The following is a 72089-nucleotide window of genomic DNA, read 5'->3' on the forward strand; positions in this document are numbered from 1 at the left end:
AGTAAAAGTATTTAATCATATTAATTAGCACTATTCAATTTTATTCTCTTTTATATTTTATTGGTTTTTTGTGTGTGCCTAAATATATTTATTTAGATTTGTATCCAAGCAAAAATACCTCTACAAACCGTTATGATACAAGTCATATATACATGGAAAAGTAGAGAGAAAACTTGTAACTGATCTTGTCTATTGATAGTAACGAGTAATATCGGGTTGAGTACAATTTGAGTATTTGACTACCTCAATCATATTTATAAGCACCAACTACTAACTTACCTACTATATATATCTCCAATACAAAGCAAGAAATTTCCCAACACAATCAGCAATGAGTTTACAAGGAAGAGGTTTCGGTCAATAATAGTAATTTTATGAAATAAGAATATCTTTGTCCATGCGGATGATGGATCAAAACTTATACTACTAATAGTCAAATCTTAAATGATAAGAGAGTTGATTTAGTTTTGCATGTCCATCTTACAATAATTATCTGAATCATGTAATGATTATTACGGTCGTCCATTCCTCTGATAACATGATGATTAAGAAAAAATCTTCATATATCATCATTAATACTTATAATCAATTATCATAGACATGGTCCACATCCACAAAAGCTCTATAAGTGGTCAAATAATTCTTGTGATTCAAAGAAGACCTAGTGATGAAGATACATAAGTTGTTTAAAATTACACTTTGGTTTGATAAGAATTTGATGGATAATGAAAGAGAAGGGACACACTTACCTACTTTGGTCACTACGTACATACACATGAGCACAACGTGCTTTTTGTTGCCCTAACTACCTTGAAGCCAAAATCAGTAAACCAGATGGTCCTAACCCTACCCCTTTTCCATTTTCCAACTAGGGTTTAATGCTTGTGCCTTTTCAAGCTCATTCACTTCAAATGATATTTCAACATCAGCATGCAAAGGAAATGACAAATTAATGGAAAAAATTGCTACATATATACTGTGAATATTATGATCACATGTTGTGCTGGTTTCCACTATATGATCATGATTTATGGTTTCAATTGTGAAATAAAGTCTGTAATGATCGCATTGTCTAATAAACAAAATCAATAAATAATAGTGCATGCACATTATAATAACAAATCAAATCGAATAAGTCTTCTTGTGTGGACACAAGATTTAGTCATAACATATGACCAGACCCTCTAAAAAAATAGAGAGACACATACAAAAAAAAAAAAAGTAAAAAGATACATAGAGAAATACTTAAATAATGTGTCTTAAAATTATTAGAACTAATTTAACAAAGTATGAGGCTACTTTGAAATTTTCATAATCTTAGATACAAATTTAACTCATATTTGAGAACATTGTATAAAGTCAGAGATCAATTTGATGATTTACTCATCAATCATTATTTATTTAAATTGCTTAAATTGCTTGTTTTACCTTTTGAAATGAATTGGTCATTTCACTTTATTAGAGAAATTACACTATTTGTCGTGTTATTTTTCCAACATGAAATGGATTGTCTGGGCGGTGTAAATGGCCAAGTTCTCATTAATTCCTCTACAATCCAACTAAATCTCAATAGTTGGATTCAATTTGCAGCTCAATTATCAAAATTTAGCTAAACATGTTATAGAGAATCCAATTTCCACTATCCATAGTTACCTTTTTTGAGGTTTTTCGTATCTTCATTTTTGTTTTAGATGAAACATATATTTTCGCATCGAAAGAGGAAAATCCGGGGTCTGGGTTCAAACTCGGATTCTACATTAAATATCTCAACATCCAAATCATTAACATATAATTAATAATATTTATCAATCTGTCGAAAAAATATATATATTTCTAAAAAAAAACATGTAATTAATAACATATGATTAATATTTTTAATAATAATTAATATTAGTAGTTAATTGTTAGATTAACATGTATTTCAAGTTTGAACTAGGACATTCAACTCCTAAATTGCATTGACTATATTTGTCAACAGTTAATGTTGACTTTGACAATATTTATATGCTTAAATTTTGTAAAGGGGTCTTTGGAATTGTGGTTCAACTAGTATACTAGAGCTCAAAATATTACATAGAAAACTGAGACACTAGAAGTGAAAATGGAGAATCGAGTCCATAGATCCAAGATGAACATTAACCTACCGCATAAACCTGTGCCATGCCTTTTATTTTATTTCATTTCATTTGATATTTGCTTAGTTTGTTAAAGTTTAATTTTCCAAACTAATCAGCGTTTAGAATTATAGAATGTGAAGTGAGTACAATTATACGTAAAGTTCTTAATCATGACTTATTGATTTATTCCTTATGAACACAGTTTCTTATAAGAGTGTTTGATAATAAAAGTATTTATATATAAATCATTTATGTAACAAAAGATAAAATGGTGTCAAAATTGTGTTCATAAGGAATAAGTCAATAAGTCATTATTAAGAACTTTACGTATAATTGTACCCACTTCACATTCTAACATGTTACGTGATGCAATATGGTTGGCAAGTAATATGGGGTAAAGTGATTCTCAAGTTTCAATAGGGTTTAGAAATGTCTTCGGGTTTAGTGTCATTATTTCAAGTATTGGTAGCATTATGTTTTTCCATTCAAACTTTGAAGTCAAGTTTACTAGAAGCCAAATAGTTGCTCACACCCTTTCTAGTATTGCTAGCATTATATTTATACATAAAAACTTTATGGTCAGACATATTATGAGCCAAATAGTTGCTCACACACTTGTGGTATGGTCATTTCTTGAGTTAGTCAGCATTTTATGTTACCATTTAATTGATGTTATGAGTTAAGTTTGCTCTCATAAGAAATTGTGTTCATAAGGAATAAGTCAATAAGTCGTTACTAAATGATTTAGATATAAACACTTTTATTATCGAAATCGAAGTTTAACAGTAGCCTGTAAGAACCATATACCCTAGCTTTCTTCCTTCTTCAATTCTTGCGCGCTCTCCGTCTCATCCTCCTTCGTCGGAAACTTCCGCATTGGAGTTTCACTCTCTCTCTCTCTCTCTCTCTCTCTCTCTCTCTCTCTCTCTCTCTCTCTCTCTCTCTCTCTCTCCTGAAACCATAACGCAACAATTTTCAAAAACCCTAAAATTCATAAGTTTTTTCTAAACCCTAATTGCGTTGTTGAGTTTACAGTGTCGTTGCAACTATGTACGATGGTGGTGAGTGCGGAAACGAGTTATGTTATCTTCTTATTACTCTCTTATTGTTCTGATAGTTCTTAACATTGTTCATTTTGTTGAATTTTCAGATGAAGTTTCAGCTATAGTAATTGATCTGGGTTCACATACTTGTAAAGCTGGTTATGCTGGTGAAGATGCTCCCAAAGCTGTGTTTCCTTCTGTAAGTGCTTTCATTACACTTTTCTGATTTTTTTTTTTTTTTTTTGCTGTGAATTTCATGTTTCATTGGTATTATTATCTGCTTTCAGCTTTATTGTGTTTTTGTTCATTTTAGTTAATTGTTGATGTTAATGAATAATTTTATGTGGTCACAAGTTAGTATTGCTTGATATTGTAGTTAGGTTCATATATGATTTATAGTTTGATAGATTAATGTATTTAAAATGTATGGATGATTTACTTGAAAATTTCATCCCACAATCGTAAGATCCGTGATGTTGTATGAGACAAAGTGTTGGGATGTAAAAAACCAACACGAAAGTGAATTAAGCATATCAGAGATGAGGATGTTGCGTTGGATGTGTGGTAAGACTAGACAAAATAGAATAAAATAAAATTAGAAATGACAACATTAGAGAGAGAGAGAGAGAGAGAGAGAGAGAGAGAGAGAGAGAGTAGCACTTATTGTATAAAAGATGGGGGAAACTAGGCTTAAGTAGTTTGATTATGTAGAGAGAAGACCCGTGGACTTTGTAGGAAGGGGAGCACATCAGATGGAGGGTAGAGGAAGACCTAGAAAAACTATAAGAGAAACTACTAAGAAAGATCTACAGATTAATGAGTTAGATAGGAACATGATATATGATAGAATATTATGACGTCGTTTGATCCATGTAACCGACCCCACTTAGTGGGATATGGTTTGGTTGATGTTGTGTGTGTGTGTATTTATTTAACTTTTATTGTTTTATTTCCTGTTTTACTTGTATTAGTTGTTTTCAGCGTTATTATTATTTTGTTCTTTTTGTCGTTGCTGATGATAGTGATGAAGCGGGCACTGGTAATGTTTGGTTGTCACATGTTTGTATTGCTTGATAGTGTAATTAGGTGTGATCTCAGTCCTTGGGCTACCGTAGAGATTTTATGGAGGTAACCCTTTTGTAACGTTCTTCTTGATTAGTTTTTGATTCTTAGATTTCATATTTTTATAATTCATAGGTGCAATTATCTTTTTATTTTATGATGTCAGGTGGTGTCTCCATTAAAGGATGGAATTGTTGCTGACTGAGATATTGTTGACAGCATTTGGGATCATGCCTTCAGGTTTATACTGATGATCTAATCTCTCTATGATCTGTGTTGTAAGGATGTGTTTTTCCTTTTTATACTGTTCTTATTTTATGACATGTGATTGGCCTTTTTTCAAGTTCTTAGGCAGCTTTGTTTTGGAGGCAAAAATTAGGGATCACTTCATACCACAAGCTGTACATTTTAGATATTTTTTATCAATCTTACAAACTGTGTGGAGATTGAGAGGTGGTGCGGGGACCAACCCACATATAAATTAAGCCGATTAGACGAAATAATTACTTTCAGGTGTAATCTATGATCATTAAGCTGCTATCAGACTCAACAGAAAATATTACTAGATAGTTATAACACTAGTGTAGTGATGCTTTATATGTGTTGTGAATGATACACAACAAAGTGTCAACAATTGTAAAAGATAAATATAACAGTGAATAGTGACGAGCAAGGTAGTCAGTGTTGTCTATGGCATGTAAAACAACATAATTAAATAAAAAAAACAAATCACACCCAAAATAGTTGATAAAACTCAATTTTAGGATCATAAGATTCATAACATCAAGTCTTACAAATTTGATAAAAATGCAACAAACAACTAAAGAACTCTAGTTAAGCAAATCCTAAAGTCATAATTCAACACAGAGATTGAGGCCAATTGCAAGAAACCTTTTTTGTGGATCACTAGGCCTAATCTTGTCATTGGTGGCTCAGTGGTTTTGTCATCTGAGTTTAGGAAAGAAATTTCAGATAGAGGCCTAATATCAAATTGGTGTCCACAAGAGAAAGTTTTGAACCACCCTTCAATCAGCGGGTTCTTGACTCACTGCGGATGGAACTCAACCACCGAAAGCATATGCGCTGGAGTGCCAATGTTGTGTTGGTCATTTTTTGCTGATCAGCCAACAAACTGTAGATTTATTTGTAATGAATGGAAGATTGGTATGGAAATTGATATGAATGTGAAGATAGAGGATTTGGAGAAGCTTATCAATGAATTGATGGTGGGAGAGAATGGAAAAAAGATGAGGCAAAAGGCCATGGAGTTGAAGAAAAAGGCAGAGGAGAACACTAGACCAGGTGGTTGTTCATACATGAACTTGGACAAAGTGATTAAGGAAGTGTTGTTTAAACAAAATTAGATATTATGATATTGTTTTCTGCAATGCATGCAGCATGCAGAAAACTAAACTGATATATTTAAATAATGTCAAATGATACAAGAGCTTTTGAGTTTAAAGAGATAATAATCTAAATCTAACAACTTACTTAATGGGACACACGAAAATAAAAATAACTAAACATATTACTATTTACAATGTTGTTTACAACACAACATTTTACTACTTTATTGATTGGAGGTTGTTTCTAAATTTTTAAGCTATTACTACGCTTTGATGCACCATATATTGTACTGTACTACTTAAAAATTCAATTTGGGATTAACATTACGTGAAGTTTCAAATATTTTTCCAGAGGGTCTGACCAGCAAGAAAATTTATATAATTGAAGTTTGGAATAAGGTTCCTTTCATAGTTACTATAGCTTAACCAACACATTAGCATCATATGTGGTACAAACTAATCAAAAACTAATTAATTTAAATAGTTTGTATTACATTAAAAATATTTTTGCGGTGCATATTACTATTAAACTAAAGACAAAATTACACAATTCATCTCTTAAGTTAATTTTACCAGATTTATAACAGTACAGTCGGGTGAAGTAAGATTGTCCTAAAATGAAAATAAAAATAGAAGTTTATAATCTCTTCAACTTCATATCGCTTTCCTGATTCCATCCTTGAGAAACTGGACAAATGCTGCTATGTAATGATCCTGATGCAGCTTCAAATTTCCTACAATTCCCGCATCTTCTCTTGTCTTAATTCTGAGTTCTTTTCCTTCCTCCAACACCATAGCTTGTCTAAGTGATTTAGCAATTTCATATCTAGTAAATGTTCCATCTTCATTTCTTTTAACTTCAATAGCCAAACCCTTATCCACCAGAAGCCTTGCATTAAGAGGCTGATCGACATTGAATGGTAACACAACAAGTTTGTTTCCAAATTGCAATGCTTCAATTGTTGAACCCAACCCAGAATGAAACAAAGACCCCCCAATAGATGAATGTGCTAATATCTCTTGTTTTGGTATCCATCCCATACAAACAAGTCCTCTATCACATGACCTTTCACTAAAACCAATAGGTAGAAAATCTTCATCATTATATGCCCAATTAGGCTTTCTTAATCCCCATAAAAATGACAACTTAGAATCTTCTAGCCCATAAGCTATTTCAAAAACTTGTTCCTTGCTCAATTTGCATTCACTCCCAAACCCTACAAAAACAACCGATTTTGTTGTTTGCCTATCAAGCCACTGAAATATCGCAGTCCTTAATCCTGTTCCCGATCCTGTTACTGAGCCCAATCCATCAAGAAGTCCTCTCTGTGGCATCTCTACAGGCAACAAACCTATAGGAATCACAGGCTTCCCTACTAGTTTCTTGTATAGGTTCAGATATTCACCTTCGATCTCATAGCAACTGCAACATATTATAGATTTAGCAGCATCAATTACCTTGACAAACCTTTCAATACCACTAACCTCAGAACCATTGTTTTGATGGACATACTTAGAAAATGCCACTGCCTCAGTTCTGTTATAAGCAACTGATAATGGAAATGTCATCCATTTCGGTGGCAATGTTAAACTGTCTGGGAGAAGCGACCATTCATATTACTTGGCGGTCCAAGGAATGCTAATGTTGCTGCCGAAACAACATAATAATATATTAGGTTTATATGAAACTCTTGTGCAATATCTACTATCCAATGAGGATTGTAATCACATATTATCCAATTAGGTAACCAATTGGATACTAACTGTTTCACTGAATTTTTGAGTTTATCATATGCTTGTTCTAAGTATTGAATTTTATCCAATGGAATGTCCATAGTTGCTTCAGCACCTTCTGGCAAGAGATCTTTGTTTAACGATGGCAATGGAATTTCTACAAAATCAATCAAATGTGATAGACTTGACGGAATTTTTCGAAGTCTTTGAATTTTTTTGGGAGTTGATATGTAGGAGACATGAACACCAGCTTTCGCTAAGGCGATTGAAAGTTTGAAAAATGGTATTAAGTGGCCAAATGCTGACCACGGAAGCATCTCTCTCTCTCTCTCTCTCTCTCTCTCCCTCCCTCCCTCCCTCCCTCCCTCCCTCCCTCCCTCCCTCTCCGCCTTCAAGTCAAACAGAAGATCCTATTAACTAGGATCCTTATTTTAATCTACACTATATCTATATCTATAGAAAATCCTCTTTTTCGTAGGTGTCCGTCTTTTCGCTAGTATATGTAAAGAAAGAAAATAACTTCTTTAAGCTCTTTTGGGTTGATTTTTTCTCTTTCAAAAAATGCCATCAGTTTTAAATACAAATAGCACATGTAACAAATAGGTAAGAATAAATTTAAATATTAAAAAAATGTAACAAACACGATATGAATATATATATATATATATATATATATATATATATATATATATGTGTGTAGGGTTAAATATGTTTTTGGTCCCTATAAATATACCAACTTTTCGTTTTAGTCCCTCAAAATTTTCCTTCAACTTTTAGTCCCTATAAAATTTTGAATCACTACTTTTGGTCCCTATTTTAAAGTAAATTTTAGTATTTTTTTAACGAAATTGTACAGAAATGTGTAGAATATTGTAAAAACATTTCCCAAAAAAATTTAGAATTTTTTAAGTAAACATAAATTAAATATGAATTTTTAACCATAAAAAATATAAAAATTCATATTAAATTTATGTTTTGTTAAAAAATTCTAAATTTTTTTTGGAAGAGATTCATATAATATTATGAATTTTTCTGGAAAATTTGATTCAAAAATATGAATTCTACATATGAGTTTACTTTAAAATAGGGACCAAAAGTGAAGATGGAAAATTTTTAAGGGACTAAAAGTTGAAGGAAAGTTTTAGAGGGACTAAAACGAAAAGTTTGTATATTTATGAGGACCAAAAACATATTTAACCCATATATGTATGTGTGATCTTTTTTATTTATCGTTTAAAAAGTGTAACGAACTAGATGAGTATATTTATATTTACTTTTTCATTATCCCAATTATACGCTTAAACAACTTTTTATGTAATAAAGATCGTTGTTGGTGTCATTAAAAAAAAATAGATTTTTTTTGTTATATTATTGGTGTCATTGAAATAATTATAAATAATTATGATTAGTTTGCTTTGTTTTTTTTTTTTTTGGTACAGATTAATTTGCTTTGTTATAACTTAAAAAACAAACATTTATATTTTTAGTTTTAATCCAAATCAAAATTTCATAAAAAAATATCATTAATAATTTTGAAACGTGAGTATCATTTCTTTTTATTTATCAACACAATTTAATCTTCATCTCAAATATACCTTCTTTTATGTTCTGGATCCGTCAAAAACAAAGTTCTATGTCTTCAATCATTCATCACACATTGAGCAAAATTTTCCTTTTTTTACGGATGAATTTTGCTATGTTTATCTTATGTTCGTTCTTCAAAACAATCCCGTTGCATTATGATGGTTATAATTGACACAACTTAAATTGATATTGTCAATTTCTTTATTTTCATGTGTTTAGAGTATGAATTACAACAATTTGGTAAGAAAATTCATGATTGAATTGTTGAATAAAATAAAATTTTAGTAGTGATATGTTTTAAATAAATAAATAGTGTTTTTTTAATCAAGGATAAATAGTGTTGTATTATAAATATCCAAATAATGGAAATGGAATGAAATATTTATTCCATTCCGCTTTGCTCCACTCCGTTTCATTATGTTTCGTTTCGCTTCATTTCGTTCTACTCTATCAATCCAAACAAAGCCTTAGCGATTCACATGATAATTGGTCCACATAACAACAATTAGTTTTGTTTTTTTAAACATGTGCTTAACAGAATGACCAATTGCAAATTTTGTACAAAGTGCATGAATCAATGCCAAACAAAAAATTGGAAGGACTAATATTAAAATATGTCAAAGTGACCAATCACATGTTCAAGTCTTTAAAGTTTAAACAAATATTTTTTACTTTTGAGGGTGTATTTAGAAAACATGGGGATACTAGCAGTAATTGGCGTGGGTTTACACCAAGATAATCAAAACCGGACCGGACATTGAACCGGTGAACTGATGGGTTCAAGATTTAGAGGTCGGACCGGGGTTCAACTGGTAATAATTAAATACATGTTTTTCTTTTATATCAAACTATTTTACACACAAATTAAATAATATTCATATTTTATACTACTAAAATTTAAACATCACTCAAATTTAATAGATGATTTAATAAGTAAAATTATAAAAATAAGTGTATAAAAGATACTTATTAATAATTAATAATTATATATAAATTAATGAGTGTAAATTATTATTCTTATTAGCTCTTGGGTCAATATGCTCCAAGCCCAAATCCCTCTTATTCATACTAACACATAGTCCTAATTCCATATTCTCATTATAGCTTGTGCGGCTGCCTATCAGTTGTCTCATTGTGTACTGCATCTTGGTTCTATCTTCTGCCAGCACAAAATCAAAGAATATGCAAGAAATAACAATGTTTCTACTTTATATTTTCATTTCTCAGCCATATTAAAACTGAGATGGAAGAATATGATATCTAGCATCTTTTCCGATTCCTTCTTCCCTTATTTTCTCTACAAACATTAAGATACGGTTCAACCCATAAAATCGACTAAACCGCCGGTTTTTCGGTTTTTGACCGGTTCATTTACTTGGCGGTTTTTACCAGTGAACGGACCGTATTCAAGTCCGGTTCCCGGTCCAACCGATTGAACCGGACGGTCCGGTTTTAATTACATTGGTTTACACTACCGTGCCCGTAAAAAGCATATAACCCAGTTTCACTTCCTCCGTCTGTCTCTCTCCTGAAACTGAAACCATAGAGAGAATTTTCAAAAACCCCAAAATTGAAAAATAATTCGTAAACCCTAATTGTCCTGTCGAGTTTGCAGCCATGTACGGCGGGGGTGAGTGCGAGAACAATTTATGTTTTCTTCTTCTTACTCTCTTATTCTTCTGCTACTTCTCAACATTGTTTGTTTTGTTGAATTTGCAGATGAAGTTTCAGCTATAGTAATTGATTTGGGTTCACATACCTGTAAAGCTGGTTATGCCGGTGAAGATGCTCCCAAAGCTGTGTTTCCTTCTGTAAGTGTGTTCATTACACTTTTTTGTTTTGTTTGTATTTTGTTGTTTTTTTGTGTCACTGGTATTATTTACTACTTTCAGAGCTTTTGTTGTTGATGTTAATGATGAAGAGGGTACTGGCAATTTCATGTGGTCACAAGTTTGTACTGTTTGATATTGTAATTAGGTGCAGGAATAATTTATAGTTTGTTAGATTAAAATCTTTGCGGTAGCACTTATTGTAGAAAAGATAGTGGAAAACTCTGCTTAGGTGGTTTTGGCACGTAGAGAGAAGTGCTGTAGATTCAGGAGAGTAGTTCAGATGGAGGGTAGTCAAATCATTATAGGCCGGGAAAGACCTAGAAAAACTATTAAGAAAGATCTAGAGATTAATGAGTTTGATAGGGATATGATATACGATAGAACATTCATTATGGTGTCGTTTGATCCATGTAGTTGACCCCTCTTAGTGGGTTAAGGTTTGATTATTGTTGTTGTTGTAAGTCAGTACTGGTTGTCTGCTAGATAGTGTAATGAGATTCATATGTTTTATAGTTTGATAGATTAAAATCTTTTAAAATCTATGGATGGTTTACTCATTGATAATGTGATGATGGGGAGTTTTGTCCTGACTCATATGAACTAAGGTTGTTGGAGCGATTGATCAAATGGACGTCGATGAATCAGATGATGCTGAAAAGAACTCTGGCTCTGGTGAATCAAAGAACAATATTAGAAATGTTGACGGTGATAAAGCCAAGGGAAAGAGAAAATTGTATGTAGGATCTCAGTCCTTGGGCTACCGTAGAGATTTTATGGAGGTAACCCTTTTGTAACGTTCTTCTTGATTAGTTTTTGATTCTTAGATTTCATATTTTTATAATTCATAGGTGCAATTATCTTTTTATTTTATGATGTCAGGTGGTGTCTCCATTAAAGGATGGAATTGTTGCTGACTGGGATATTGTTGACAGCATTTGGGATCATGCCTTCAGGTTTATACTGATGATCTAATCTCTCTATGATCTGTGTTGTAAGGATGTGTTTTTCCTTTTTATACTGTTCTTATTTTATGACATGTGATTGGCCTTTTTTCAAGTTCTTAGGCAGCTTTGTTTTGGAGGCAAAAATTAGGGATCACTTCATACCGCAAGTTGTACATTTTAGATATTTTTTATCAGTCTTACAAACTGTGTGGAGATTGAGAGGTGGTGGGGGGACCAACCCACATATAAATTAAGCCGATTGGACGAAATAAATACTTTCAGGTGTAATCTATGATCATTAAGCTGCTATCAGACTCAACAGAAAATATTACTAGATAGTTATAACACTAGTGTAGTGATGCTCTATATGTGTTGTGAATGATACACAACAAAGTGTCAACAACTGCAAAAGATAAATATAACAGTGAATAGTGACGAGCAAGGTAGTCAGTGTTGTCTATGGCATGTAAAACAACATAATTAAATAAAAAACTACAAATCACACCCAAAATAGTTGATAAAACTCAATTTTAGGATCATAAGATTCATAACATCAAGTCTTACAAATTTGATAAAAATGCAACAAACAACTAAAGAACTCTAGTTAAGCAAATCCTAAAGTCATAATTCATAAGTCACTCAAGTCTCTTGTATCCAAAACAGAGCAGTGTGATAGAGGGAGTTTGTACGCAGCTACTCATAGACACAATGGCAGTAGCGAAAAAGAGAACTCTGTTCTCTAATATCCAAAACATAGAAAAAGTGCAAAAACAGAGGGAATTCATTCTATATACATTACATATTGTAGAAGAAACTATAATAGACTCGTTACACTAAATGATTGATTATTTGATTGATTTATTTTCTTGCTATATACTATTGCTAAATGTTTGAATCACGTAGCTGGCCCTACCTGTCTGAATACGCTTCTCGTGTTGTTGGTGGTTATTTTCCTAACATGGTTTTGAATATTTTCACTATTTGATGATTTTTCTTCTCTGTATGGTTTTCATTATTTTCCCTTTGTATTGTTTTTTTCTTTTCTGAGCATTTTAGTCACATACTATAGAAATTATATAATTCTGAAATTGACATGTTTCTTTTTTAGTAGGGAGTGTCTACTGATTGATCCTAAAGAGCATCCCATGCTCCTTGCAGAGCCTTCTTCTAATGCTCAACAACAGAGAGAAAGGTATTCTGGCTGTAATTTATCATCTAGATTTAATGGAGCTCTGTTTAAAACATCAACATGTGTAATTCAGTTGTTGTGATTCTTGCAGGGCAGCAGAGCTTATGTTTGAGAAGTACAAAGCACCTGCATTATTTTTGGCAAAAAATGCTGTAAGTGAACAGTCCTACACTGACCTTTATCTCTAACTAAAGTAATATATGTTATCAAGTGAGAATGAAAGACTATTGAAATTGTACTTGTTTGTGATATAGGTTTTGACTTCTTTTGCATCAGGGCGTGCCACATCATTAGTTGTTGATTGGTAAGAGATCATTAAGTTATGTGTTAGCTACTAGTTTCTATCCTTTCTGAATTTCAATCGGCAACTTCTTAGTATATTGTATATGGATGATTATTGATATGGTCGTCTTGTTTCACTATGCCCCACTCTTACTAAATATAGTAGTTGAATGATACGCACTTGATATTAGAGTTAGAAATAATGGATGTCAAGCCCTTTGCAATCAAAAGTTGTTCTCGACTGAGAGACTGGAATTACATAGAAAATGCAGGGAAAAGAAAATAGCATGCGCACCTTTCCCAAAACCTCTCCACCTTAGTCATTTATATCTACCTCTCCCTGATCCTTCTCCCCCTCTTTTATCCATATCCGTAACCAATTCCCTCCATTTCCCACATTCCTCGCCATGTAGCAGTGTTTCCGTTTGCAGAATTTAGCAGAAGGCCGAAATCCGCCGTATAAACACGCCATTGCAGCCTACGGCGCTGCCATGGCGTCCATCCGGTCACAATCTTGCTATGGCAATTTGTCAAAAATGTGCGGTGGCCACCATTTAATAACCCTCGTTGGCCCCTTCCTCACGTCGTCCTCGAAGTAGTAGTCACTTGAAGCCTAACAAAAAGTATTTGGTGTTGCTTTAGTAGCAGGATAAAAAAAAGGTTTCTCCATGTAATCATCACGAAATGAGCCAAGAATGGCACACAATAAATTTTGCTTACAGTTTTGGAATATAATTTTTTACAGTGATGATAAAGCGGCTTTTACTTTCTTTGAAACATGCATTCTTAAATAAATGAGTGAAACAGTGTACTTCTAGTTGCAAAATAAAAGTCTACAAGTTTCATTGCCATTCATGTGTTAACATGTCTATATATGTTTATTTATGTGTGATTATTATAAAGTAATCCTAGTGCAATGCTATGTGTTAAGCATCATAATGGGTGTGGTTATAGTGATGAAAGTTGAACACAGACACTCTAATTTTAACAAGGCATATTATGGGACCAAATTAAAATAAAAACAAACATAGAAATTCAATTTACAACATTGAAATAGAGGAGCCATCTCCATTTGAAAGTTAAATATAGTAGTCTACTTTTATGCTGCAATATAATGCTGGAAGTGTTGCTGATGAGAGGTTTTCGTATTATTCCATTGCTCAGTGGTGGAGGATCAACTACAGTTGCACCGGTACATGATGGCTATGTTCTTCAGAAGGTATTTATTATTTATGAATCAAATAAAATTCACCTCTCACATAGTTTAATTGAATTAGATTTTCATTTGATGAAACTCTATTTAGTTTGTTATCCAATTTCTTGAAAAATAACTTGGTTTTGAAGTCTTCCAATCTTGTAATTACTATTTAGTATTTACATGTCTTTTATCATATAGATAGTGGAAAGGCATACAATAGGTTCTCTTCAGAGTGGGGAGAAGGAATAAATGAAAAGCTTGAGATAAGGAGACATGCCTTGGAAGCATATTGTTATTTAAGTTGAAGTAAAATACAGTATATTAAGTGCAAGCAGGGCTGGCCCAAGAGTGAGTGGGGCTTAAAGTAAACTCTGAGGGAGACCTGCCTTGGAAGCATATTGTTATTTAAGTTGAAGTAAAATACAGTATATTAAGTGCAAGCAGGGCTGGCCCAAGAGTGAGTGGGGCTTAAAGTAAACTCTGAAGGACCTTTTTGCTTTAAGTGAGAGGGTTTTGAGCTGAGTCTCTTTATTAGCACATGTCACCAAAAAAAAAAGAACACCTTATAAGTGAAAATTAGAGAAAATCCGACGAGTCTCATGGTTTAAGTGTCTCACAGGTCTATCATAAAAATGACGAGAGATAGAGGCAAATGTCAACCATAAGATCCATGCATGGTGGATGAAATAGAAAAATGCTTTAGGTGTGATTTGTGATATGAAAGCAACATCCACGCACGCTTAAAAGAAAATTTTACCTTGCAGTTGTAAGACTTGCTATGCTGTATATGTAATTAAATGCAAGGCAGACAAACTCAACAATAAAATTAGACCAGTGTTAAAATTTGTAAGGCGATTAGTGCCTCTTCTTTATAAACTCTTCTCAAGAGTTCTATCTATCTGATGTGGGACTAAATCCACGCCCTCAAAGCCAACACAAAGAAGGTGTTTGAGGCTGCAATGAAGGCAAGCCAAATGCTGCAGTTTAGGCGACTAGGGGCAGACTGCAATTAAGGCGGAATTTCCAACACACACCCCCACACTTCAGCCCGACCGACCCAATGGGCCCGAAGCGTGGAATATTTGGGAAGGCCAATGATAGATCTAGGATAGGCTCTGATACCATGTTAAATTTGGGGCCTAACTCATTCTTAAATAACCGGCTTGTAAGGTGAGGAGTGCCTCCTCTTTATTAGCTCTTCTCAAGAGTTCTATCTATCCTATGTGGGACTAAATCCACCCCCTCAAAGCCAACACAATGAAGGTGTTGAAGGCTGCAATGAAGGCAAGCCAAAGGCCGCAATTTAGGTGACTAGGGGCAGACCGCAATAAAGGCGGAATTTCCAACAACCACTATTGCAAAGATAAGAATGCCATGTCAGATAAGTGATGACACAAGACAAGATAGAATAAGGAGTGATATCATTGGAAAAAAAGTAGGGGTAGCGTCTATTGTAATCTCATCTTAGGTGGTTTTGACTTTGGACATGTAGAAGAAGACCAACGTCAAATTATTAAGAAAGATTTGGGGTTAAATGGTCTATCTTTAGATATGATTCTTGGTAGGATATTGCATAGAGATATTCGATCCATGTAGCTGACCCACCTTGGTGGGAAGGCTTTGATTGTTGTTTTAGACTTAATTAAATATGAAGGACACACATATACAGGCTATCATATCTATTACTTACCAAGTTACCACTTAATCATTTAGCACCATGGTTTTGCAAAAAAGGAATACAGATAATAATGAAAAATTGATGTAAAGGTATCCATGTATATGTAAGGCACTAATTATTGCCTAGGTATAAACAATAACACTTCGTTACGTGTGCTCTGCGTATTCATATTGTCTTCCATTCTGCTCTATATTATTAATAATTTAAGATCTCATTCTAGCCTGGAATTGATATTTGAGATTTGGCTAATACGGAGCCTTTCTGTCTGATCATATTTTCTACAATTTTTGCAACACAAGGCTGTGGCGACGTCTCCAATTGGAGGAGAATTTCTTACAGATTGCTTGATGAAAAGCTTGGAAAGCAAGGGTATTGCGGTGAGTTACAAACTCTAGCTATTATATTTATCAGTGGTAGGTAAAGCTGTTGCGATTTAATCTGCCTGAGATTTCCTTTTTGTCTCTTTTCTTTCTTTCTTTCTGTACAGATGAAACCTCGGTATTCCTTTAGGAGAAAAGAAATACGCCCTGGAGAGTTTCAGGTATTATGTGTTTTCATGTTGATGACCTAGTAGTACTAGTAACAGTTTTTTTCTTTAACGTCCATGCATTCATCATTGTACGAAATCTCCCTCACCCCACCCTAAAAAAAAAAACCTGGAATATGGGATTCCAGCTCCTGTATATTATGTATATGTGCTTCCAACACATCTTCATAAACTGAGCGTTCCAATTGAAATTTCTTATATCTTGATTAATTTATGAATCAGATATGATAACATTTGCATGTGCCACTACACTGCTACAATGTGAATTGAGCTGAATAGTAAGTAGGACCTATTCAAAATGTTTCTTCAAATTTATGCTAAGAAGATCCGTTTTTTAAAATTAAAGGTATTTAGGAGATAATGGTGTTAGCTATTTGTATAAATTTTTATTTTAAACTAGCGTCAAGACGGGCACTAAGTGCAGTGCCCGTCTTTCCACTTTTCAATTGCGCTTAACTGCATGCTTAGTTTATCGTATTTGGTTATATTTTTTTTGGAATATACCATAATCAAATAAAGATTTAACTTATATTGTTCCTATTGTAGTGTACTTCTTCCTATTATACTGGGATTTAACTGATCTTTTTACTTATAGATTCAAATAATATTATACAAAAAATAAAACTGTAATTAGATAGTTTAAATGAAGGGTATAATTTAAAGATAAAAAGCCAACCCAAAATCATGTATGTTCTTGTATATGCTAGCGTTCAGACAGGCTCTCCCATGTCCGTCTGCCCACTTTTCTAATTTATTTCGCTAATGCATGTAAAGTATAATAAGTGGTTTGTTTTTAATTTTTTTTTTTAAATTGCGATTTTGATTAAAATTATTGGTGTATATGTTTTTGACTTTCAAATTGTTAGAAACTATGCTTTATTTTTTTCAATGACATCGACAATAAAACAAATATGATCTAAATTCTTATCTTTTTCAATAAACACCAACAATATAGCTTACGGTTTCTAATTTAAATACCTAAAATTAATGGTGAGTCTGTAATTTTGACCAAAGGAAAAAATCCAGTCAAAAAAACTTGTATACCCTTGACATATTGTTATTGTTATTATAGATACATCTGTAAGCCCATGTCTGTTATTACCTTTATATCGGATTAAAAAAACTCTTGAACTTTTTAGGCAAATGACAGTAAGAAAAATTCACGTTGTTCACTTATTCATTGTGAAAAACCTTTGTAAATGATTTTTGTTTTAATCCAATTAACTGCAGCAATGATGTATGTTTTCTTTTTCATAATTTCTGAATCTGACAGACTGTAGACTTGGATTTTCCTAATACGTCTGAAAGCTACAAGCTCTATTCCCAGGTGTGTTATTGATCATGATTTATCTCATTAAACGTCTTGTTTTGTATGTCTGGTAACTGTTTCCTTGTGACAGAGGGTGATTGCTAGTGATATCAAGGAATGTGTGTGCCGTGCTCCAGATACTCCATATGATGGTTTGTATACCTGTTGTTCTCATCTCATTTAATGTTTGAAATCTTGTTAGTCCTCGGCTTGTTCTTTCGAAAACACTCTTTTTTGAGACTGTCTAATAAGATAACTTGGTTTGTCATCCTTGTGATGTGATTTTTTTTACTTGGTCTATGTGCTTTGTGGTTGGTTGCTTTTTCAGTGATCTAATAACATATACATAAATATTTTTCAGATAGCTCTAGAAGTCTAAAAGATGCTCTTCCCTTTTCAACTCTAATAGAATTTATATGACATTCCTTTTTCTTTATTTGGCAGAGAGTGCATATTCAAACATCCCAACGACGTCGTATGAGCTTCCTGATGGCCAGTAAGATGCAGTTCTCATAGCCTAATTATTGCTTCTTGTTTTATCCATAATCTATGGTGTGAGGTTGTCATGACATATTTTATTTTTTATTTTATTTTATACCACAGGACAATTGAAATTGGAGCTGACAGATTTAAGATTCCAGATGTTCTTTTCAATCCATCCCTGGCTCATGTATGTGACCTGCATTAAAAGATGTGATTAATTTATCTCCTTCATCTGACATTGAATATTTAGGGTACATTAAAGACAAATTGAATAATTTTTTTGCATCCCCTCATTGTTTTTCATATTCTCTTGCAACATTACTCACAGTTCCCAATAGTGTTGTAGAAGTAGAAATTGATTGAAAATAGAAAAAAAATGCAATTATTGATTCAAAATCAAGATGAAATAGAAAAAATGCATTATACCCCCACTCACGTGTTTCCTTCCCATTTCCCTAACTAACTTGCCATTCCTCTCCAACCAAACGGACCCAAAAACAAAACAGACAAATATCACTTCAACATGTGGCATGAAATTGAAAAGTAGAAAGAAAATTCAGGAATGACTAAAACAAAGCATGTTTGTTTGTGATGTAAATGTAATAAAATAATTTTAGATTATAATGGATTAAGATCACAGTTTATTTAAATTTAATTAATGGTAGATTCACCCTTGCTTGCTCACTTAATTGGAGCCTTATTTTGTGTTCAATATGAAGCCAATATTTTTTATGGGATGGGATTTGTTAACACACTGGCCAATCCAAATTTTTTGGGTTTATCTTACACAATCACATATGATCAGATTGGATTTGGAAGTCAACCAAAAAAAAGATTGGATTTGGAAGGACCATGGTTGTCAAATTGAGATTTGAATCATGAACTGAAAGGCCTTTTCCCTTAATTTTGAATCAAAACATGTCTTGAGTTTTAAATTTCACGATAACAATTGAATAAAGCATAGTATATTTCCATATAGTAAAACCTAACATCTATATATTTGCCTTTTTAAGTCAGATTAGTTTCTAGATAGCCAACACTTTTTAATAAACCAAGATGCAAGTATTGGTTCAGTCCCTGATAAAAGGAAAAAGTTTGCAAATGATTATTTTGTAAAATATAATCTAATTATCATCATGCCTAACAAAGGCCTATAGTGTGATTCTTTTCATTTTGTATGCACTGTATTAAAAAAAAGTGTAGCCTCTTCAAAGCATCTCTCTACAACCTTTTCCCCCCCACGCCCTTGCTAAATTTTCTCACAGTTCGTTTGGTTTTCATTGTGCTTCTATTTTTTTTCTTCCCGCAGTTCTGTATATTACTTCACAATCTATATCCACATTATTTTTCTCTTATGTTGTGTCGATGTAAATTGCAGTCAATTCCGGGCATGGAGAGCTTTGCAGAAATCGCTCCATCAGTTCGTGGGCTGCCTCAAATGGTAAGATGATTGTACGTGTTTGTTAAAAGTATCTCAAGACCCAAATAGTGTGAAAAGGCTTTGGCTGCTGTTGTTTTATGTATCTCAAACGATAGAGCACAATTTAATAGCTAGGTTAGAAGGATATTGTATGGAAAATTATAGGCCAGCCGTTGGGAGGACTTGCATTTATATGGTCTGTCTTTAGACATTACGACATTGTTTGATTCATTTAGCTGTCCTCACCTAGCGGAAAAGCTTCAATTGTAGCGATATTATTGTTTTTGTTTGGGGTTTTAACTTCCTGTTGCTGATTTTTTTACATTCCTTTGAATATTTGCAGGTTATCGATAGCATTAATAAGTGTGACGTAGACATTCGAAGAGAATTATTTAGTAGCATACTGGTAATGTCATTTTTTGTTTCCTTTAATCTCTGTTCCTTTCTGTACATATACTCTACCCAGTTTCTATGTAGAGCTTAATTAAAATTAGCACTGAGTCACAGACCATAGTTTTAAAAACCGGACCGGTCATTGACTCGGTGAGGTCAATGGGTCACTGAGTCGTTGGTCGACCATTGGGTCACGGGTTGAACCGCATGACTGAATCGGACTAAACCGGATGACTCGGTCGTATAACTCGGTCTTTATAAAAAATTATATGTATATTAATCTAGATTAAATTGGATGACTCGGTCAATTTAAAATTCTAAAATACTCATGTAATCTATACAAATATAAAAAAATCATTACACAAAATTAACATAATTTCACAAACTCATTTTTCAAATATAAACCAATTTACAATAACACAAAAATATTTCCTATCTTTTTTCTATTTCTATTTAATATACTCCATAGTTTAAAAATTATCATATTAAATAGAAATAGAATAATTGTATAAAGTAATAATTTGCGTGTTATTGTAATATATGCAAATTGGTTTATGAATCACTACCAAAAAAATTGGTTTATGAATAAAGTAATAATCTGCGTGTCCATAATATACTCCATATTTTAACCAATTTCACAAATTATCTTTTTTCAAACATGAATAGAGTAATAATTTTAGTCTGCACACTTATAACCCATCCCATAACTATTTTGATAGGAGCATTTTAGGAGCCTCATGCAGCAGGCCATCCTTTTTTATTGAAAATTTAGAGATATTTTGAGGATAGAATAACAAGCAAGGTTATATAGTTTTCTGATATCACATGCATTGAAACTCGTTTTTTTATCGTGGTTGGAATGCTTTGAGGTTTATTTTGTAGTCAACTGACCTACATTCAACCAACAAATATTTGCTGAAACCATATGATGTACATATATAGGCCAAGTTATCTGTTTGATAGGTTTTGCCTTGCTGTACTGAATAGCATGATGGGAGCATATCATACAGAATCATTTACCTGTGTGTTTAAAGTTGATTCTATTTCACTTTCAGCTTGCTGGTGGCACGGCTTCAATGCAACAACTGAAGGAACGCCTTGAGAAAGACTTGCTAGAGGTATAATGTTACTAATAAGCCCTTGTTTATATTATTCACTCTGGCAATTTGTGATAATTCGTAGGTTGCTGCTCTGGGTTAATCACCCTTGAATAATTTTTGAATTGTTGTTTTAAGGTGTTGATTTCAAAGGTTTAACATTTTTTCAAATGGTTTTTCTGTGCGTCTGGATTATTGCATTGTAAGGCTTGGTTGTTGTTGTTTACTCTGTCTCATCCTAGTTGGTCTATTTTTGCGCTGCTGAGTGGCTGACTTCCATTAGTACAGCTGAATGGGGACTTTAAATGCCTTGTTTTTTATACTTTGTTTCCCAAGTCGTTTTTAACTCTTAGTAATAAGCACTTATCATACAAGAGCTTTTATGTTAATTGTTTCTTCAATCTAAGAAAGAATGAGGGTTACTTCACACAAATCCTGTGTAAGCCGTTTCCATAAACTGCATATGAAAAATTCCAAACACACAATGCTTGTGGTTGATAAGTACAAATAACCCTTCCAAATGTCGTAGATATACTTGGCTTCTCAACAAAGTTTTTGGAGTGTTTGCTGCTTTTTGTTTTCATCTGCGACTTTCAAATGTAATTTTCAAGAGAAGTCTATGGTTATGGTTTCCTTTCGTGTGTTTCTTTGATGGAATTGCAAAGAAGTGGAGAATTCTCTCTTGAGCTAATGGATTTTTGCCTAGTGAATTATCTCAATAAAATATAGAAGTTATGCGGTGACATGGTGATTGAGTTGGTAAAAAGCCAATGGAATTTAAAATCTTGGGAATGTTAAATTGAAATGCCCCCGTTCACCAAGCATTCAAAACTTTTTATCACCGAAACTGTTTAAAACATTTTGAATGTTTTGTATGGTGGAATATTGTGTTTAATTGTAACGCACACTGTTCTGTAAGATTGTGCTACTGCATTATAAACATGTAGCAAAGCTTCTACATTCTTCAAATACTTTCAAAAGAAGATAATCATATTGGAAACTATCAAAAATTGAATAATGATATTGGTTTTTATAAATATAATTACAATATATTAACACATTCTATCTTTTTAGTGTGTATAATCAGGGGCGTCCTTGATAAAGCTAAAAAGGTTATCTGTTATAAAAGTTGACTAAAATTTCATTTCTGATGCAGGAATCCCCTCAGGCTGCTAGAGTAAAGGTATTGGCCAGTGGAAATGCTACTGAAAGGAGGTTTAGGTGCGATCTCCCAGTGTTATGATTTTGGTGTTTGATGTTGGCATTATCTCTTGCAGTTATGCTATTTCCCTTTTAGTTATATCCTGCCATTTCTACAAGTTTGTTTCTCTTTGTATGGTTAATTCTACAGTTATAAAATTTTGCGATCAACATATAAGGTGGCTATGGCCATTTTCAGCTAGGAAGCAACATTTATGAGGCTCTTTGATTGTATTTTTTATTTTTTCTTATCTTTGAAAACTATACTAAACAATTTTGAACATTTGCTTTCAAAACTAATATTTGTTAATATTATTTGAAAATGTTTTAGAGGTGAAAGAATAAAATAACCTGCTTAGTTGTTTTAAGAACATATTTTAATAGCCAAGGAGTCTTGGTTAGTGCAGATGTTGTGAACAAAATTGAGAAAAAAACAATTGAACTCCAAAACTATAAGCTCATGTTTTCCTGCTCTGAAAAATTGAACTCCAAAACTAATTTTGAGAACAAGAAAACTTACATATTGAGTTTGTTTTTCTCGATTGTATACAATGTTCACAATTTTGCTACTTGCACAGTATAAACTATCTTAGTTTTTTAATCAGCAAGGTCTTCTATTTATGTCGATTTAGATTTTGTTGTATGGTTAACACTAGGTTTAGAATCTTATAAAAGTTGTGATTTGACTCACAATTATTGATTTTATACGGGGAGTGTTTGTTTTTGCATTGCATAAACTGTTTTCTAACTTGTGATGGTGAATTTATTGGCAGTGTCTGGATTGGAGGCAGTATATTGGCTTCTCTTGGTTCCTTCCAACAGATGTGGTTCTCCAAATCCGAGTATTTACCTCCTCCTCCTGTATCTTAAGAAAAACATGATTATGAAATTATTCCTCAGATTTTTTGCATAAAGGATAACCTTAAACACTAAATTGTTTTCATGCACTTCTAATAGGTATGAAGAGCATGGAGCTTCATATATCCAAAGGAAATGTCCTTGAGTTGCGATTGGCACGGTTAACATTCTTGTTGGGTCTCTGTCTAACTACTACTGTAATATGCATTGATGTGGAGTGTGCTTAGAGTTCTGTAACAATGTCCTATTTATCAAATTGTGTATCCCTTGGGGTGTAAATTTATTTTAATATGGAATAACCATTGAGATTTAATTATTGAATAGTTAATTGTATTTGATATATAATTTTTGATTGTCGCCTATCGTAAAAGTTGCAAACACTTGTATTCTTAGGTTATTCTAATGAAATTCTACCGCCTTTGTTAGTCTCGTTTTTTTCTCATATTCTCAATATTCTATATTGCTAACAAGAGTAATGCTATGATCATACACTCTAACACAATCTTGTAGACACATCCACATATGTGAAGACACATTGTCATCTTTGTTTTACTTTACCCAGTAATCGGGTAGCCAAGTTGAGAGACATACATTTTTTTCTTTTCTTTATAGGATTTAACTTTGACATTATTGCTGCCATCTTTACAAGCTCCAAGGCATTGCTGATCTGATCCATCTTGCTCTTCGTTATCCGCCGGCTCTAGAGCGATATATTCTGTCACTTTCTATCTTCATCGTTTTTGAGAGTTACTAGGTCCTTTTTTGTGATGTCTTTATGTATTTGTTGTGAGTTAGCGATCTATTCCTTATGGTGCTCTGTTGGTGGCTAGCATTTATGTTTGGGAGCTCCAATGGCCATTTATGTCCCTATTATCTTTGAAGAAAGCCGCGGTTACTGCCAATTTCTGGGTAATGTGAAGGAGAACTATGGCAGTGGCTTTGCGCTAGCAATCAAAAATGGTACATGGATGGACTCTCTCACTGGCTGTGTATACCTGAAACACATGAAAGTGTAAAATATGGAGCATGCTTGTTGTCATTTGACTGGAGCAAAGAGGTTTTCATTATAACACCCACACCCTCAAACGCAGTTGATTATTTTCCTAATTTTTCGGACTTGTCAAGTCATTTGGTGCTATTAAATGGGTCTATTGCACTGGCTGTAGTTTACAGAGCAACAACTACAATTCACATTTCAATCTTGGGTGAACTTAGTGTAAAGGAATCATGGACTAAAATCTTCGTTGTAGGACCATTACCTTGCCTTGAGCATCCAATCGGAGCGGGAAAGAAGGGTGATATGTTGTTCAAAAAGAAAGACGGCGGACTAGTCTGGTTCGACTTAAATACCCAAATGATGGAGGACCTTGGTGTTACAAGCAGCGGATTTCGTTGTCAAATAGTAATTCATTAAGAAAGCATTCTTCCATCTGAAGTAAAAAGTATTAATTTTTTTTTTCTTCCTTAATTTTTAACCCAAGAGGTATATGATTTTGTTTATTAGGATTTTAATTTGTACCTGAATTGACTTTTCAGTTGCAAATATCATAATTATTATTTCAAGTTTCTAGTTTATTTTGAATGTTTACTCTTCTTCTAATCTGCAAACTAATCTGATTTCTCTTTCATTGAGTTGTGTGTTTGCTTCTGGTTTTGCAAGATTAATATTTGGTTCTATGTTTAGGTTTTGATTTTGATTTTGCTAATATGCATCGTAGTTCTGTTTTCTGTTTTGACTGCGATGAAAACGAAATTCTCAGTTCCTACTGTGAACTGATTTTTTAAACAACCACGTTTCTATCCGCCTTCCATTATTATATTTATATATCAATATTTAATTACACATATCGCTTATCAACCCATCATCATCGCCATAGTCATTATTGATGTAGAAATTGTGTTGAATCAAATGTAATTAAATTTGATTGGAGCTATTAGCAGCACTGCTAGGAATGATCCTTGCAGCCATGGTAGTCTCCAAAGAAAACTAGCAATTTTTTATGTACATCTTATATGTTTCATATGGTTATTTCTTTTAGCAACATATTCTTAAATTAGAGTTGATAGTTTCGCAAGATTAGTTGCATCTTATATGCCTGGATGTTCTAGTCATTATAAGCATTTTTTTGTCCTTGGTTAAAAACTTTTAAAAATGCTTTCATGATTTATGCATAAAAAAAAGTGTCATGGAGCACAACATATATGCAGGGTCTTGCTACAAAGTACAATACTTGTTGTTAAAGAATCAATATATAGATCGAACTTTTTATTGAGAAAAAAAAAATCAGTGTGATAATAATTTCAATTAGTATAAATTTTAATAAAATCTTTATAGATTGATTTCTTAATTAATGTCCCTTTTATTTTTACAATTCTTAACTAATGTCCTGGTTAGTGGTTAGTTCTAGACTACTAGTATTGGCAAAATAGAATAGAATGAGTACACATTTGTACCAAACAAAAAAAGAAGAAAAGTGCATATTAAGCATAGGGTCAACATACCTGCACTGCAAACATACTGCAGCTTGCAATGCAGTTTGTTTGGGTATGGGTAATGTTTCCCTTTCACATTCCAAGTCACTATCATCATCCTGCAACCAAGATTCAAAGGTACAAATTCAATAATTTATGAATAACATGTTAATCTTTCAATCTAAAATACTATTTTTCTAGTCAAAATGTAACAAATTATTTACGACGCAACTTATTGTCTGATTGTCTTCTATTCAAGTGTAAATATTTGGTTTATATATTTGAAACATAGCAACTTTCAAATGTAACCAAATCTCTTTATACTCATTTGTTCATCATTGAAGACGCTTCCAGGCTAATGCTTGAACGACAAGTTTCTTTTAGGAACTTGCATGGTAAGTTAATTTTTATAAAAATGAATATTCAATTTAGTCATTCATAATTTCCGACAACCCAATTTAGTCTCTTAATATTTAAAATAGTCATTGACATCTTTACTAGAAGACAAATTAGGCTTCTACTCAGTTTAATAGGGCCGTGAGAAAATTGATTGGGACCAAATCAAAAATTCATTATTTTTCAATGTGATGTTTGAATGACACATTACACCTATTTATTTATCGGAGAAATATATATTATGATGAGGAAGGAGTGTGTGTATAGAGAGTTGAATGAGAGTGCACTTTCATCCAAATTTAAACTCATTTCATTTTCAATATTTATTTTTTGGAAGAAAAAAAAAGAGGGAAGATTTACCTAAACTGGTCTTATATATAATGCATCTCCTTTAAACTCTTCTTATATATAAAATTGGAAAGCAAAGAAGTAATAAAAAAGAATTGCGTATATACTAACCAAAGGTAGATCATCATCATGAAAATCAGCATCAATCAAAGAATGTCCATACACCAAAATGATGCCAAAGTATTTGATACTCTTTCGCACTCAAAATTCATGTTGAAGTCTTGATTGGTGAAAGAAGGCTTGTTCTTGTTTTGATTCTTGGTCTCTAGTTTTATTTGCAAAGTCTTCTTCAAGCTGTTGCTGCTGGTAGAAGAATGTTTTCTCTCCATCTTTAATAAAATTTGTGAATTTCGATCCAAAATACTTTTATTTATTTTTATTTTTAACTGTTTTGTTTTGGGCAGAATATATTTCTAACATTATTATTTTTTAAATCATTGTTGATTTGCCCAAAAAAAGTAATTGTTAGTGGTCTTAATAGATGCGGATACTGACTTTTACATGACAAGAAAACACTGTTGACTTTTCTGGAATGTTGATAAAAAATAATCATATGCAAATGAAAATATCAGTATATTTTGAGTCTAAAGTAAAAGGGGGCGATGTTTGTGTATTGACTCGATCGAAAAAAGGACTACAAGTGTGTTTAAAAATTTAAAAAAACTAGAGACCAAACTCTAAAGTTTAAGGAAACTTGGGTGCCTAACTGAGCATGCATATAGTAAGAGGGAAATATATGGTATTGGTTTAAGAGATATAATAATGGTCATTGGACTCACATCTGACACCAAGATGCGTCCCAAAATTTGATCTAACTTTGTTATTAGTCATGAGAATGAGTCAATCTACTCATATAAATTAAATTAAATGGACATTCATAGTTTCATGTATCATTGAAGAGAATGAGTCATTTGTTAATCAAACATTACAAAAACGATAAGTGGCAAAATGATTAAATCGAAAATGTTTACAAATTTAAAGGGCTTATGCGTGACCAAAATAACTTAAATGATCAATTTATTATAAACCTCAAACTTAAAGAACTTATGTGTGACCAAGATAACTTTTATCAATCTATTACAGACCTCCGATGTAATTTAGCCAAATATTTCTTTTACTTATACAAAGTAATTTATACACAAAATATACACGACAATTTTATTTAAAAAAAAAAATCAAATATATTACTCCTTTTTTTATCGACTGGGTATGTAGTTTTTTTTTTTTTTTTTGACAGAAGTTATGTACAATATCTTTTATCAATATTATAAGCATACATACCTAAAATATTTGTCAAAATAAAAACTCACATACCTAAAGTCAAAAAATTTGAGTTCAAATTCATAACACTGGAAAAATATCCAACATAATAATGTTGGTTAGGGATGGAAATAGGTTAGATCGAGCTGAATTTTATAAGGCTTAAGTTTGGTCTGTCAAATTTTGTAAGGCTTGAGTCTGATATGTAACTTGTCATGAGCTTATTTTTTAGGTTTGAGTTTGTTATTCTGAAAGTTTGATATAATTGGATAGCCTGTTTAAAAGTCTATATCATATGAACATCTTTAAATAAGCAATGTGATCTAAGTTAAAATAGATTAGCGAACTAATTGATCAACTAGATTAAACTCTCTTTTTATAATAAACATGAGTTTTTAGAAAATTTTATTATAAATTGTATCATATTTCAGTTTTAATTTATAATAATACACTTAAATATGCAAAAAGTTAACAACTTTATATTAATAAGCTTAAATTATTATATACTAATAAGCTTAAATTACCGAAAAAGTTAACAACTTTATATTTTAATCAAAGTACAAAATATAATATAATAATAAATAATATTATTCATATTTACTTAAATATGTCGACCTAATATACTTAAGAGGTTTTTTGAATGACATGTGACATGACCTTTTAAGCTAAATAAACTTCTAAAAAAGTTTAAACCTTCACTATTTAAGAAAAAAGTATGGTTTAGTTTAACCCGTCGTAGGCTCCTGTAGACTAATATGACATATTTCCATCTCTAATGTTGGTATTACATGTTGTATTAATCCTTATTGATCTGTATACAATAATATGTAAGTATTATATTAAAAAAAATTCCACATATTCATAAAAGTTAATTACATATTTAAGAAAAATAAGAAAATTGAAGTACATTTCATTGATTAATTCCACATATCAGATGGACCCCACATTTTCAACTTTTTTTTTCTCTTTCCAAATTTACTAAATTTATTCTTAAGATTAACATTGCTAAGAATAGAAAGATGTGAATTTTTTTGGTGTAATCCGAGCATCCAGGCTCTCCCTAAAAGTTTTAACACTACTATATGCCTAAGGCTGGATTCGAACTCAGGACATTGGTTAAGCTAGAAGAGATCCGTTCCATCTCATCTAAGCGCTCTTGGGTAGAAAGATGTGAATTTATTCTAATTTATTTAGAAAAAAAAATGTTTGGTTAATAATATAATATTCGCAGAAACCTTAAAAATAAGGAGATTAATAGATAATTGATAATTACACATGAATTTATTCTCATCTTCGTGAGAAACTTTATTCTCACCCTTTTGTTTGAGAAATTTTTTCTATTCCCAAACACATTTTATATGTGAGAATAAAATTTAATGAACTTGTAACAAATATAGACATGAATATTTTTATAATTTTATTCTAAGAAATCTATAAATATAATTTGAAATAAACGCACTCTTAAAGAATGTACTCCCACCATTCCAAACTCTAAAAAAAATAGGTCAATATAAGTTAATGTATTTTGTACAAATTTTGAATCAAATACATTAACTTTTATTGATTTTATATTTTTTAAATATTTTGAGACCGATGAAGTACATGTGCCCCCAAAATGTAGAATTGATGGATGAGATGTCTATCGGACATCATCTTATTGTTATTTGGGTCATGTTAACTTGTGTCCTAAAAGTACATGTTAAACATTAATGTCATTCTATTAATTGTAAGAATTTATTGAAAAAGAGTTAATATTAAATATTTTGAGCATTAAATTAACATAATTATCAATATACACTACCTCCGTTCCTTTTTAATTGTCATATTTTGACATTTTACACCAACCAAGACAATCAATAATTATTACTACTTTTGATGCAATAAGTTATACTTTTACTATAATGACCTTATTCATTTAACATCTCATTTTATATATTTCTCTCTCCGCAATAAATAACTAAGGATAATATTGGTAAAACAACATTTAATGTTACATTGAACTTTGAAAGTGACAGTTAAATAGGAACAAAATTTTTCTCCAAAAGAGACACTTAAAAAGGAACAGAGAGAGTAATTTTTATTAGTGAAATTCTTAACATGTATCCTAATGACACAAGTTACTCCCTACGTCCCAAATTGTATGTCGCTTTAGGGAAAAAAATTGTCTCAAATTATATGTCGTTTTAAAATACCAATGCAACATTAATGATACTTTTTCTATTATAACTTTAATTATTTATTACTCTATCTTCTTTCAATTCTTTCATTTATTTTTCCATATAATTTATTAAGGACAATTTTGTAAAACAACTCATAATATCTATTTTCCACACAATATTAACAATATTAATTGTATTTCTTAATATGTGTGAAATACCCAAAACGTCATACAATTTGGGACGGAGGGAGTAATATTTTTCTTGTTATTTTTTGAGCACGGAAGTTAGTATTATTAATTAATTACTAACAATAATTTGCTTGGGTGCTTTTACTTCTAGGAAATTAATTAATTAATTAATTTATGCGAAACAAATCACTCATCGTGACATTGAATGCTCAGATTACATGACACTCTAGTGCTCTACTCTCCCACTCTCTCTCCTTTCTCTCTCTCTCTCTCTCTCAACACAAGTACACAGCAGTTGTGTTGTGAAGTAATGTTACAGATTCTCAGATAAAACTGTCTAGTCTTGTGTGGTTTCGGAAGCAGAACAAGAACAAGAATCATGAATGAACAACAAAACAAGATGTGTTTTTCAACTACAACCAACACGGGTTTGTCTCTTTCTCTTTCTCTCTCTCTCTCTGATTTACGCTTCTTCTTCTTTATCTCTCTTTAATAACTTAACAACACCACCATCAACTTTTTTTCTTCCTTTTCTCCTGTTAACAATGTAGCTTATACAAAATTTCCTGTTACGCTCAAATTTCTCTTATTCTTTCTTTTTTGGGAAATTTTGGAAAAAATATTTTTTTTTATAACTAGAGTGACCCTCTTACTCAAATAACAAAGTCGATATTGCTAGGTTGGACACATTCATCTGGGTTGAACCCGGGACATCGTAGTTGTCTATGTGAGTTTCATGTGGCGCTTGTCATTTCGCCTAGAGACAAAAAAAAAGAGCTAGGGTGACTCTTGATCTTTTTAAATGAGATTAGCCCATAATTTTGCTTATATTTTGTTACGGGATAGTATTATCCATCGCGGATAAAGGGGTTAGTGTCTCGCAACGTTGCAAATGATGCTTTGAATCTTTGTTGATGGTGTTCACATTTAGTGTATGACGGCTTTTTGATTTGGTTGCATCTAGTAGGAGTAGACATGTGGGTTCACCCAAAAAAATGCATAGTATATGTACATGAGTGTTATAATAAATAGGGGGTGGGGTTGGAAAATTAATAATGCTATAAAAAATTTGTAATTGAGGCTAGCAAGCATTATTATTTTCGGCATCATCTATATTTTGTCTGCAGTGTGTGTGTGTGTGTTTGTGAGCATTTGTGATTCTGAATGAAATTGATTTTGTAAAATTGATATGCTGAAAATGAGTTTGAACTTTTAAGTGAATTGTATTTGGGTTTTTTACTCTAAATGCATGTTTAATGTAAAATTTAATGTCAATTTTTAACTCAATACAAAGTTACTTACTGAGGTTGAGTCAATCAATTTTGATTTAATTTAATAAATCATGCCGGCAGTTTCCTGAGTGTTTTGTTAGTCTGCGGTATGCCTCAACCTTCAAATACTCGGTTCAAAACCAGCACCAGGAGAGAGTAAAAAAAGAAGTAATCAAACATCTATGTTTTTGTTAAAATGGCATTTGATAGGAAACATAATCAATTTTGAAACCTTCAATCTTGTATCTAAACATCTCACATGGTACCTCAATTAACCCTCCCTGAGAATGATTCATGTGTTTCGCCACCATATATTTCTTAGGGCTCTGAAAGGTATAGACATTAATTGACAGTTCTGAAACTTGTAATTTCCATTCTGAAATTGATAATGCAGCTGATATAGCGTTGTTTGGGATAATTTTGATCTTTTAAAGAAAAATGAGGAAAAAGTATGGTTGTTGATCTGTGAATACTGTTTTTCCGTATTCCTCTGAGGATTTTCCTTACGGCACCTCCTTCACTTCCAAAAGGAAGATATGATAATACTTTATATCTACTGGCTTTGCCTTGCCATCTCATGATAAGAAAATATTAATTAGAAATATGGACTCAAACAATTGTGTTTAGCCAGATCCTTTGAAATTCACTATAATGCAACGTGCATATGAACTGCAGAGCAAATTGTCTTAGAAGTTAATATAATAGTGATTTTTATGTTTTGAAATATTCAGGATGACAGCTTCATTGTTATCTTCGCCGTTTTGATCTGTGTTATCAAAATGTTATCTGTCAAAGGCTGCAACACCTATCATATCCGCCATGTTTCCACCGTATGCCAAAACGCCATATTGTAAGGTGGTTTTGTGGCTGGCCGACACCCCTGATTTAAGTTATAATTAATGCTTAGTTTGACCAACAGTATGTTCATCAAATTAAGTCATGTCATCTCGTTTCTAGCCTACACCTTTCACACATTTTGACAAACATTTAAGAGATGTTGTTGTCGTTGCCTTCTAGGGTAAAACTGTCCGCAATTAAGGTGTTTAATTTATGTGTGGTAGATATTTAAGAAAGATGATAAATATAGTGTTCAAATTTTCTATGGACGACATTCAGCACTTCATTTATTTTCATTTCTGAGATAATATCAACCTATGAATGATACTCATATTTCATTTGATACAGGTTTTCTTCTTGACCCTGCAAAATGTGGTGTGCTGAATTTCCAAGACAAGCAAAGACTTGTTCACGAGGTTGCTCGTCAGTCCAAAGATGCCCCAAATATACTTCAAGCGTTTACTCGCCGGGAACTCCTAGAATTAATCTGTGCTGAATTAGGCAAAGAACGGAAGTACACAGGATACACGAAGGACCAGATGATAGAATATCTTCTGAAGTTAATTTCTAAGAAATCCAACTTGCACGTTGACCAAAATGCTTTTGCTTATTCTCCTTCCAAAAGTTGCATAGGATCTAAAAGGAAAAAGGAACCTCCATCTCCAGATTTACGTAATGTTCAACTAGAGAACACAAATGAGGAAACAATGAAAACCTTAGTGTGTCAGAATGTTGCATGCAAAGCTACGCTGAATCCAGAACGTTCGTTTTGCAAGAGATGTTCTTGTTGTATATGTCGTTGTTACGATGATAACAAGGATCCCAGTTTGTGGTTGACCTGCACCTCTGATAATCCAAATGAGGCATCATGTGGAATGTCATGCCATTTGCAATGTGCCTTAAGTAATCAAATGGCTTGCATTTTGAAGGGAGGTTGTAGTACAACCTTAGATGGAAGCTTCTATTGTGTTTCTTGTGGAAAAATTAACGACTTAATGAGGTAATTAGTTTACAACTACTTTGTATACACACAAAAGTAAAATATACAGATAGATTAGTAATTTACTTTTAGCTAATATTTCTGGAGTTTTGACTCCTGGTTTAGTTTCTTTGTAGTTTCCTTTTGCGCTTAGGCCCACACACACACATACATAATTACATACATACTACATAATTACACACACAAATCCCATTGAATACTTATTATCTGTTCATATATTATCGGGAAAACTTATCGTCAAAAGTCATGTTAATGATAGAGTCGTACCGGTTGTTCTTCAACTGTTTAAGGCGCACTGTGTAAAATATTGATTATTTGAATGGATATTTGGATTTAATAGGACTTGGAGAAAGCAATTATTGGTTGCCAAAGAAGCAAGAAGAGTGGATATACTCTCTTTGCGAATTTCCTTGGCCCACAGAATGCTCATAGGAACAAAAGTATACAAGGAAGTGCAAAAGATTGTAGAAACTGCTCTCAAATTACTGGAGAATGAAGTGGGACCTCTGGATCATGTATATGCTAGGATGACTCGTGGAATTGTGAGCAGGCTCTCGTGTGGTGCTGAGGTTCAGAAGTTGTGCTCTACTGCAGTTCAATGTTTTGATTTAAAGTTTTCTGAAATCTTTTCTAGTTGTGCAGAAAAGAAAGAAGCACCAAGTAAGTTTTTAATTTTTTACTTTTTTGTATAAGGTCAGCTGATTGAGCTTTTAATTGTCACGAAGAACCGGATACCCTCTGGGTTTTTATGTTAATTGTAATTTAGTACAGTAATCGAAGTTCGAAGAGCCTTGATGGCTGTTCATTCTTGAAATTTTGAATCCAAAATAGCATTATAGGCATCTTATTAGTATCAGAGTACTAGATAGTACTTTCAGCAAAGGCAATGGAGAAACTCAACAATTTGCCTTTTCTTCAATTAACTCTTAAAGCAAAATTGGACATTTTAAATGGATTGCACCTCCAAGTCTCATCCCACGACCATATATAGGCATAATCATGTATGAGCACCTGAACTTTAGATTGAAGGCGTGTTTGGTGTCCGACATGTGTCAATGTCAAACATTGACACGTGTGGTTAAATTTAATCACGTCTATTTCGTCAAATAATTATTACCGGTGTCTATGTCAATATCGTGTCCGTGTCTATGTAAGCACGTCATAGATAATCATCGAGATAAATGACATTGCATTCTTTCTATATTTATCTTTATATTTTACACTTGTATCATCATGTGGGAGGATATAGAAGTAAATATTCGAACATCGTCGGCAGAAAACAACACTGATTTGATTATACATTCATGTATCAGATAATTTTGTTTTTCTATTAACCTACACTAATTTGGCTTTTCTTGACAGCAGCATGCTCTTTACATTTTGAAGAGTGTCTTCCTACCTCAGTGGTCATTGTGCTTGAATACAACGACAAACTTTTAAAGAACTTTCTAGGCTGCAGGCTTTGGCACGGAATATCAACAATGGACTATCCGGAACAACCCACTTTCATTGTTTTGAGGCCTGAGAAAAGATTCAAGTTAGAAAACCTCACACCGTCTACTGAGTACTCTTGCAAGGCTTCTATATTCAGCAGCACAGGGATTTTAGGTGCAGCAGAAGCTAAATGGGTAACACCTTGCAAACAACCTCCAAAAGTTATTCGACATATTGCGAATCATTCAACTGTCAACACATGTGCACCAGACCAAATTAAGATACCTGCTGAAAAGCACATGCTTTTAAACATCCCGAACTGGATTGAAGAGTTTCTTAGCAAGCCTCCAACAGCAGAACCTTTTTCGCATAAAAGTTTTGCAGCAATTCCACCTGCCACACCTTCTAAATCCAACGAAATGAGACAAATGACTGGTTTAAATTCTAGAAAACGCGTGAAGGAAAATGATTATGAGTATTCTGTGAGGGTAGTCAAATGGTTAGAGCATCAAGGGCACATAGACGAAATCTTCAGAGTGAAGTTTCTCACTTGGTTCAGTCTCAAGGCTAATCAGCAAGAACGAAGGGTGGTTAGTGCTTTTGTTGATGCACTGATTGATGACCCTGCAAGCTTAGCAGACCAGCTAATACACACTTTCACTGATGAGATTTGTTGCGATCAAAAATCTTAGTAGAGATAGTTTCTACATTTAATATTTGTTTTTTGGTTTGATTCCACTGAACCTATATGGCATTGGGTGGTTTTATTAGTTCGATTATAAATGGTACTGGATATCTATAAAGTAGTTTGAACTTAGGGTCAGTACATGGATCAGATTTTTCAGTTGTTCCTCTAGCTAGTGATGGGGTGCATTAATTTATGTTATTTAAAGAAATCTTAGTAACATGCATTTTAACACTTTTTTTTTTTATTGCATTCTTTATTATTAGGTAGTAGTCGTGTATGGTCTTTCAAACATGAAGTTGGTTCCACCAAATAGAGTGAGATTTAGTAAGAGATTCACCTGATTTATTAGATCCTATAAAATTTAATCTAGTAACAAAAACTCGTTAAAAAGGGTAGTAAAAATATATTTTAATTATGGATTGATGATTGATTTGGTGGACCGATATTGGATACATTTTTTTCTTACGAAAACAAACTTATCTCGTATCATTAGCAACATCAATAATATAACTTGACACGCCGCCATTCTAGCTAGATGATGAGCAACATTAGTTTCTCTCCTAGTAAACTTCACAATTGAGTTTGGGCATAATTGTTTAAAACTGAAAATTCAATCGGTTATAATAAAAACTAAAATAAGACAAATTGCGTGAAGGATTATTAAAACTACTCACTACTACTTTAGCATCGAGCTCAAAGATGACATCATCCAAACCTAGCATATGCTTCATCTTCCTTTACTGGTAAAATAGGAGAATAACACATTGTTTTAGCTCTAACAAATATACACCATTATAATCTCGCATGTAAATGATTTTAGCTTTTCAACAAATGGTTTCATCCACTTAACTACATTTGCAGAGGGTGATTTCCATACCCTTGGTGCTTTACTCATTTGTGCCCATTGCCATTGTTTTAGTTGATATTGATGTAAAATATATGGTTCAATTAATCACACATTCATATAAGAAACATAGGGCGTTTAGATTTGTAGGATATGGCGATTCTTTTTACCAATAGTGGATGAAGATTTGAAACCCAACAAATTAAAAAAAAAATGTGGTTTGGGAAAAAAAATAAAAAATTGAGTAAATTGATTTTGTAAAACTAATTATGAGTTAAAGGCAGAGTAATTAGTGTTTGAATACATTCATGTAAAAGTAAGTTGATCTATAAATTTGTGTTAAAAGTCAATTATATAATCAAAAAATATAAATTTTAACTTCAAATAGAATCAATTATGAATACATAATTAATTCTACTCGAAAACAAACATACACATTAGAATCAATTTTGGTCTCTAGAACCAAATATACAGGAGCTTTAAAAATTAGTTGATGTGGTCCAATGAAATGAGAGTGTCAAAAGGTGTGTCCTTGGCATAAAGTGTGTGTCATCATAATATGATCATACTATCAAATACAGAAGTACGATGGTCAAGTCACGCAGTGTAAGGTAAAACAGTCATGTTGCAGTGTACAAAAATACAGTTCAATAAAACAAAAAAAGCCTTTCAATGAGTAAAATCTTTGTGTTTTTGTAAGTGTCTGGAATTTCACCGCAAAAATAAGACATGCCTAGAAACTAGAAAGTGGAGTAGCAGAAATCCTAATCAGACAACGACTATAATATCAAAAAGACAAAAACAATTGTCGTGCAGTGTAACAAATTACAGATCGCCCTAAAAAAAAAAAAAATTACAGATCTATAATATACATCAAACCACTCAATTTTTCAGCCTAATCTGAACGTTGACTCAAGAAGACGATTAAATGATTGCTGTCTCTCAGATTCAGTATGGCGCATAGGCCTAAACGTTAATCAACTACAACGCTCAAAATGTGGTTACACAGTTTTAACAGTTTCTGCCCAGATCATACATAGACCTTGTATATGCACCAATCATTCATGTTAGTAGCCTGAGCATATTCCCAAAATTTTCTCCTTGGTGTTTGGTATATAAAGAACATACACTACACGACAGAGCGGAGTCCAGGGCACTGAATGCATCATCAGACATTTTATTCAGTGTTGGAAGCTTCATTGAACGCTGAAGCCAAGTACTCAGCAAGGCTTGGTCCAGAATTGGACTTGCTAAAAACAGCAGACGGTCCCTCCCTTTTTGTACCTGTAGATTTTGAATTCTCACGTGCGTATGAAGTATTTGAAGAAGAAATCGTGGAATACCATATAATAGGTTTCAAACTTATCCACGGATCTTCAACCATGGACCTTTTGTAAAATCGTTCTGGACCACAACCTCTGTCTTCGTTGGACCAGCGACCATGAGAACTTGATCCTTGTCCGCTACCCCGTCCTGAAACATGGCTTCTGTTGTTGTGCCAGAATCCCCTGCCTCGCCCTCGACTAGAGTTAGGATTGTTCCTGAATGCTGGAGACTGATTTGGACTATATTCTGAAGTGGGAATTGGAATATATTCTGAAGAAATATTTGGATTATGGTTGGGCCATTGATTCATGCCTGGTGCAGAGTTGTATGGACTGCCTGGTGATTCAAACCTAGGACTTGGATAAGTACCACCACCTGATGGACGGAATGGAAAGTTATACTGAGGAGGGCCTCTAGGTCCATTCCAAACCGGGTTTCTATACGGTGTTGGCAATGCTTGAGTGGGAGATGGACTCATCTGCGGATTTGTTGTAGCTGTTATTTCAAAGTCGTCAATGTGAATTGTCAGAAGTGAAAAATGTAAATGTAAATCTACACAGCGATCAGAGTGGTCATAAGAGAAAATACTAAATATCATAACAATACAATAATAACTCATTAAAGTAATGCTTCCAACCTCAATTCAATCATATTTTTATATATAAAAAAATAAAAATAAAAAAGGAAAGAGAAATTTGTCGTGCTATAAAGTAAGCTGGTATTTTTGTTCCTTGAAAGATTAGGATGACACAAATTAAATCTATCAAAAGTTATTAAATAAATCAATATATCCAAACTTTACTCATTCAAGCTCCTCAGGTTATATTAATATCTTTGGTATACTATTAGACGGCATTAGGTTTCTTGAGAAGAAACACTAGAGAAAGGGAATTATGTGTCCCTGTAATTTTATTGATTAAGAGAAAAGAAGGTACACGAGAGCTTACTGTCTTCATACAAAAAAATTCCAGTTACAATAACAAAATAAATCCTAACCTTCTAAACCAGTGTCGGGCATCCTTATATAGACCTCCCAAGCAACAAGGCTTGACCCCTAATAAATAACCCTGACATATCCTAACTGCCAAAAGGCAACAAACTGACCCTAACCACCTATCTAACTCCAAAAAACAGTTAAATATTTCTGTTTTTAATTCTTCTGCCGTAAACCTTTAAGGCAGGATACAGGCTCCCTGATTGGTATATTGGGATCCCTGACACTACATCCCTCCCTGATTGAGTCAAGTTATAAAATATTGCAAATTGTAGTCTATTGATGGAAATATTCTGCAAACTATATATTTGCAGGGTTATCCTAAACAGAATACAGGCTCAGGGTTTTGAAGTCCTAATTCCAGTACGCATTGCTATAATAATATGAATAGCATCAGCATAAATTAGGTTTAGTAGCTGCTGAAAATTTAAGAACAAATCAACACATTATAAAATGATCTCTAAAGTAGCAAAATATTAATCAATTTAGCCTCTCTGTCTGCATTTAATATCAAATGCATGCCTAACCACCTAGTTTCAAATTCATTCCCGCCATCAATATTCAATACCAACTTAATATCATTATAGTCCCTGCAAATACCCATAGAATGACGGACTTTATTAACATTTTACAATTTCATAGATTATTTCAGAATATTGATTATGTGGAGCTCTGTGTAGCACTGACACTCCAGATCAAAGACGTGTTTGATGTAAAACAGCATGACACTAACATAGGTAGTCAATCTCGGCCAATTTTGGAGGGATCCCGGAGGAGTGGCGCACTGGTTCGCGGCCACTCCAGGTGGGAGATCGGGTTCCTGATTCACGTGCTCCAGCTCCCGCTCCAGGAAAATCACGATTATGCCCTTAAAATTTGAACTGTTTGAAGGGAAATTTGGGTTTTTTTGCACAACCCTAACCCTTTTCTCTCTTCTTATTTCCATTCTCTCTCTCTCTCTCTGCATCCTCCATTTTCAACCCTAAACCTTTTTCTCTCTCCTCCTTCCCATCGTATCACACACTTACCCCTCCGCCGCCCTCCTTCACTGCTGCCTTTGCTCAGTTCACCCTAAACCCTTTGTTTTGTTCTTCTCTATTCTATTTCATTCAATACATGTTTTTACTTTAACATATTGACTATATATTATATAACCTACACCCATGTTTTTTTGTTCTTCTGTCTTTTCTGTTCATTATGTTTTTTTTGTTTGTTACATTTGTATAAGCTACTACTAGAATAGACATTAAAAGACACATTGAATCATCTCTAACTAGTAATTCTTTTATCATAACTTTGTTTGCTCATTGTTTTTTATAATTTATACAACAAAATCTCTCATTTGTTCTTATACAATCTATCCTTTGCGATCCCACTACCCAGGATCCCACTACCTAGACACTAACACAAGTGGTTACAATTACATTCAAATCACACTTCTATTTTTTAAACTATCACCAGTGTCCACGTGACAATGTCGTATCTAGTATCCGTGTCAATGCTTAATAAGTCCGATTTAAGTGGACGCAATCCTACAATTTCAGTGACCTAATTGAGTGTTTAACTTATAACAATTCCCTAATAAATCATCATCATCTGATATAAAAAGATACCTGAACGCTGCGACGAAAACTCCGGAACAAAATTTAGAGGAAGAGGAGGAGGAGGAGGCAAATACTCGGACGCAGGCCGGACATCAACAGCACCCCTTTTATCAGAGAATGCATTCATTGGATCAGTATAGTAATTAAACCTCGGAGCAGAATCAGTTGATAACACAGCTGAAGGAGCTTCAGCCAATGGATTTGCAAGAACACTAGGCGTACCGGAACCATCACCAGCAGCAGCACCAGAATCTTGAACACGATCAGCTTGTAATCGCATTTCCTTCAAGCGTTTCTTTCTTTGTTCTGAATCTTCCATGTGACCTAGAATCGAAAAAGTGATTGCAGAAACGATAAATTATACTAATATGGATAATAGGTATCAAATTTCAGAGCGGAATTGAATGCTGAAAATTGAACGAGTTAGGGATGTGAGGAGGAGGCGAGAATGAACGAACGAGAACTGGAAGTAAACCCTTAGACGGCGGTGACGGACGTGTTAGGGCAAACGCGGGATGTTTTTAGGTAAGAAGAGAGAGAGAAAAAAAAATGGTGATGATATTATCGATTTTTTTTTTATTTTTTATTTGATTTGATGGGTTTTAAGTGATGTGTGTTGTATTTATTTGATCGGTTTAAGTCATGATTCTCACCACTAAACTCAAAAAAAAAAAAAATAATAAAGGAAAAATAAAGTTTTAAGTGAATAGTCAACTTCGATTCTAAATTTAGGATGATCAAATATGTTCTTCAATTTGTCGAAATAGTCAATTAATCTTTGAATTTTTCAAATATCAATCAATTGTGTCCCTCCATTATATTAGGGTGACTAACGTTGACCGCCGTTAACGATTCACATGGCTTGTCATATCATATGTCACACAAACAGGGGTTAATATGACCGAAAGTGAAAAAAATTCCATAGACGAATTTGTTTGAAATGCATAAAATTATTGGCTTGTTAATGGTCGTTATACAACGACTCTTTCTTCCTCAGATATATAAAATTGAAACCTTAACTTTTCAATCTCTAATTTACAGTTTAAAATTTCCAAAATTTCTTCCATCAATTAACAACCATCTCTTCACCAATTCTAAAAACTTCAAATCATAATTTGTTTTGATTGAATTCGAAATTCAAAATTTCTTCAATCAAAATTGTTTAGATAGAATTTGAAATGATGGGTGGTGGATGTATGGGAAAAAACTGTTCTCAAATTCGAGTTTTATCTTCAAGCTCTATGCTTATTGGTAATGTTAGAATGCTTGAGTGTCGGTGTCCTAGAATTTGTGTTGTAAAAAAAGTCAATACTCTAAAAAATCGAGAAAGGCCTTTATATGATTGTCATTTGTTAAAGGTTTGTTTAACAATGGTTATGTGATGTCGGAATGGTTTGTTTAATGGTGATTGATTTTGATTTTCCTTTGTACAAGATGATGATGGTAATTGTGAATTTTTTTCTCTGGGTTGATGAATATGAAGAACTAGGATACTTTAAAGACAATGGAATTGGTGCTGCTTAGGGAAGAAATACAAGATTGATGGAGAAGGTTCGGTTTATGGTTAAGGCTAAGGAAATGGTCAATGAAGAAGTTTGGAGGGCAAGGTTGATGGACAAAATTGATTGTGTAGGAAGTGAGCTTAGATTGATTATGTATTTGATAGTCATAATTTGCTTGTTTGAGTTATTTAACATGTTACTGTATTGTATTAGGAGTGTGTAACACCCTCAATGAAAAGAGATTGAAGATGAATGAATGTAACTTTTTTGTCATAATATTACCGGCAAATTAGTCCCTGAATTGTCTTACTAACTATCAAATTGATAATTTTTTTTTATCTTTTTGAATATGTCTAACCTAGGCAACGCCGGGTAAATACACTAGTATTACTTTAGTAGATTGATTCAAAACAATATCCTCTTAATGATAGTAACTTAAAAAAAAATGTTATTGGATTGAAAGTTTATATCATGAATCTATAATTAATTTATAGTTTATTTTGATCAATTAATATTAATGACGTTCACTTTTATTCCAAAAAAAAAAAAAAATTAATGATGTTCACTTATAATTAAACTCAATAATATTTAATTTTTGTTTTGAGTAATTATCACTTATATTTTTTTAGAGAGGACCAACAATGTGGTGTGGTGTGGTATGGTTATAAACCAAGAGTTTATAAAATTAAACAATGTTTGGGCTACAAACTATCTAGTTTAAATAAGACAAACAATTAATAAATAATAATCACAAAATCAAAATGGCCCCACAAAATCAAAACCAATTTTTATAATTGGATGATATATTAGTTTATAGGTTAGCTTAAAAATGTCACTACCTAAAATTGGTTGTGTTTGTTTTAAAAATTTTCATGTTGTTTGTTTTTAAATGACAATAATTTTTTTCATTATTTTTAACACGATGTTGTGATTCATGTGTGTTATAATGTTTTTGTTTAAGATGTTGGTTTATGTTTAAATCGTGAATTGATATTTTAACCCCATATAACTACTAGGTTTTATTGTGTTGAAACTTTGAAATTTGTTATATGTTATTTTGTAAATTACTTAAACTAAAGAATTTTGTCATTGAATTCAAATTGTATGCTATATTGCTTTTGTCACAAAATAGACGTAAATTGCTTCTATATTTATTTTGTATGCAATATTATATGTAATTTGGGATTCATCGCATTAACTTTTACTGAATACATGAATTAAATCAAGGTTTTTATCTCTGTTACCACTTTCATACTTCAACGAGTTGCATACTTATTTTGGAGCAATAATACAAAATGTGAACACAACTAATGATATGTAAGAATATTCCAAAGACCATTGATACATTTTAGAGTAGTATCGTTACATTAATTATCATCACGGCTATCAATTGTTACATTTTCATGTGTCTAACTTTTGCAATAGAATGGTTTGTCGTGTATCCATGTTTGAAGTTCCAATATTAAATATTAAAGATTTGATTATTGTTATATTGTTTGCATACATAATATTTTATCTATGTTTTTGTATTTTTGTTTATACAGATAAGATACTATGTTTTTACATGGTATCAAATTTTTTTGCATGTTTTTTTCCTTAACTGATAAAAGTAGTTGTTGAACTACCTCTACTTTAATTGATGTTGTACTTTATTTTGTTTTTTGCATTTCGCTTTGTTCTAAAATAAAAGCGGTTTTCCTCATTATATTTTTTTAAACTTCAAATTTTGAGCGATTAATTCTTTATGGTTGTTTTTGGATAGTAATGCTTGAAAGAAATGTTTTTCTAATCCTTGAAATTAATTGGTTGGAACACATTGTTACATGATGTAGTGGAGTCAATAACTCATATATGTGTGCGTGCGCGTGCGCGTGCGCGTGTGCGTGTGCGTGGGGGGTTATGCTAGAAGCCACCCATGAAGGTGTCTTTCACTGCAAGGTGTGATTTTTCACTTTTTAGTTATAACTTTACTAAAAGACACCTTCATAAAAATTAGTTGGTGTGTTTTAGCAAATGCTCATAGAATAACTTGCTAAAAGACACTTTCATAAAATGTGTCTTCTAGCAAAACCCATATATATATATATATATATATATATATATATCATACCTCATTACCTCAAACAAAAAAATGTCAAACCGACCACAAAAGATAAACATAAAAACATCAACTGAAAGCATCAACATATATCATACACACTAATTTCTTTACTGTTCATTATAATAAAACACTCATGCATATGAAGAGTCAACAAAAATTACAAAAAAAATAGTCTTAATTAGAAACATAGAATTTACTCCAAATTTAAACATAAAAGAGTTAACAAAAGTCAACGAAATTACAATAAAACAGTGTTAATTAAAAACAGAGAACCGAAACAACTAATTACCCGCATCCCAATCCTCATCATCTTCGACATCTTCGAACTCCATTGACGATGTGTGCGAAGAACCAGAACAAGAAGCACTCTCCCTTTTCATTTGCTCTATCCATTCTTCCATTCTCGACATTGTTTCTTCAATCCTGCTAATCTATTCAGTTTGTTCCCGAGCTTTCTTAAGAGCCTTTTCAATCTTTTCATTCCTCTTCTTAATCCTCTTAAGGCGTCTATCGCGTCTCTTTTCAAAACAATATTCATAAATCCTGAAAGCAAGTAAATGTATTGTGGCACCACAACAAAGTCAACGAATATAGTGATCATAAATACAGCATCACTATGGTCATATGATGGCAGTAGTGGTGGTGATTGTGTGATTGGAGCGTACCTTCCGCCACATTCCGCTGGCGATAGTGGCGACGGTGGTTGGATGATTTGTGCACACCCTCCGCCACATTCTACCACCACTGTGGTGAATCCGTTTCGCCTTCGCACCCGATTTGGATTTGGTCGCACTAAAAAACAACATAAGCCAGCATCAACGCAACAAGAGCAAAAAATATCAACCTATAAAAACAGAGAAAGGAAGAAAAAAAAACAAAGCAAATGAAGTGTGTTAGTATATAACAACCAAAATACACCAAAATGAAAAACATAGGAATTGAAACAATAAAGATTCATACTATCTCTTGAACTCCATACTTTTCAAATCAAGAGTCAAGCACACCTTCAAAGTTCAACTTAAGATTATCCTATAAAAATGAAGAATGAGAATGATAAATCGGTAAAAAAGTGTTTATAAGAAGAAACAATGAAGGAAACTAGGGAGAAAACCATGATAGAGAAAGAGAGAGTTTTTATTTTATTTTAAGAACAAACCATGAATTCATGGTGTTTATAAGAACAAACCTTAGGATAGAGAAAAAGAGAGATTTTGTTTTGTGTGAATTAAAATGTGGAATAAGGAGTATTATTTAGAATGAAATTGTGAAAAGAGAGAGAAAGAAAATGTGTTTGGTCATTGTTTTTTATCATTGTTGAAATATGAAAATAGTGGTGTGTGAGTGTGTGTGAGTGATATGAAAATCAATCGTCGGTTTCGTACTAACCCTGCTCTCACCCGGCTAAGAATTGAAATGCAAAAACAATTGATTTTGTGGACTATATTGATTGTGTGATAATTGTTTGTCTTATGTAAATGAATTGGATAGTTAGAAGCCGCATGGTTTAATTTTATCTTTTGTTTAGAGATATTATAATTTTATGTTCCTACTTTGCTTTATATAATACGAGTCTTACTAATAACAAAATGTTTTAATTTCTTTTTTTATTTTGGGGAAAACAAAATGTTTAATGTCTTTTATATATATATATATATATATATATATATTTGCCATAAAATATAAGTATATAACCTCATCTCACAATGCAAGCTATTGAAGAAACTAAATTTACCATGTTAAGATAAACTATTTGACTCATCATTAGTTTAATGTTCTACTGAGTTAGATCTAAATTAGGTAAATTTTTGAGCTAGTTTTTTCACTTTCAATTATACCTTAAACAAATTTTCTCATAAGAATGTTATATTGTTGGCGTCATTCAAAAATAAATAAAAATTTATATTATATTTTGTATATTATCGGTCTCATCATTGAAAAAGACAAATATAATTTGTTACAATATGAAAGTTCAAATTCGAAATTTCGTAAAAACTAATATCTGTAATTTATACACATTAATGCAATAAAATACCAGACAGACATAAATGCTAATGTGTGGAATAATGTAATTTCGTACCCCTGCTTGATCAACATTCTTTCAACATCTAATATACAACATTGTATTATAAAACAGTAATATTTGTTTTAGGGAAGAAATAACAATTTTGTTACTTCAAACTCTAGCCGTCACCACTTTCTTCTTCTTCTTTTCAGAGGGGTGATTTACGGTCAATTTTGACCCAAAAATCACCCCTCCAAATCGTTTTTCCTTATATCCTAATTGAATAAGTGATTTCACATATTTTCTGTTTTCTTTCGTTTGTTTTTGTGATTTCGTCGTCTCTGAACGACTCTGTTTGTTTTAATTTTCCGTCTTTGTGCATTGTGTTTTTGATTTCCTATCTTAGTGTGGTGTTTATTTGATTCAGGTTTAAATATTAGCTCTGAGCAAGTGCAAATCCGATCAATGACAGTGACTTTGGCGTCGTCAACATTGCAGATTCGGAGACATGTGTATTATGGAGACATAAATATAGTCATATTAGTCATATTTGTAGGCATATGTACTTTGCCGTTTTATGCTACTAACATGGATGATGTGAGTTTACTCACATATTCATCCTTTTTGTTTTTAGCAAATTTGGATTTGTATTGTATCGATATACTCTATCAATTTGAATGAATGAATATCTTTTACTCCCTCCGTCCCTATATATAAGACCCTTTTGCCAAAATCACGGGAATTAAGATAGTGGATATTTGTATTACAGTTGTTTGTAATCACTATTGTTTTTACAATTTTATCCTTTAAGAAAGAAGGTTAGTTTATGTTTTCAACATGTTATTTATTGTTGATTGAAGAAAAAGATGTATAATAAATAGGGGCATGTATGTAAAGAAATAATTAATGTAGTTGGAAATAACAAAGGGGTCTTATAAAAAGGGACAAAAAAAATTCTCAAAGGGGTCTTATAATTAGGGATGGAGGGAGTATTTTTGTAAAAAAAAAAAAAACAATTTTGTTTGACTTAAACTGTGCTTAGTAAATAGTAATGCAACTACTTTTTGAAAGGGAAATGTTAACTTGTGCCCTTGGTAGGGTTGAGATCCTCTCCATTTATTAATAAATGTAGAAGGTTTTTTTTTGAAACTTGTATATTTAATGTCTTAAAAGTTACAAAAGTTATATTTTCAATATAACTTCTGTCCTTAAGACACAAGTTAACCTGACCCTTTTAAAAAAGCTAACCTATAACTTATTGAAAAGCTTATGAGCTTTTTTTCATTATCAAAGCAACTACTGTTTTTCCTTCCCGCTGCGTTTTTTTTTTTCTCTTTTTTTTTTTTTCCTTTTATATACAGACCATCTTACACTCTATTAGGTTATATATTATTTATCAATTTAAACAAAACTATATAATTTTCCAAAAATAAAATAGATATATTATCAAAGTAACTTCTCATGAATTTAGTTCAATTGATAAGAACAATACATTGTAACATGTAGGGGTCAGTGTTCGAACTTCGGACATCTCATTTATTCATCTTTGAGTAGTGATATTTATACAAACAATTTGTCACAACTTTTGGGACAACATTATTTTTCTTTCTTCTTAATAGTTAAAAACAATTGATAGCAAAAGGAAGAGAGAGAGAAAGATAGAGTAAGAAAACAATATGAGTATGAAAGAGAAAATTTTGCAAATGTTGTTACAAAATAGTTATACAAATATCAGTTCTCCATATATTATCTTTTCGAAAGACCATAATTATCGTAAAGGTTAACAAATTTATAATTTAATTCAAAGTAAAATATATAATATAATAATAAATAATATTATCCATATTTATATAAGTAGGTTGGTCTAATAAACCTAATTTTTTAATAATATATGGTCTGATCTTTTAAACTAAATAGACTTCAAAAAATCTATACACTCTCTATCTAAGAAAAAAGTCTTATGACCTATTCCCATCTCTAGTCATTATATAACATTTTTTTTTTCCGTAAATAGTTCCATCATTATAAGTCGATTGATTAATTAAGATATAGTATGCCGCAATTTATTCACCCCAGATTTCAATACCCATCCATGAATGGCAATGCAAGGCTATCGATTTTCAAAATGCATAAGTACAATTCCAAAATGAATGCAATAACCATGAACGGAAAATAAAATATGGAAAACAAAATTCAAAGGAAAAGGATGAAAAAGTTAAAAGGAAAGAAAACTTTTTCCTTTTGTGGTGTAGGGTTAGATCTATCCCTTTTGTGTATTTGGGGCTGTCCGTAGGTGGAAATGCGCGTCGTTTGAATTTTTGAAAACCGTTGGTTCTTCGTATTAACTCTAGACTGTCGGGTTGGAAATCTAAACACTTATCTTTAGGTGGTCGTTTGGTTCTATTAAAGTTTGTTTATTACTTCAAAATGTGACTTTGTCGGTTGATAACGAGGACATATGGCTTTGGAAATTGGAATCAAGTGATGATTTCACTCTTCGGAGTGTTTATAAAGTCCTGGTTCATCAGCATCACACTGACACTACGGTTTCTTCAAAGGCTCTTTTGGCATAAAGGATATTCCTCTGAAGGTCGTTCTTTTTGCTTTGAGCCTGTTCCGTGATAGGTTGCCAACTAAGGAAAATCGCAAATCTCTCTTTCAACTACCATGCTTGGTAGTTCAGTCCGTTCACTATGTTGGATATCGGCTGATGCTATTTCTTTCTCTGTTTTTTAGTTACTGTTTTTTTGTTTCCTTTTATTTGTACATATATTTGTGACTTTGTTCTTTTCCTGATACACCTTGTACTAGGAAGAACACTTTGATTGGGTAATATATTCCATTTTAACCTCTTCAACAAAAAAAAGTAAACAAAAAACACATGATTTTTTGAGTGATAAAAAAAAAGTTGCTATTTGTTACGAATACAAAACCGACTAAATGCAATAATGTTGTTTTCTAATAAAAAATTTCAACCAACTTTTAAGTAGTCCAATTCACACAAAGGAGGCTAGTGGGTTTAAGTGCTAATCTCCCTAAATATAGTGTTTTATTCGCTTTCGTTTCGTACGAATAGGTAAAGATCATCTTCATTTATAAAAATAAATGAAAGTTGCAATTTAGAGAGAGATATACAACAACAAAAAGTGGTGGGCCCTATCATTAAGTAAGTCTCATTATCATTAATTATTTTTTACTTTTTATGTGTCTTTATCTCTCTAAATAAAACAAATGAAAAAAATTATAAATGAAAAGAATTTTAACCCAATAAGAATAAGCATTTCTCTAAAAAAAGGTCATTTATGAAATTGATAAATCAATAGAGATTCGCCACACTATTGTTGTGTTTTTAGTGCTTGAGGTAAGTCACATGTCCAACAAGTTCCAAATAAGACGAGTTTGAGAATTTTTTAGTCTTTTATAATACTTAAAATACTTACGAGGGTTAGAAAAAAAATGTATTCTTCACGTGGTTAATAAAATTTGGCATTTTAATGCAAATCATTCAATTTCTCACCCCATGTTTGCATGATAAAGAGGCTTCACATCTTTTTGCTCTTGATCATTAATTCTTTTATTGTATTAAATTTTTTGTTTGAGTTAGCTTACTCGAAAAAGCCCACATTAATCCAATATTTTTTTTTTGAGGGAACACATTACATTAATCCAATATGACAAAGTCTTTTCGAAACTTCGTTGGTTATTCCACTAACGTTAGGAGTGGAGCCACAACTTTCAGAATTTGCACATGATACCCTTGTTTTTTTTAGAAATTCTTGCTTCATCTCGTCCTTCTCACACGCACTCCATTTTATGAAAAACCTTCGTTTGGTCCTCACAAGGTGTATATATACTAAATTATTAATACTTCTAATGTAGGATATCCTTTCTGATAAATTAGAAATTCTGGATGAAGCTACTTAGTTTAGATAAATGTAATGTCTGGTTGGACTACATTTTTCACAAATGATCATTTATAGTGTTAGAAGGCAGCTATTTACAACAACAACAAATGCCTTTCTAACACTATTAAATGATATTTATAGTGCTATATATTGGTTTTTTTCATAAGAACTATATATTGGTTTTTTCTTATATTCATTTCTTTTTTTTTTTGGTTCCACGGTAGTAACTACTCAACTCAGAGTTTGAAATGGTTCAACATGGTTTGACCCTATTATTTTAAGTTTCGTTTTTATATCGAGAGTCAATTCTCAGTTGGAGCAACTATTTTTAACTTTTACGTTGAAGTTGAATCAATTCTAACCGTTTGCAATCTTTTTATATATATCTTAAAACTCTTTCTGGTAATTACACACTCTAAAACAATTTTAATCTAAAGTATGCAAACAACATGATTTGATTAAAATCAATTTTACTTAAATGTATCTCAACTCAACACAAACCATTTTACAATCAACTTAAGTTTAACCGAAATTAATTTTAACTTATGAGTTTGATTGATGACAATTTCTCTTCACATGTGGAAGAAGTATGAAACCTCCCAACAACAAATGGATTATCTACCAGCTACTTTTTAACTGCTGATTGAAAGGCATTAGTGAAGTCAACTCTTTTTCACCATATTGTGCTAACAATTTTGCACAATTGGAATTGAACCGTACAGTTAAAAGAAAGTTGTAGTTGGCATGAAAAGGTTAAAAAACCAGCACAACATTGCCCATAAACTCCAATGACATACATGGAAAATGATATTAATCCATTGAGAACTTACTTAGAATCAAATTATCATAAAGAGATGACAAATCATGAAAATATGATATTGCTTAGAACTTATTTAAATTCAAATTATCTTAAATGAATGTTCTTTGAGGGTAGTAAATGAAATGAAATGAAATGTAATATTCGATGATAGGCATGACAATGGTGCGCGGTGGGGACGGGTTTTACCTTTCCCATCCCCATATTCGATTCTCATATACTTACCTGTTACCCTACCCATACTCAACGGGGATGAGAAATTGAATTTCATTCTCGTCCCCGACGGGTTCGGGTATCCCCACCACATCCCCATCCCCGCATCGAATTAACTTTTTTAATAAAAAATAGAAGTTTTTTTTTGCATCCCCAAGAGCAACGTTATAATACATTATCCAACAATATGTTCACTTTAACATTTGTTAGACGTAATGATTTAGTTGATCCTTTAAATATCAATGATAGTTTTTATTTAACATAACAATTATAAAACAAAATAACATGACATATCAACATAAAGTAATTTTTTACATTTGGGACGGGTATGGGTATGGGTTCGGGTGGGTACCTATATACCCGTTACCCGTCCCATATTCGTGTTTTGAATTAGGGAAAAACCCATACCCATACCTAAACACAGTCAAAATGGGAAAAATACGTCAAATTGGATTAACCGTGGGTATGGGTTTTGCTGACATGCCTCTTTGAGTGATAGGTCTTGTAGTTGTGTGAGGGAATATTATATTTTCTTTTATTATCAAGAGGACGTTATAATATATTTTTTTTACCCAAGATAATTTTATTTAACAAACTATGGTTTGGAGCTTTTTCAATGGAAACTCAACCAAGATGTCGCAAGTTTTTAATTCAAATCATGGGTTAAAAAATATCATTGACAATTTCAAGTTAAATTTGTTCATCTCACGTAACTATAGTTTGTTTGGAATGTCCATGATGCTTGTTCATCTCACTCTTGTGTTTTCTATTTGAATATCAAACGTATTTTTATGTGTCAATATCTGAAGATTTTTATATGTCTTATTAAAGTTTAGATCCTCTCCATTTCCTATAATCGATGACAATATCCATAGTTTTATAGTAAATACAAGATATAAAAGCACATATTTCTAGAATATATAAGATTAATTGGCAAATCCTTAAACTCTTACTTTTTTTTTTATTTTTTTTTTATAGTAAAAGTTTAGGTTATAATAATAAAAATAGATCAAATCACCCCTAAAAAATAGATCAAATAATTTACCAGATAATAAAAAGATTATTTTTGAGATGAAATATTGAAAAAATTTAAATAAGCACATTGAAAGAAGTAAATATGTGTGTCTTTTTATTCACCCTCCGATTCTCAAAAGGAAGGAGGTCTTATTAAGCCTCCTTTTTTACATTACAATACGTAATGAAACATCAAGATCGGTATCACGTTTGTCTATCTCATTGTGTCTAGGGGTCTGACTCTTGCCACTACTACAAACTGTTGCATTTGAACATTTTTTCATTTATAAAATGGACATTATATGATGTCATTGTTATTATAATAGTTGAACCAGAATGCTAGGACATAAATATATCAAGTATATGAAGTACACCTTGAGTTTAAAAATCTGAATTCAATTCGTTTCAAACCAAATGATATTTGTGCTAAAACATTTCTTATACAAAGTTTTGTGAAAGCTATTTTAAGCCTAAGAATAAAATAACAAGTAACTAACATGTAATCAAATGGAATACTATGAGATAATGGTTGCCAAAATAAGTAATTCACGTTTTCAAAATCATTATTACATAATTATAGGCCTAAAAGCCAGAACAAACAAGACACAAGTGCTTGAATATTAATATTTTATAGATCTCAAGCTACAAGATAAACGAGCTTGAGGTCCAAAAACCACTTACAAGAATCCCAAATTCGCACCTTTTTTTTCAGTTACTGGACTTCATTGCTTTAATTGCCCTTATGAAATGTGTTAGCATGAAACAACTGATATCCAGTTGCAAACAACCAAAAAGGTTTCATCAATACTAGTTTATGACCAACAAGGGTCAGGTTACTTGTTAATTAACATTTCCATACATAGCAAACAAATTTTAGCGACAGAAACTCCGATCATGGGCGGCATGCTCCTTATGGTCCACTCCACCCAATCACGGCAGGCATGCTCGTTACGTTCCACCCATTTTTATCGCATCCGCTGGTGACTTCAGCAGCTTCTTTATGGTCTCAACTATGCTGGCAAAAGATGGGCGATCAGCAGGGTTACTGCAAAAAAATTAACAAGCATCAGATATGAATCTAAGCTACAAAATGTATTGGGAAAGAATGAAGTTTACTAGACAAAATAGAAACATAAAGTATTCAACCATGATAATTTTTTCCTAAAGCAAAAAAGATCCTCCTTATAGAATCTGAAGTTGGTAAGATCCAAAAGTAACAACTAAAATCAATGATTCATCAGTCACATCAAATTCTGTTTCTGGTATTATTATTGCGAATTCAATATTCAGTAATCCCAAAATGGAATCCATCTGATTTACCTACTAATAGCAATACAAAGAAGTGCAAAACCAAACTTATGCCCAACCAAACATTACATTTATCTAAACTACGCAAAGCTTCATCCAGAATTCGTAAGTTATTATAAAGGCTATCCTACATTAGAATATATAAACTTCGCAAGGATTACAAAAGGCTTTCCATAAAAATTTGGACAAATTGACGATGTGTGAGCATATTGAAAACTGCCTAAAAATAAAGCAAGTAAACACTTACTCAGCCCAACAGGATTCCATAAGGGAGGCCAATACTGGGGAGACGTTTGGAGGGATAGAAGGTCTCCTATTCTGAAATGCGACGGCTCCAACCACCTGAGCATACACATGAAGATTATTTTACGAAATTCACTTGTAAACATTGCAAATTTCATTTTGTCACGCACTGTTTGGAACATGCAAGGTCAGACTCAAATAATTACTAAACAAGTTTACCTGGGCATGGCTAAGTCCATTCCATGGTTGTTGTAAGGTCACTAGTTCCCACAGGATGACACCAAAACTGTAAACATCAGACTTCTCGTTTGTAGGTTCTCCACGAAGAAACTCTGGAGCCATCCACTCAGGCTGAAAATAAAATTAAGAGAATTACACACTTATTGAAGGTGAGTAGACGTGAAGTGAAAGTCTAACCTATAAAATATTAATAGAATGGCGACTTTCACTAAAATGAATTTTCCTATATATATTACATCATAGAGAATCTCTCAAGTCAGATATTATAAAACACTTTGTTCCATTTAGTTGTCGTTATTTAGATCTTCTCCTTTTTACCTGTAATTTCAATAGTTTAAGATATTACTTCGTCAACTCTTCCCTTATCCCTCATTAATTATCTTGTACATTTTCCATGTGGTGGTAATCAATAGATAATTGAAAATATTAGAGATGAATTTATTATGCTACGTCTACTCTCCAAAAGATGATCTCCACATTTTTCAATTCAAGTTAGTATTTCCATGTTTTTTTAAAAGATGATCTCCACATTGTAAGTATCAAAGAGCTTGTATGGGAAATAGAGGGTGAAAAACGTGTGTTCAAAAGAGGGATAAAATTGAGCAGAATACTGTTTTGACGACTTCACTAAGGAGAGAGATTAAAATGGTAGAAGTTGAGTAAGATGCACACATAATATAATGTTTTTACCAAACAAGCATCAAGGATAAGAGGGAGTATACAAATTGGCTTCCATGAAGCACACCAGAAATAGTACATGCTTACAACCCAAGGCAGCATCAAATAATTTTGACTGTCAAAAACTGAATTTCTATGGTAATAAAACAACTTCAGAAATCAGGATTATATCATTTTATTTTAAGAACAACTTCAAAAGACAAAGTTAATGAGAAGTAACAGCTATTTTGTCTACTTTACAGTGGTTTTCTTATGTATGGTAACTCTACAAGTAAAATTCTCTTCAAAATTCAAACTTGAAATTGCTACCAGAATAATTTTATTCGGAATCAGTGGATCACTTGCGACTTAATTAAAAGAAAACTTCAACACTAGTGTATATTGTCGATTATGCACATGCTAGAATTCAAGAGACTTACCGTTCCAGCAACAGATTTTGATGACAAGAAAGTATTTGCCTTAAATCTGGACAACCCAAAATCACACACCTGGGCATAAATTTGAAAAAAAAAATAATCACCTTCTTTCACAACTATTTTAATTTTTTTTAGAAGAAACTCAGTTTCTCGGTCAGTTTCAATATACCTTCACATTCCAATTTTTGTCTACTAACAGGTTTGGAGATTTGAGATCCCAGTGCACGATAGGAGGCTTCAGACAGTGGAGATAATTGATCCCTTTAGCCTACAATGAGAAAAAACCATATATCATCTACAATTCAATTTATTCATTTAACAAAAGAATAATAATGTTATGTACAAACCACGTCTAGAGCCATTCGTAATCTTCTCCTTGGATCGTGCATTTCACTGGATGCCGGCCTGTGAATCAGGCGGAATAAACTACCTCTGCGATAGACACGCCAAGAAACAACAGTAAGACACTCAGAATTCTTAGTGTAATATTCCGAAAACACATTTAGTTAACTACCAAAGAAGGTTGATTACCTAGGCAAATACTCTGTCACTATAGATAGATGAGGACGTTTTGTAACCGCACCCATGAAAAGCACCACATTTGGATGGCGGACACGTTTCATTATTGCAACCTGAAGCAAAGAAAATAATATTGTCAATTGTAGCTTCCTCATAGAAGTCAAAATACTGAACAAAAAGAAAAAGTACGTAGACTAATAGTAAATAAAAGACATACACTATCTTATACAAAAAAAAATTCATTGTATTTAGAAAAGGATCAAGTACACAGCACTATACCAAAGCAACTCATCACCCTAATGAGTCAATTAATACTTACATTCAATGGCATGCCAGAAAAACACCCCTTAAGTGAAGCATGACTCAAATCCTATGCAATAAATAGATAGACCTCGCGTAACATTTGTTTAATCAAATATTAGGAAAACAAACCTCTCGTAAAAACTCTTTCAACTGATCGTCATGGAAATTTTGAACTGATAAAACTTTGACGGCAACATCCTGCAATTTTAAAACATCGGATAAATACACCAAAATGATAAAAACAAAAAGAAGAGTAATAAAATTTCAAGTCGTCATGGCAGCTAAACCTTATTCATGAAATTAAATTCAAGTCTACAATCAAACAGATTTAAGTAACTAGAGACTGTGATGGAATTACAAAGCATAATTAACTAATGAACTTTTATTAATATATGCAAAAAAACAGTTAGGTTCAGCATGAAGAATAAAGTGCTTAATATAACACTTACTGATCCATGCCATTCAGCACGGTACACTGTCCCAAATGATCCTGCATAAATAAAAGAGCAGTAACATTTAGAGCGATCATGTCATTTATGCTCCTTCAAAACTGCAAAGCATGAGAAACGGAAAATTTACCAGCACCAATGCGTTCTTTGATCCGCAGCTCATCCCATGATATCTCAAGCCAGTCCATTGCTAGTGATGGTTCAAGATTCACATATTTTGGAATATCCCCAGCACCCTGGTTATAAAGTCGATTTTCTACTTGTTCCTGCTTTGACTGGATACCAGTTACCACTGAACATCCCTTTGCAATGATCTCATTGTAAGAAATTTCTTGGACTACAACTGAATCTTTACCAACAAATGGAATGTCATGTAATAATGCTTCAGAGGCTGGGCGAAGAGCTTCAGAAACACCTTCACAAGTAGAAGGAAAAATTAGTAATTGTAAATTTTGCACATTGCTGTCGCTGCCTTTCAAGCCAAAAAGAATTACAGGTGGTTTTGTACCTCCAGAAGTTTTATCAACTGAAGCATAAATCAAGTCATTGTTAGTTTTGAGGAAATCAGTTTCTTTATTTGGTTGATCTATCTGTACGCGACCTGTAAAAGATTGAGTAACAACAAAGACCAACTTCAAAATCTGGCTGGTCTCTAAATTCAAATTTATTAAGACAGAACTATATGATCTAAGGATAGCCATGGCCCATGGGTATCATTCTTAAACTTCCTAACCAGCCATACTATGAAAAATTCTGGGGCTATGGATAATGAAACATGAGGCTAAAACTTGATTGATGATGTAAATAGATCAATTTACACACGCACATCGCAGTGATGTTTGTATGAATCAGCAGCATAATTTGCAATGAAGTACAATTCATACCGAAGAAACCACTTGATAAAACTATTTATATCCTACTATAAATAAGGTTCAAATAATATATGCACCCAAATGAACAAAAATGCATCAATTCAACATATATGCTAAACTTGAAATAATAGTAGTTCTAAACAGTTGGAAGTTAAACGGCCACGTATATAAAGCCCAACATACCTGAATACGGTTGATTGTTAGAAGAACTCTGATTAAAACATATAACTTGAGGAGATGCTGCATCATCCACGTAGGGCGATTGAGATTTTCTCAAATGAGAAATTTGAAATGGAGAAGGTGTTGAAGACACATATGCTCCATTAATTGAGGAATCTGGCCCGGTAATATTTCCCGGTTCCCCAACAAGGTCCACAACATACTCCCTGACAAAGGAATTAAACAAACTTGAGTTCTTGACAATCATGAGTGAACTTAAAAAATCTTCAACAAAGTCAGTAAGTTATTAATTGCAAAACCAAAATCCAAATATATACGAGCAATCTAAACAAAGATGTAATGATAATTCATATAAATTATCAATCTAAAACCGGTTGAAGACTATCGAAGCCAGGAAAACATAAAAATTAACCAATAAACTTGATGGGATGTAAGAAAGAAGCCACAGTAGCAGTTGCACTAACCTTGACAGTTGCCTGTCATCTTTGATCTTCACAAGAATAGAGGATTGATGATCCGAAGCACAGTACCGGCAACCTCGAGCAATGCGGCATGGCAAACCTATATAATCCGCCAATCTCTACATCAACAAAACAAAACCAACAGTGAATAACAATCAATATCTCAGGGCCTCGTGTTAATCCACTCCCTCCTCTTATATGATAGGTATTTATGCTATACGCGATCAATTAAACATGTTTATCCAAATAGATATAAATAAACCATCCAAATAATCATCATGTAACAAAATGATTTACCTTGAAGAGAATTGCGCGATGCCTACAGAGTCCCGTGGACAAATTACCAACTGGAAGCACAACACACTGATGAAAATTCCTCAACCGCTTACTAACCATCTTCCACCTTTTTTGCAGATCTCCTTGCTCCACAGGGAAGGAACCCCTTTTCATACATCCAATACCAAAGGCATAAATAAATCGATAAACAAATAAATACTAGTGCTAATTTTTCATTATTATCGGCTGCATCATGATTATAAAAAATTATGTCCTCTGATCTAGATCACAAATGTCTAGATCAGGGTTGTAGACAATTATTTAAAACCATGATTATTATTCTTATCATGATCTCATGCATTCTGATCTTATTCTTACCCCATAAAGATAGCAACAAGTTTTCCAAGCTTTTCAACGAGCACCAAGGCATTCTCAGAAGCAGAATACAACTCTTGAGCTTTATCTTGAAGTACTTGTAGACGAGAATCCTCGCGTCTATCAATAAGAATCACTTCCAAAGAACTCTCATTGGGTTCAACCGCTTTAAGCGCCATCAATGTAGGAAGGAAATTCCCTTCTTCCTCCATGTCATTACACATAACCCACAAATACGGATTCATTCCCAATATGTTATAAAATCCATCCGCAATCTTGTCAGTGTACGACAAACACCCTGTCACCTGAGACAAAAAAATCACAAAACCAAAACCATCACTATCGATCTCAATCTCATACTAAACTAAATGTATTAGTGATCTTGACAAAATCATATCATAATTTTTAAAGAGCTACAAAATGTACATGATACTATCAAATTCACATCTTGCATGTTGACATCACTATGGATTTGCGCTAATGGAATTTACTGAAATTTAGCAAAACCTACAATCAATAAGGTAATTCTAACAAATCCAATGTGATACCACTAAACAAAACACGATGAGTTTGATCGAATCATATCTAGATCATAATTTTATTAAAGAGTTAGAAAATGCATGTGATTCGATCAAAAATTCACATTCGATCTAAGTGCATGTTTGGTAACACGGTGGGATTGACAAAATCACATGATTTTACAAATCTACATTGAGTCCGACAAAATACACTTTGATATCAAACATGCACTGAAGATACACAAACGTGGTTTAGATATCGTACCCATAAACGACGAGAAACTGATTCAACATCCCAGGTTTCCAATCCAGTATCAAAAGTGAGAACCGGTTCTGAACCAAAGGTTGATAAGAAAGAAAGCCTCTTCGCCAACGCTGTTTGTAGTTCATAGCTTTCTTTACACTCCTTAGCGTAGTTCTTCTGATCGTTGAGTTTTTCTTCTTCATGATGTTCCTCTTCTTCTTCCTGTTTGTTCCTTCTTGTAACTTCATTAGTAGAAACTCGAAACGACGACGTATCTTCTTTTGTAATATCATCACTTGAGAATGTAGCAGTAACGGTAACATCTGAAGCAAACAAACTCGTCGCGTAACTGCTTCCACTCGACAATCTAGATAACGAAGCCTCCCTTTCAAACCTTCTATCAACATCAACAACATCCTTATCAGGCGAAGACACCTTCTCTGAATCCGGAAGCAGAAGCTCACGATCCTCCTCGTCCTCTTCATGTAGAATATGATCTGATCGGTGACGCTGATGATGATGCTGGTGTTGATGATGACGATGACGGCGGTGATGATGGCTGTGTCTTTTATCAACCAACCAATCACAAAACGCTGCAATTTGCTTCTGTTCATTTCGAAACTTTTTACCAAGTTCCGAAACCGCAGAGTTTTTTGCGAGATTGACTTTGGTAGGAGTGTTTGAACTTTTCGGCACGTCGTTTTCAGTGCAAAAAGTCGTATCCGTAGATTTGACTGGAGATTTTTTCTTCTCGTGATCTAATGTACTACTCTTTGAAGATTCATCGAACCTTTTCTCTGGAAATTGCCTAGGAAAAAAGTAAGTTGCTCTGTGAGGCATTCCTTTTCTTTCTTGTTGAGAGTTTCACAAAATAACCGTGATGATCTCTAACTGTTTTTTTTTTTTAACCACCAACCCAAACGAACCTGCACTTGCAATTACAAACAATCTCGCTTGTTAATTTGCACGTACACACGTGCGAATCACTTTTCTCCGTCGTCGTCGCCGTCTCCGTTACTCAGCTCAATATCCCGAATAACAATCACCGGTTGCTTTGCTGGCTGGCTTCACCTATAACCGCCGTGAATGAGTTTCTGTTTGATGATGAAACAGAAATTGCATGCACCAAGCTAGCTTGAGAAGGTGGTAGTTGCAATACTCTATTATAATATGAATATGAATATGAAAAAGAAAACCCACCGAGTTGGGAAATCTGCTTCTAAGGCGGTGGAAAATGAGAAGTAAGAGAGAGAAAAACAAGAGTGTGGGTGTGAGAGAGAGAGATAAAGAGAGACTGAGTCTTGTGTCTAAAAACTGGTGCAAGCTAAGGTGGTATATGGTTGGTTGAGTAAATGTAAAATGTGAGTATGTTAGTAATATTTTATGGAGAAGGAAAGCAATGCAATTTGCTAGTTGAGAGGATCATGGAATGGAATATTGAAGTGGGTGGGAAATCGTAGATAAAATATGAATTAAATTTTGGTTTGTTAATGTATGCATGTGGTATAGTGTGCACCCATTGTTATAATAGGACACGTCATATTGTTAGCCAATCGGTTTGTGACACATATGTAAGAAGAGAACAGCAGTCAGCAAGAGAGGAGATGCGGTATACTTGAGTTTGGACGCAATATTGCCTTACTTACTTTCAAAGTAATTATTCTTACATAAAAAATTACTAATTTTGTTAAGAAGTTTATCCGATCTATCCAAATTGAAAATGAAGATAAAAAATCATTTAAAAAATTAAGAGGAGCACACTTCTGTTAAGAAGTTCATCTGATCTAGTGAAATTGACATCGAAGTTAAAAAATCATTTGAAAAATTAAGAAGAGCATACTCTTTAACAAACGTCATCATGTGAATATAAGTGGATTATAAATTACTAATTTTTTTTTATTAATTTAATAAAAATTATATTTAATCATTGACTTATAATTTTGATCTCATTATTTTACTATTTTGCAAATTTGGTTAAAATGTTTTAAAATGTGATAGTTTTTATCTCTATCATATTTTGAATTAAAATAAATATGTGATGCAGTATATTTTAAGTGATGTGGTATATAATCTAATAACGATGAAATCGTAAGAATTTTTTTAATTATTTTATTTAAAATATATCATATCGTCATATTTTAGATCAAATATTTGATAAAAGATCAAAACGGTTAAATTTTTTAAAAAAATCAATATTATAAAATGATAAAGTTTTAAATTCTAAATTTTGTACATTGAATTGAAAACATTGATTGTACTAAAAAAATTAAAACATTTAATAAAGTTATATAATTTTTATAACAATAATTAACTATTCAAATTATAAATATCTCTCATGCACTCATCTATTATGAGATGTTTTGTTAGCAATTTTGTATTTACAAACATTTTCACTTGTGATGTCCACTTTAATGTTAATTGGTCGTCTCATGGTGAACCTAATCCTCTAGGCACTAGAGTTAGCTCAAATAGGAGGGACTCACTAGAGTTGTATTTGGCTAAAAATGGTCTAGTAAAGGAAAAATTTATTATGATGATGTTAGACCAACTTAATGAAATGCGATTGCCAAGCCGTTTCTTGACCCAAAGACATCAGCCATGTGAAAAACCCCTCTTACTTTATGTAAAGAGAATAATTTTCTCTGGTTGAGATATTTTTTATCTGTAAAAAACTTATGTATAATTTTTTAGTAGTTTCCGTATAGTTCTTAACTAAAAATAATTTTTTTTATATAATAAATTTAAAAAAAAAATTATGGATTTAAGAAAATCATGATAAATTTAGTTAAGAACCATACAAAAAATACCAAAGGAATCTCACCTAAATTTTTTCCTTTATTTTCCATGCTCATTAGTTATATTATTTTTGAGTGATGATATTTTGTAACAATTATCATTTTCTCTTTTTTTATTGATAAAAAAATTATAAAGATAGAAAAATGAAGGGAGAGATAAAAACATGATGTGAGTACGAGAGAGATGTTCAAAAGTTATCATAAAATAGTTTTACGAATATCATTTATTTATTTATTTAGACCGGGTCTTTTGCATATACCTTTCCCCTCCGACAACCACTACCACAAGAGACATCAACCACCATCAACCTCTCTGATGATTAATTTGTGTTTTTTAACGATAACAAATATCAAGTTTGAAATATAATAAATTTATCAAAAGAAAAGCTCTTAGATGATCACAATATTGGTCTTTAAGCAACCACATATGTAAAATTAGACACAACATTTTCATTAGAGCTTTAAATCTACACCATACATGAGTTTATAAAATCATGGTGATTCGACGGACAAATCTACCACAATATCAAACATGAATTTATATGTTTTCACATACCATTTTTATCCAATATAGAACTGTTACCCGTATTTGACATTCTAACCCTAATTAAAATACTTCTACTCCAATTAAAACAAAATTAATATTTTATTCTCTTATAAAAAAACTGAATCACGCAGCTCTAGACAATGGAAATATTATCCACATAGGCTACAATGACGAAGTTGGACCATATTTTTTTTGTACTGTTACTTTATAGAACACATGAATTTTATCTTTTATATTAAGGGCATGTGACGACTCTCATGAATTTTGGGGAGCTCTCTATGAACCTAGGAATGTGATATTGATAGTTTGATCAATCAATTATCGTGTGTATATGTGCTAGCTGTAAAGGCCAGTTTATTAGTACTATTTTTGACTCGAATCATCTATTGGTTTTTTAGCTTTCTGGTGCATCATCCCCTTGGTCTGCGTGAACTTGTCTATTTCTTATTCTAAACCATACTTTTATACTTTTTTAGGTTAAACAATGTGATGCTTAGATCTTCTCTTTCCCGTTTTGTATAATTTGCATTATTGCCGTATCTTGGTGTTGAGTTTTGTTATTATTAAAATGATAAAACCCTATCCGAATTCCATTATTTTTGTAGGGCTTGGAATATTTTTTTTGAGGGGTTGTAGGGCTTAGAATTAAAAATGTTTATTGCTATTGGTATAGTATATTTATACACGGAGACAACTTCGTCAAAAAATAATGTATACACGCAAACAACACAACTAAAAAATTGTTAGAATATCGTAAGATTAGTTTTGATTAATCGCAGAATACATCCTAAACTTTTTTAATTAAAGTAATTTTTTTTAAGGAATTATTAAAGTAATGTTATTGGTCCCTTTAAAATAACTTTTCTTCTTCAATCTTCTTTTGGATAAAAACGGTAGAAAGAGAAGAAAGATAGAGAGTAAAAACACAATGGTATTATAAGGATGTCTTAAAAGTTGTTCAAGATGAATATATAACTACTCCCTCGATCTCGGATCAATTGAGCCAAAATCTCATTTCACACGTACTAAGAAAAATGTATAAATGAAGGAGAGAGAAAAATAATTTTAAATGTACTTGTTAAGTATTGATGCATTTTCTTTAAAAAAAAATATATTGATACATTTTTCACTATCATAAATAAAAAGTGGAATATACCTCACATTTAGTTTTATAACTTTTTTCCTCTCTTTTTTCCATGTTAAATTCTAGCCGTTACCACTTTTCTTCTTTTAGATATATAGAAGACAAGTGATTTATTGTCCACTTTAGTCCAAAATTCCCCCTCCAAATTGTTCATATCTTTTCTTTTAGTTAAATAAATGATTTTCACGAATTTTTAGTCTTCTTTTATATGTTTTTATGATTTTGTCGTCTTACCACAATGTTTTTTGTATTAATTTTTTTGTTTTTGTGCGATGTTTCTTTTTATTTCTAATATTAATGCGATATTTACTTGATTTATGTTGAAATATCATAATTGATTTAGTTGCAAATCAATATCTTTAACATCATAACCTTATAGATTTAGGGACATGATATCACATGCTTATATACGTTATTGTTTTACTGTTTCAGCAACTTCAAATTTCAATTATATTGATGCATCCTTTTTTTTTTTTTTTTTTTTTTTAAGATATTGAAGTTTTTTAAAAGGTTTTGAAGATATTGATATATCCTATTCATTTAAATAAATGAAGATAAGTTATTTTTGTTTAAAAAAAAAAAGTTTAAACGTAATGCATACTCAACATATTCTAAATTATAATGATAAAATAAAATACACAAGAGAGAGATGTGTGTTTGAGTGGAATCATGCCACTAATATTCTATAAATGTCCTCCTTATTAAATTAAAAAACAAAAATCTACGTATGTCTTCTCTCAACATAAAATATTATAACCATTACTATCAAACACACACCACTCATCATTTTCCCTTGAAACAGAAAATACCACTTTTTTTAAGGAGGAAACCACTTATCATTCTTTTAAGGAGAAAAACACCACTTATCATAAAATCAATCAATATATCCGTCCTTACTTATAAGACAATTCAAAAAAAAAAAAAAACCTCAAATATAAGATTATATACAAATTTTAGATTTATTACTTTTTATTTTGCACCATCAATTTGTCTTAGTATATAGAAAGTTAAAATTAAATGTACTTTTAATAAAGAAGAGTTATTTTCCTTAAAAAAAAATAAAAATAAAGAAGAGTTATTTAATAATAGTCACACACATGATTCAATCTTTCGAAGAAAAAAATAGTCACACACATTCGAGTTTATTACTTCCACAACTTTTTCTAATACATATGATTTTTGTAAAGTACTGTACACTCCTTTCATAAGGGATGGAGAGTACCAATCAATGCTTAACAGCTTAATAATTCAATTTCCTTCAAAGAAAAAAAATCAATTAATTAATTGATCGCCAAGCTTGATTCGTCAACAATCTATTTCATATGCAGCGATTACTTTATTGGCAACGGGACGTACTACAATTCTAGCATGTTCTTACTTCCAACCAATATTATTATTTCTCAAAAGAAAATTAAACTCCCAACTAACCATTATATGTATTCTAAACTGACCACTGTGGTGAGTTTCTAAGTTTATTATATAAATATAAATCCCATGCTATCACGTGACGGGCGGCACTCATAGTTTAGTGGTCCACAGATAAATAAATTAGTAAAAACTAATCTATTATTATTTGTGTTTTGGTGCAAAGTAAAAACTATACTATATATGAATAATATTTTAAGCAATGATTATATATGATGATGTTCTCTCAAAAAAAAGATTATATATGATGAATAACCTACTAGTATATTCAATAAGTTAAAAATAAAATTATAATATTTTTGTATTAAAAAAAGAAGTTAAAATTATATGTATCATACTCGACCAACGTAGATTAGTCTAGTCTATAAGAATTCAATTCATTCTAAAAGGATTTAGTTCGAATTTCATCATTGATATAAACTTTTTGTGGGATAATATGCAAACAAGACTTAAGTTTGAGCTTGTGGTCATGGTGTTAGAGTCCCCACTGTTTTTCTTTTTTATTCGATACAATGTATACGATGAAAGTTTTATATACACACAATCTCTTTTGTAAATGATATCAATTAGGTTTGGGTAAAAAATCACATGAGAGATTATTAGTTAAATAATTGCATAGCTAATTATATAGAGAAGCATTTTACAAAGTGATTTTTTCAAAAGCTAATAGCCCTGGCAAACATAAGTTTATGGGGGTTAAACGAGGGGTAGGAACCCTCACAAAAATGTTTGTCGCAAATGTTTTGCGAGGGGTTTAGCCCCTGTCAAATCTACGAGGAGGGCCTTGCCCTTGACAAAGTCACTGTCAAAAAGCGTGGAGTGATCCTAATATAATTTCTGACAAAATATTTCATTCAACGGTCAACCTTTTCACTGATTTGACAATATGTCATTGTCTTGTGCTAGTTCTCATTGTCATGATCATATGCCAACTTGTATTGAGTACAATATTATGGATGAAATGAGTTAATTTGATTCATGTAGAAAACAAACAAATGTCCAAAAAATGAACCCAACTTCTTGCCTTATAGTATCCCTTAAGCATGTTTGCGGATGAAAATAAAACTTGTCCATCACATGAAGGATGCAAAAAAAGAAGCTATAAAACCAATACTCATGGCAAGAACCACAATAGGGGAGATTTTGAATCCAAGGGCACCATCGACGTAAAAGTGAAGCATAGTTCCAACAACTCCTTCAAAAGCTCCAACATTCATTCTCCTAATGCTTGCAGTAGCCGTTGCACTTCCTCTTTGGAAAAGCTCCTCCACCTAAAAAATAGGAATGATATATAAAATATATGAATTTGGGGTAGCAGAAAGTATACGAACGAGGAAAGAAAATAGTAAAATAATTTCTAAGTGGATGATGAATGATATAAAGAAGGGATCTAGTGGTATTTGTGCTAGAATGACAATAGGGTTTTTCAAGGGGATACCCCTCATAAACACCAAGTTAGAATGGTCGATTTTGCGAGGGGTTATGACCTTGAGAAAACACCTTTTCAAAAAAAGTTTATAAAATGGTCATTTTCGAGGGATTGTATTTGGAAGCTTTCACATATTTATTCAAATTTAAATATGTGTGTGTACTGTGTTTTCCGTCTGAACATTTGTGAGGTTTTTTTTTTTAGCGAGGAGTAAACCCCTATCAAAAATCAGATTCTCAAAAACGAACTTTTTCAAGGGTATTCGAGGACTTTGCCCTCGCAAATGCATTGTATTTTCCAAGGGTTCATGCCTATGACAAATAACAATTTTTCTTATAGTATAACCGCTTTTCATTTGAAGTTGTTCTATGATTTTTTTATTTTAATTTAAAAAAAAAAATTATAACAAACAGATATAACACTCTTAAATGTGATTTTTTTTATAAGAAAAGTCTTTTTTTTTCTTTAAAAAGCTATTTTGAAAGTATTCCACAATTCTAAAATATGAAAAACCTTAAGATATTATCGTGATATATATTATATGTCTTAATTAATAAAATGTTTTATATATATATATATATATATATATATATATATATATATATATATATTAAAAAAGCCATGATTTCTACTCGTAAAATTTGTTTTTTAGTGTTCGTAAAAAATAACATTGTTGTTGTATTAAACTATGTTCTATTTTCTGATCTAATCTATATGATGTGGCATACTGGCATGACATATCATATCATATCTTATCTTATTTTGCTATTTTGTACGTGCTTAATTTTCATGTACACTTAGTTCTAAGGTTATTAACCAATGGGTGTATGCCTTGTGGCAGGGTTGAAAAAACAAAACAAAACATAATTACATAAATTAAAAGAAAAACTATAAATTACAGGGACCCAAAAGATGAATTATGCAAAATTATGTCAAATAAATTATTTCTGGTCTATATTATCTATACTTTATCTTCTCTTTTATATATATATAAAGGTTATGTTGAAGTTCTTTTCTTTATTTTAATATCAATACTCCTCACAAAAGTAGAGTATTATATGCAAGCTTTTTTATGTACCAATTTTTAAAGAGACAAATTAGTATGTATTTTTAATAATAAATTAAAATTCAAGGAGTAATGAAATGCACAAATGATGCAAGAGAGAACTTGTAAAAAAAGAAAAAGAAAAAAAGTATTGTTCAACTTCACTAAAAAAACACGAAAAATTCATCATACCGACACACAACATACACATAAGCAAATCACACGTCAAAGACTAGAATTAGGCCTAGATTACATGTCACACATATCACTTTTTGTTATAACTTTTGTCTTTAAATAACGTTGATGACATTGTATTAAAGTTTGCTCAGTACATGTCAGAAATCACATCTAATGTCTTTAAGAACACATGGAGTAGAAATTTTGGTTAATCAAGGAAACTACTCTTTAAGCTAATGAAATCGCTAAATTGCGCCCAAAATTACCTTCAATATCCCAATGATAGTTAACTATTCACTCTTTAACATTTAGCTTAGAAGCAAACATAAAAGACATTAAAGTAATTTTCAGATGCGTGAGAGTAATTTTAAAAGCTCAAATAGCAATTTTCATAATCTAATTGCTCGACAAATGACAACAAGCCATATTCCATAGGCTCATTGGGCTTTTAAATTGCCAAACCTTGTAAATATCACGATCACTAGGGTCAATTTAGTCATTTTAATTTTTAATTATGATTTATGACCTTGTTCGTTGTATTGTCTTTCTCTTGAACTTGCCTTCACCTTCTACACTCTCTTCCCCCTCACACTCACGAACACAAAAATCCCAATCCCAATTAAACGCAAAACCTCTGCAACAAATCAGGGTTTCAATCTCTTCCCAAATTCTCTCTTTGCTGCAATGGAACCACCAATGTACGATCACTCTCAACCCTTGAACACCACCGTACCAATCACCGCTGGCGAAAGCGACGACGGTTCCGGCCCCGACGCCGGCGTCGACGCTCAACATCAAATTCAATACGAAACTCACGGTATGGATGATTCCAACTCCGATGCTGTTTACGGCAACGGCAGTGAAAATCCTGAATTCGCACTTCAAAGTTTTGATGAATCTGATCAGCTGACGCTGTCGTTTCGTGGTCAAGTTTATGTCTTTGATTCTGTTACGCCCGCTAAGGTTTGATTCTCAGTTGTTGGAATTCTTTTTCTGTGATTTTATTTTGTTTATTATTGATTTTTCTTGGTGATTTTGTGACACTTTCGTTACTGAAATTGATTTAAGCTGAATAATGAACGAAATAAATTTGATTTTTTTTTTTTTTTTTTGTTAAAAGTTGAAATTTTTAATTATTTGGGATTGAAAATTCGTATTTGGTTTCATTTTACAGGTTCAATCGGTGTTGTTACTGTTGGGTGGATGTGAACAACCTAATGTTGGTGTGAATGCGGTGCCTCAACAAAGTTTGAGGGTGGTATGTTTTCTAATTGTTGAATAATAATCTATTCACACAAACTTGCACTCAAATCATTTCACCAGCTTGTAACGTGCTGAAAATTTGTAATTTGAATATGCTTTAGATTTGGGAAGTAAATACTAGTGAGTGGAAGAAGATAATGATTAATTTGCCAATTAATGGCTTGCTAAATGCTAGCTTAGGTCAACAATACCTGTAGGTTAGGGGATATAAAGATGGCTTGGTTTGGGAGAGTTCAGGAGTGGATATATTGATAATGGTCCTCAACATAGGAATTGGTAAATTGACTCAATGACACTCTGTGTGAATGACATTATTCATAAATCATAATAGGCTTTGAAGCCCCGATACTAAAAAAAATGCCTAAGTATCGGTGTCCGACAGGCATCTGACACGGATACATTTTGATACGGACCGGGAAAGTATCCAGCAATTAATCTTATTTTTTTACAAAATAAATAGGCCGATACGTATCGGATATAATTTTATTGTGGTCCGGATACGGTTTGCCCATGATAGTAGTAGAACTTATGATTTCCTTTTTGACTTAAGATATTTAATTGTTACTTGTTTTAATGCGAATGTTTCTTTATTATCATTATCATTTTTAGTTATGTTTATATATTGTGCATTTATATACTTAATTTAAATTTAATTTTTTTATTAAAGTATTTTGGCTGTATCGTGTCTATTTAAAATTTTCCATATCGCCGTATCCGTGTCGTATCCTTATCATGTCAAGTATACGTGCTTCATAGATAATAGGATTTGATTAATGTTCAAGTGCAAATGGAAATTTATAATTCTTTGGGTTTTGGTGCAGGAATCAATGGATTTTCCTACAAAATATAGTCAACTGCATCGAGAAGCCTCATTACTTAGGTTCCGGCAGAAGAGGAAAGAAAGATGCTTTGATAAGAAAGTTAGATATGAAGTACGTCAAGAAGTTGCACTCAGGTCCGATAACTATCCTACTGGGGCTTGCATTTTAAGCTTAACATTTTTGTTGCATTATATGTCAGATTCATCATGCGAATGATGATTGGGAATAAGTTTTCGATCTGCTTCTATAAAGCAATTTGTTGATAAGTTGTAGAGTATTATATAACAAGAGAATAATATAACTGAACGGTTTGCTATTAGATCTGTTAGCAAGCTGGTCTACGGGCTTAGTTATCCCAGTATGATCGTGTTTTCTTTGCATCCTTCCTCTTACATACAATTATTTTCAGATTTAAAATGTATATTACATAGAATCAAGTTGGCATTTAGGCTTGACTTGGTAAAGTCAAGCCCAAGACAGACCATATGTGCTGGTCTATCACAGAAATTTGTGCTTTAAATTTCCTTCTCATTTTGAAGTGGCATAGGATGGTAGATTTTACGGTGGGCGGGTCTGACACTTTAATTTTGGCCCTGTTACCAAATTTACTATACAACAACAGATATTTATGGGCAATTTCAACTTCGTTGATTTGGAGCATTCTCAAACCTATACTATTGAGAACCTGGTCTTTTTAATTGTGGAGGAATTGGAACTGACAAACTTTTAATCTCAAAAAATGTCAAACTGCCTTTGTTAAATTTGTTGATAAAGATTCATTTATGCCCTTTTGATTGGTGTCCTTGGTTGTGTGTTATTTTCAGTGTGATTGGTATTTTTTGCAATTCTCTTCATTTAATTTCCTTCAAATGATTTTGATTCTCAAATTTTAGAAATATCACTAGTTGACCGAGAATTTGAGGATAACTTAGGTTCATGTTGCCTGTCAAAAGAGTTCTGGTATGAGTCCTGCTGACAAGTCCTCTTAGGGAACGGACTAAGAAATCAAGAAATATAAAGTATTTGTTTCAATATGCTCCTATTGTTTAGTTTAGAAACAAATATTGATCTCTGACCATAGTAGACAAGAAACTAACTGTAGTGCTGTCATTTTGTTCCTTCTTCCTCTAGTCAAAGAACAACATTCCCCATCAGTATCTTGGATGCATGATACCTCAATAATTTATATCTCATAGAGTGAAAGGTGGAAAGAATGATAATGTCTTATGACATGCTTGGTGTATGCTATATTGCTATGTGTAATTGGTATGCATAGTTGTACTTGTATGTATTGTATTAATAATGACTTGAAGTCAACAGATGTTAGTTATGCCTCTCATCAATACATTTTTATAGGACTTAATCTTGTATTTTTTAATGGACTAAAAGCTGACGGTTTGTCATGTCATTAACTATTTCATGTTATCTATGTTCCACTTTCTCTTATTTGGCTCTTAAATTCTCTTTGTTGTTGCCAATTTCACTCTTCATCTTATGTTTAAATGTAGGATGCAGCGAAAGAAGGGTCAATTTACTACATCTAAGAAACAAGATGGGTCCAATAGTTGTGGTACAGACCAGGATTCTAGCCAGGATGCCAGTCCATCAGAAATCTCGTGAGCTTGTTTTTACTGTTGTTATGGCCAAAATATATTTTTTGTTCTGAGACTTGTAGTTGTAGCAATTCACTTTTCTAGAAAATTCTAATATGAAATAACAATGCATCAAGTTTTCTCTTCAGTGGAAGGTTTATAACTAGATTTTAACCACCAGTCTTTAAATTGCATGTTTAAATAGTTGCACACATTGTGGCACAAGCTCAAAATCGACCCCAATGATGCGGCGAGGGCCATCTGGTCCAAGGTCACTTTGCAATGCTTGTGGGCTTTTCTGGGCAAACAGAGTAGGTGTTCTCTCCAAAGGCTTTTTTTTTTTTTTTTATTGATAATGTGTCTGGGTTTGTGTTTTGTTCTCTTTAATGTGTACATTCATACGACTAACACATACACTCATGCATGCCCTTCCCGATTCATTGCATCAGAATTTGCAAATATATACTGTTATTTCACTTGTATGACTGTTTGCTGAGAAGTAGTTTGTCGACCAGTGTAGTGAATATTCAGTTCTTTTAATCTTCTTCAGCTTGAATTTTCATAACCGTGTTTGTTTTGCTTTATCTTTTTAGTTTTTCTTGTTTGAAAATATTTAAGAGCTCTGTCTATTTGGCTATTATAGATATTTTGAAATGTGCATAAAAATGCAATGCATATGACCATAAATTTGTTTTACAACAGAATGAAGAATCTATTGGTGTATACTGTATAATGTCTGGCTCTGGTCTATTTTTGCACTGTTTGGGAATATCAAAATTTTGGGTAGTCTTGTTGATATTGCTTTTTGTTACTATTTTCTTTTAAAACTTGTCAGGGCAATTTAATTTTTTTCCACACATCCTCAAAAGTCAAATTATCGTCTCTTGAGGAGATGCAAGTATTTTCATTGTTGCATCAAGCCTAATTCGTACAACTGTGAATCTGCAACTTTTTCTATGCTGACCGATTAATTGTCAACAGTCCCCCTTTTGACAATGGTCTTTGTCTATTCTACAGGGTGTTTTGAGAGACCTTTCCAAGAGACATCAGGAGTTATCTACTGTACCAGTTGAGCAGG

At 32.4% G+C, this 72089-nt stretch overlaps 5 protein-coding genes and 1 pseudogene across 9 annotated transcripts in view; 3 read left to right on the top strand and 3 right to left on the bottom strand.

Annotated features, from left to right (window-relative positions):
* Nucleotides 1-6222: 6222 nt before the first annotated feature.
* Nucleotides 6223-7619, bottom strand: LOC11426847 (UDP-glycosyltransferase 91A1-like; annotated as a pseudogene).
* Nucleotides 7620-9984: 2365 nt separating this feature from the next.
* LOC11439919 (actin-related protein 4) lies at nt 9985-23744 on the top strand. 3 transcript variants are annotated; one of them, XR_003012430.2, is made up of 20 exons: nt 9985-10516; nt 10606-10697; nt 11324-11497; nt 11598-11671; nt 12771-12854; nt 12943-13003; nt 13106-13155; nt 14298-14352; nt 16309-16386; nt 16497-16550; nt 17830-17883; nt 17957-18017; nt 18310-18361; nt 18469-18535; nt 19727-19789; nt 20112-20174; nt 21217-21279; nt 22415-22534; nt 23232-23300; nt 23416-23744. XR_003012430.2 is itself a non-coding variant. In XM_024784586.2 (20 exons), exons 1-20 carry the CDS (start codon nt 10504-10506, stop codon nt 23459-23461), a joined length of 1335 nt encoding a protein of 444 aa, XP_024640354.1. In that variant the 5' UTR covers nt 9986-10503; the 3' UTR covers nt 23462-23741. The 3 variants fall into 3 exon arrangements, 2 of the variants coding, with proteins under 2 accessions (XP_024640354.1, XP_003615307.2); XM_024784586.2 differs by having other exon boundaries at nt 9986-10516; nt 12774-12854; nt 22415-22479; nt 23416-23741; XM_003615259.4 differs by having other exon boundaries at nt 9987-10516; nt 22415-22479; nt 23416-23741.
* A 6592-nt stretch (nt 23745-30336) lies between these two features.
* On the top strand, nt 30337-35600 carry LOC11433693 (VIN3-like protein 2). Of its 2 annotated transcripts, none has more exons than XM_024783400.2 (4): nt 30337-30567; nt 32596-33247; nt 33588-33907; nt 34613-35600. In XM_024783400.2, the coding sequence occupies exons 1-4, from the start codon at nt 30519-30521 to the stop codon at nt 35371-35373; spliced, it is 1782 nt and encodes a 593-aa protein (XP_024639168.1). In that variant the 5' UTR covers nt 30337-30518; the 3' UTR covers nt 35374-35600. The 2 variants fall into 2 exon arrangements, with proteins under 2 accessions (XP_024639168.1, XP_003615310.2); XM_003615262.3 differs by having other exon boundaries at nt 30338-30567; nt 34610-35600.
* A 1286-nt stretch (nt 35601-36886) lies between these two features.
* On the bottom strand, nt 36887-40716 carry LOC11437138 (protein SICKLE). The gene is made up of 3 exons (XM_024785104.2): nt 40596-40716; nt 40147-40461; nt 36887-38034 (listed from the first exon to the last, which is right to left on the bottom strand). The coding sequence occupies exons 2-3, from the start codon at nt 40454-40456 to the stop codon at nt 37391-37393; spliced, it is 954 nt and encodes a 317-aa protein (XP_024640872.1). The 5' UTR covers nt 40457-40461; nt 40596-40716; the 3' UTR covers nt 36887-37390.
* An 11475-nt stretch (nt 40717-52191) lies between these two features.
* On the bottom strand, nt 52192-60230 carry LOC11435512 (serine/threonine-protein kinase CTR1). 2 transcript variants are annotated; one of them, XM_039834875.1, is made up of 16 exons: nt 58795-60230; nt 58015-58316; nt 57658-57802; nt 57364-57479; nt 56903-57105; nt 56356-56448; nt 55984-56262; nt 55848-55888; nt 55528-55596; nt 55108-55208; nt 54924-55008; nt 54746-54844; nt 54580-54648; nt 53462-53593; nt 53247-53341; nt 52192-52736 (listed from the first exon to the last, which is right to left on the bottom strand). In XM_039834875.1, the coding sequence occupies exons 1-16, from the start codon at nt 59611-59613 to the stop codon at nt 52640-52642; spliced, it is 2745 nt and encodes a 914-aa protein (XP_039690809.1). In that variant the 5' UTR covers nt 59614-60230; the 3' UTR covers nt 52192-52639. The 2 variants fall into 2 exon arrangements, with proteins under 2 accessions (XP_039690809.1, XP_003615315.2); XM_003615267.4 differs by having other exon boundaries at nt 55978-56262; nt 58795-60229.
* Nucleotides 60231-67873: 7643 nt separating this feature from the next.
* LOC11442324 (GATA transcription factor 25) overlaps nt 67874-72089 on the top strand; it is a 4900-nt gene continuing 684 nt past the window's right edge. Inside the window, exons 1-6 of the mRNA XM_003615269.4 lie at nt 67874-68298; nt 68510-68593; nt 69420-69553; nt 70928-71035; nt 71217-71322; nt 72029-72088. Coding sequence (XP_003615317.1) covers nt 68020-68298; nt 68510-68593; nt 69420-69553; nt 70928-71035; nt 71217-71322; nt 72029-72088 — 771 coding nt within the window. The 5' untranslated portion in view covers nt 67874-68019. The remainder of the gene's footprint in view (nt 68299-68509; nt 68594-69419; nt 69554-70927; nt 71036-71216; nt 71323-72028; nt 72089) is intronic.

The sequence above is a fragment of the Medicago truncatula genome, chromosome 5 (assembly GCF_003473485.1).
Source record: "Medicago truncatula cultivar Jemalong A17 chromosome 5, MtrunA17r5.0-ANR, whole genome shotgun sequence".
NCBI lineage: Eukaryota > Viridiplantae > Streptophyta > Magnoliopsida > Fabales > Fabaceae > Medicago > Medicago truncatula.

Coding starts and splice junctions, on each gene's coding strand:
- LOC11433693 (XM_003615262.3), top strand. CDS start 30,519: ATGAATGAACAACAAAACAAGATGTGTTTTTCAACTACAACCAACACG. Junction 33,248..33,587: donor AAAATTAACGACTTAATGAG/GTAATTAGTTTA, acceptor TGGATTTAATAG/GACTTGGAGAAAGCAATTAT. Junction 33,908..34,609: donor AGAAAAGAAAGAAGCACCAA/GTAAGTTTTTAA, acceptor TTTTCTTGACAG/CAGCATGCTCTTTACATTTT.
- LOC11437138 (XM_024785104.2), bottom strand. CDS start 40,456: ATGGAAGATTCAGAACAAAGAAAGAAACGCTTGAAGGAAATGCGATTA. Junction 38,035..40,146: donor GTTTTCGTCGCAGCGTTCAG/GTATCTTTTTAT, acceptor TTGAAATAACAG/CTACAACAAATCCGCAGATG.
- LOC11435512 (XM_003615267.4), bottom strand. CDS start 59,613: ATGCCTCACAGAGCAACTTACTTTTTTCCTAGGCAATTTCCAGAGAAA. Junction 58,317..58,794: donor CAGTTTCTCGTCGTTTATGG/GTACGATATCTA, acceptor TTTTTGTCTCAG/GTGACAGGGTGTTTGTCGTA. Junction 54,649..54,745: donor ACAAAAATTGGAATGTGAAG/GTATATTGAAAC, acceptor ATTTATGCCCAG/GTGTGTGATTTTGGGTTGTC.
- LOC11439919 (XM_003615259.4), top strand. Junction 10,698..11,323: donor CCAAAGCTGTGTTTCCTTCT/GTAAGTGTGTTC, acceptor ATATGAACTAAG/GTTGTTGGAGCGATTGATCA. Junction 16,551..17,829: donor TACGCCCTGGAGAGTTTCAG/GTATTATGTGTT, acceptor TGAATCTGACAG/ACTGTAGACTTGGATTTTCC.